This window comes from Jaculus jaculus, chromosome 12 (assembly GCF_020740685.1).
Source record: "Jaculus jaculus isolate mJacJac1 chromosome 12, mJacJac1.mat.Y.cur, whole genome shotgun sequence".
Classification (NCBI taxonomy): Eukaryota; Metazoa; Chordata; class Mammalia; order Rodentia; family Dipodidae; genus Jaculus; species Jaculus jaculus.
In genome coordinates, this window is record NC_059113.1 from 17831225 (window position 1) to 17897546 (window position 66322).

The following is a 66322-nucleotide window of genomic DNA, read 5'->3' on the forward strand; positions in this document are numbered from 1 at the left end:
GGTTTCCTCCCAAGGGTGATGTGGATAATGGTGCCCTGACCACGATGGCATGTTGGGTTCTCCCAGCCAGGTGTGGCTTTAACCTTGTTCTGTCACCTTTGATTTTGTCTCTGAGTTTCTTCATCTGTCCAGGAGACCATCTCTAATCTTTAGGTCTAAGAAGGGAACAACTTGACATTCCAAATATTAAAAGTAAAAAATAATAATAAACTGGGACCTGAAAAGATGGCTTAGAGGTTAAGGCACTTGCCTGCAAAGTCTAAGGACCCATGTTCAACTCTCCAGATCCATATAAGCCAGATGTCCCACGTAAGGTGACGCAAAGGCGCAAGGTCGTGCATGTCCACAAGATGGCGCACGTCTGGAGTTCAATTGCAGTGGCTGGAGGCCCTGGAGCACCAATACCACCCCCCCAATAAAAAAAAAGGCCAGTCTGATTTTTGGTTTACCAAGGTAGGGTCTCGCTCTAGCTCAGGCTGACCTGGAATTCACTCTGCAATCTCAGGGTGGTCTTGAACTTAATGACGATCCTCCTACCTCTGCCTCCCAAGTGCTGGGATTAATTGTATTTTTATCCAGAAAAAGAGTGTGGGAACCAGGCTTTTTGTCAGCTCTCTTGGGAGCCCAGTTATTATTATTATTTTTTACTTTATTCCACATAAGTGGATACATTTGCCATGGACCAGTAGGTATGATAGACTATGGTGAACAAAGGAGAGAGGGCCCTTTTCTCCCAAAGAAGGTCTCGGGGTCTTAGGTCATGCAGTGTTGTGGTTAAAAGCAGGTTGGAATCTAAGCCCTGTATGACTCTGAGAAAGCCACTTAGCCAGTGTGACCCTGGGTTGTCCACTCTGCAGTGAGGAGATAGCGGAACAATATCCTGCTCAGAGCTGTGTGAACATCTTACAAGCCTGGAAAAGCTTAACGCACAGAAAACGTTAAGGATGGGACCTGTTGCTGGGGAGACAGTACAGTTGGCGAAGTACTTGCCTTGCAAGAGTGAGGACCCGAGTTTAGATACCCAGCAGCCACGCAAAGGCCAGGCATGGTCGCATGTGCCTGTAATGCCAGAGCTTAGGCAGTAGAGACGGGTGGATCCCCAAGACAAGCAGGCTAGCTAGATTACTTGAACCAGCACGCTCTAGGTTCAGTTAGAGACCCTGTCTCAACCAGTAAGGTGGAGGGTGACTAAGGAAGACATCTAACATCATGTGCACCCATACACACAGACACCCACACACAGATATGCATGCATATCATACACACACACACACACACACACACACACACAAGAATGGGACTTGGCATGGAGTATTTCTTTATCTAATGCTCATTGTCATTATCACCCTGAATCTATCTGTGACTGACAGAACCATCTCATAGACCACATCTATCAAGGAACATAGGGAAATACTGACCAAGGTGCTGGGAAGATGACTCCATCGGTGCTAAGACTGAGCACCTCTTTCTCTACAATCACCTACCAGATCTTCTCAACTCCTCTCCCACCTCCTCTCATACCCATACCTCCAGTATATCCTTTGGCCCAGGACATTCTAGAATCTACAGAGCCCCACAACAGCTTCAATATTAGTTTCCACCACAAAAATTGCTGGGTTCCTGTGGAATAAGATGAGGTATGACATTCTGCAAGTTCCTTAGGAAAGATTGAGGCTGCTGGGAAATGATTAAAAAAAAAATGCCAGATGTAGTGGTTCCTACATGGGGGACTGAGACAGGAGGATGAACTTAGCAAGACAATAAAGAGTAAAGCTAAAGTAAGAAGGGGCTGGGGTTATAGCTCAATGGTAGAACAATTGCCTAGTAGTACAAGGCCTCGGCTTTAGTGTCTGGCACTGGGGATCAAAAAGGAAAATAAAGTGATAAAAATGCTAGAGTAAGAAGAAAGTGAGTAAGTGGAAGACGGTGCTCGCTTACCATGCCTGGAGTGTTGTCAGCACACAGAAGTCATTTCTGTCCCCTCTTGTGGCACACTAGTAACTGACTGCACTTCTCGCCCTCTGGAATCTTGCCTTTTTTTTTTTTTAATAATCAAAAAGAATATTGAGGGCTGAGGAGACGTTTCAGTGGGTAAAGTGCTTGCTTTGCAAATATGAGGACCTATAAATTCAATTTCCAGCACCCACATAAAATGCCAGCCATGGTGGTATGCACCTATAATCCCAGCACTGGGGAGGTGGAGACAGGAGAATCCTTGGAGCTCGCTGACCTTCTAGCCTACTTGGTGAGCTATGAGCCAATGACAGACTCCTTCTCAAAGGAGGTGAATGGTGCTCTTGAAGTTATCCCCCAAGATTGTCCTCTGGCCTTCACAAGCATGTGGACACATGAACCCCACATACATGTACACACACACTCCCTCCTAAAACCGTTGAATTAGTTCCCCAAACACCAGTCATAGAGCAGGCCAACACGCATGTTCTCTTTCTCTCTGCCACAAGCACACACCCCATATACACTAGTCTTTACATTGCTATATCTAACATTCTTAGTATCCAGGAGTAGCCATCTGTCACATCCACACACCTCACATACACTAGTCACTACATTACTAAATTTGACATTCTTTTTTTTGGGGGGGGTGGTTTCGAGGTAGGGTCTCCCTCTGGCCCAGGCTGACCTGGAATTCACTATGTAGTCTCAGAGTGGCCTCGAACTCGTGGCAATCTTCCCAACCTCTGCCTCCCAAGTGCTGGGACTAAAGGCGTGCGCCACCATGCCCAGCTCTGACATTCTTTTTATGAGATAGAGAGAATTGACACACCAGGGCCTCCAGCCACTGCAATCTAACTCCAGACGCATGCACCACCTTGTGTAACCTTGTGTGCTTGCGTCTCCTTGTGCATCTGGTTTACGTGGGATCTGGAGAGTCAAGCATGAGTCTTAGACTTCACAGGCAAGTGTCTTAACCGCTAAGCCATCTCTAAGCCCCTAAATCAAACATTCTTTGAGTGACCAGGTCATTCCAGGATGTGACCATCTCCTTTCTGAAAAGCTTGATAGCAGGGCTGGAGGGATGGCTTAGTGGTTAAGGCACTTGCCTGTGAAGCCTAAGGACCCTGGTTTGATTCTCCAGGTCCCACGTAAGGCAGATGCACAAGGTGGTGCATACATCTGGAGTTCGTTTGCAGTGGCTGGAGGCCCTGGTGTGCCCATTCTCACTCTCTCTCTCTCTATGATAAATAAATAAATATTAATTTATAAAAGGGCCGGAGAGATGGCTTAGCAATGAGTATTTGTCTGTGAAGATTAATGACCTCTGTTTGAGGCTTGATTCCCCAGGACCCATGTTAGCCAGGTGCACAAGGGGATGCATACATCTGGAATTCATTTGCAGTGGCCAGAGGCCCTGGAACACACATTCTCTCTCTCTGTCTGCCTCTTTCTCTGACTGTTGCTCTCAAATAAATAAATAAAGATAAACAAAAAATTAAAATCTATAAAAAAAACTGAAAGAAAAAAATGGTAGCAGAGGCTAGATGCGGTGCAAGAGCAAGGGTCTTCTCAAGGGAGCCAGTAGTGAAGAAAGCCAAAGTCATCCTTGCCCAGGCACCAAGGGCATCAGCGTGGCTGGGTACCAGCGGTCCCTCTTACCCATCATTCTCCCCAGATCATGATCCCAGCGTTGATGGTAACAGCAGAGAAAGACGTTGTACTTCGTCCTGAGATGTCCAACAAGATGGAAACCTGGGTGAGAGAATGGAATGGCTCTGCATGGGGCATGGGGGGGCATCAGGATGTCTCTGGGATACAGTACAGGTGCTGGAGGGAAAAGGTGGCAGTGAGAGACATTCCTGTAGGGCTGGAGAGAGTTGTGGATTGAAGCTCTACCCTAACCTGGCTTTTGTCACTGACATCACTGTCCCCTCCCCTGACTGACACTTCTTTCCCAATACTGATGTAGTCGCATGTTCCTGTCCTAAAAGAAGAGGAGCCTTCTAGATCTAGCCTGTTGGGGTGAGGGCAGAGAGGAAAGTGTCCCCTCCCAGGTGGCCTCCACTGAGAGTCATACTGACCTGAAATCAGGCACATTTGCACTGTACTGCTGACTTTGCTGGGTGGGGTTTTCTTTCAGATCCCCAACCTGAAAAGGGGGCACATCAAGGAATGTGGGCACTGGACACAAATGGAGAAGTAAGGAGATTGGGGGGCAGTTCCCCTGGATAGATTCCCTGGTCACCTTCCCTGAAAGCTTGGCACACTTAATTCTGCCCAGCTCTAATTTGGCCTGGCCCTTCATCTCACATGACTCTACCATAGTGGGACAGTGATTCACACAGGCACCTGCCCTTGTGTCCTTCCAGGCCTGCTGAGGTGAACAAGATCCTCGTTGAGTGGCTGGAGAGCGAACTCAAGAACCCCCCAGTAGTCTCCAAGATCTAAGCTGTTTCGTGTCCCCAGCAGTGTTCATGGGATCATTGGGAAAAGTGGTGTGGCATCTCTACGTGGCCTCACCCACATCTCATAATCAGTAGCATCATTCTTTTGCCCTCCAAAAACAGTGCTTTTCTTTAAATGAAGTTGATCAAACTTGATGTAAGTTTAGATCTATGTGAAATCGTGTATGATTAATCCTCTGGGTGTAGTTTAATCATCTAAGAACAATGCATGTCCTGGCAGGAAGAAATGGGACAGCCCAGTGATGAGTTCTCTTTGACGGACCAACTCCCAGTTTTACAACAAAATGTGAGCCTCATTTTGAAGCACAACATTAGAGACGAGGGATCCTTTATTCAATAAAACCAAGATCAAGGGAGTCCTGCTCTCTGCTCTCCTAGTAAGATGGCAATTTTTCTTAAAAAGGCGTTGCTTTTGAAAAGGTGTTTGTCCTCTGCTCTCAGACCTTGCTATGGCCTCCAGGGAGCCTTCTAGAAGTATATGGTGAGTGCCCTGCAGCAGCCAGACCCAGGGAACGCATGCCCTTCCTTCCTATGCTAAGGAAGCAGAGGGCCAAAAGGAAGTCCAGCTGGGTTATAAAACCTTAAGCCCCACCCCTGTGGTGACCTATTTCCTCTAGCAAGGCTCTAACTCCTAAAGATTCCACTAGCTGGACACTGAGCGTTCAACACATGAGTCTATGGGGGAAATGGCACAGTCAAGCCACAACGATATAATTTTTGTGGCTTTGAAGTGTCATTGCTCAAAGAATGTAATGTATAGCCAGGTTCCAAGACTGAAGTTTAAAACTTAGGTGAAAGTTGCCGGGCATGGTGGGGCACGCCTTTTAATCCCAGCACTGGAGAGGCAGAGGTAGGAGGATCACCGTTGGTTCGAAGCCTCCCTGAGACTCCATAGTGAATTCCAGGTCAGCCTGAGCTAGAGTGAGACCCTACCTCGAAAAACCAAAAAAAAACCAACAACAAAAAAACTTAGGTGAAAGTTTAAAAATTAAGTGAAAACGATCTGGCTTATTTTGGTTGAATAATTTCTTCTTAATCTTCCTTATCTTTTTATCCTGACTCATTAGTCATTGTAGGAGTTGATCTCAAGCGTTGGCTATTGTATCTAATTGGTTGAATGTATGTCTCTCCTTTTGTACCATGAAGGTGTTGCTGATTTATCCTTGAGCCCGAGGGGCTCACCATTGGTAGGCGACTTGGTGTGTTCTCATTAAATATCTGTTGAATAAATCAGAGAATGAATTCATACACAGATGGGTGAGATGGTTAAAAATTCTTGATCTTGGGCTGGAGAGATGGCTTAGCGGTTAAGCACTTGCCTGTGAAGCCTAAGGACCCCGGTTCAAGGCTAGGTTCCCCAGGTCCCACGTTAGCCAGATGCACAAGGGGGCGCACGCGTCTGGAGTTCGTTTGCAGAGGCTGGAAGCCCTGGGGCGCCCATTCTCTCTCTCTCCCTCTATCTGTCTTTCTCTTTGTGTCTGTCACTCTCAAATAAATAAAAATTTAAAAAAAAAATCTTGATCTTGCTGTCCTGCTGGGTGAGAGGGTCAGCCACCTGCATGCCTGCTGTCACTATCTCCAGCCAAGGTGGATCTCTGAAGACAGCCGGCATACCTATTGCTAGAGCCAGATCAGATGACATCTCGATTGTGAGCATCCACAAATCTTCACTAGGATTCGTTGGGTGCATTTCCACAGAACATCAGGGAGTTTCTGCTGCATTAAGCTGAATGCCAATAATCATTTTAATAATCTTGCTGAAGTATTTATGGTTACCATGTATGTTCAATGTTTTCATGTTTGTAAGGTAAGACAGGCTTCTTATGGAAACAAGGTAAGCTGGAAGACCTAATGATGTCTCAATAGGCAACTCAGACAGCCATAATCAGTGCTGAACACACTACAGAGAGTTGCCCAGAGTTCCTGTGACTGGGCTGCCACAGAACAGGACCACACGCTGTGCATTTCCTACTATGCACTACCTAAACTACAAAAGTTTGAAAGCAGACCCACTGTGAGCTGTGTCGTGTGAGCTGGGATTCTGACACCCCCCCCCCCATGCAGATAGTTGTAACCACACAACCCTGGCTCCTCAGAACTGGGCCAGAGGAAAGGCTAAGACTCTGGCTTTCAACATTAGGTCATGTGCCATCTTCCAAGGGAGAGGCATGCCTGCAGGAGGAGAGGCTGAAACGTGCCTGGTTACCCATGTGTGTTATTCTTCAGCATGACGTTCACCAAGACTGTGGTGCAGATCCCATAGAGCCACCATGTAACTGGCCCGTCCCATGATGTCTACATTAATCTGAGCCTGGTCAGACAGCCAGATGGGAAGTAAATCCTCTGATTGAGCTCAAGCACGAACACAATTCTAACCCAGCTCAACAGCCACCCTAATGATAGCCCTGCCTTCAGGTAAGGTTGCTGACACATACGGCCTATAGGTGTCCCACATCTATCCCAAAGTTTAGTCAAATGGTTGTCTTTGCTCAGCAAAACTACAGTGCCTACAGACTAGCAGAATTACAAACCCTGACGAGGAAACTCTGAAGAAACCGTACGGAGGCAACACCACGTGTAATCAAAGCTAATACGTCACGCCTAACCCAACAACTTTAACATCTATTCATGGGACAGAGACACTTCTTACTATAGCAAGCAAGCAAACAAAAATAAACCTCATTTACTTTAGCCATAGATGTATAGATATGTAGATATCAATATAAGGCAATAAATATGAAATACCAAGGAAATATGGAAACCCCAAGGGAGTTGAATAGCTCACCAATAACACAAGCTTCAAATAAAGGGGGAACTTATGAAATCCTGGGAAAGAATTAAACATGATCATCTTGAGGAAACTCAGCAAGGTATGAGATGATATAAACAGAAAAATCAGTGAAATGATGAAAGCAATTCATGATCTGAATGAGAAAATTAACAGATAAGAAGGAGTAAAACAAAACTTACAGCCGAAAAATCACATGAGTTACATAAATGACAGAATTGAGGGCTCCATAGCAGACTAGATGAAGCAAATGAATTTCTGAACTTGAGAATTAGATATTGACAACCCATTTAGAAGTGAAAAAATAAAAAGTAAAAAGCAAATGAAGAATCGGACTGGAGAGCTTGCTCAGTGGTTAAAGCACTTGCCTACAAAGCTTAATGACCTGGGTTTGATTCCCCAGTAGCCACATAAAGCCAGATGCACAAAGTGGCACATGCATTTTGGAGTTTCTTTGCAGTGGCTGGAGGCCCTGACGTGCCCATTCTCTCTATCTATCTTCTGCGTCTCTCTGATTGAAAATAAATAATATTTAAAAGATTAAAAGAATGAAGAAACCCTTTGGGATCTAGATGTCACTGAACCAAGTGTTCTCCTTATGGGAGGTCAAAGAGAGAAGAAAGACATAGAAAGCCTCGTTAGCAGGATCTGAAAACCCCCAAGCCTTTCACAGGATAAGGACTTTCAGATCTCGGAACTCAAAGGATCCCATTAGACTTCACTCAGAGAAGTCCTTTCTGAAGCACAAGTCAGGGACAGGGAATGAATGCTTGGAGCAGCAAGGGGCTGGGGAGGTGGCTTAGTGAGTCAGAGCGCTTGCTGTGGAAGCATGAGGTCCTAGGGCCTGAGATGTCTCGAGTTCACTCCCTAGCACGCGGGTATAAAGCTGGGTATAGCCACGCATGCCTGTAACGCCAGTGCTGAAAAGGGGCAAAGAATGTATCTCTGGAGCTCACTGGTTAACCAGTGGGAATTAAAAAGGGGCAGCTCCATGTTCCCTGAGACTGTTGTAAGGCAGTAAGGCCAGTAAAGCAGAAGAGCATTAGAGGGGAAACTATGTTTAGTTCTGAACTCCACATGTGTACACACAGGGCATGCACATTTGCATATACATGCAGACACCACTCTTGCACACACCACCCTCCTTTCACACGTATGTCAAAAGTTAAAAAGAACACCAAGAGAAGAAATGCTTGGCAGGCCAGACTAGAACAGGATGAAATATCAAGAGTTCTGATAGGAGAATCTCCGAGCCAAGAACACCATACTGAGCAAAGAATATCTTTCAGAAATAGAGAAATCAACTCTCTCAGACAAGCAAACACGGAGGGAACTCATCCCTGGGAGACCAGGATTACAGTAGACTTTAGGCCAACAGCTATCAAGGCTATCATAAACATGCTTCAAATAAAATGGAAGACATCAAAAAGTGCTACTTGAGAAAATAATCACAAATGATAGAAATGATCATCAAAAATTAGAAAATAAGGGCTGGAGAGATGGCTTAGCAGTTAAGCACTTGCTTGTGAAGCCTAAGGACCCTGGTTTGAGGCTCGATTCCCCAGGACCCACGTTAGCCAGATGCACAAGGGGGCACATGTGTCTGGAGTTCGTTTGCAGTGGCTGGAGATGTGCCCATTCTCTCTCACTCTTTCTCTGCCTCTTTCTCTGTCACTTCCAAATAAATAAATAAACATAAAACAAAAAAATTTTAAAAAATTAGAAAACAAGGAAATAGTAATGGGTGAGGGCTGGGAAGATCACCCAGTGATCAAAGGCACTTATTGGCAAAACCTGCTGGCATAGATTCAGTTCCCAAAGACACCACAGGCTGCCATCCCAAGACACCAAGAGACCACACGGGGACCGAGAAGAAAGCCAGTCCTCTCTGGTAAACCCTCCTGGCTCTGCAAAGTGCCGTGGGAGCTACTAAGTGACAGTGGTCACCAAAAGCATGAATAACTGGGAGACCATGTAAACTATGCAGCCTACTAAATGGACAAGAAACACGCACTTGTGCAATAGTAGTGCACAGCTCACGGGGTAACCAACTACCCTTCAATTGGATATGAGACCTGCTCAGTGGGAGAGAGCTCATAACTGGTACTAGGAACCAAGTCAGTGCCTCACAGCTAGAAAACTGACAACCCCCACAGAGAAGCCCCCATTGTTCTCTGGACAAATTGAGTGGGTATCCTCATCAAAATGTCTCTCAAAATTTGGTGCATATCCTACTTAATAAAGTTTGCTCTCACATTTGGTTGGAGAATCTGTGTTATTTTACAGATGGTTGAGGATACCAGGGAGATCCAAGACCCACCAATTCAACAAGAAAAGATAGCTGGGCTGCAGAGATGGCTTAGCAGTTAAGGCATTCGCCTGCAAAGCCAAAGGACCCAGGTTCTATTCCCCAGGCCCCACGTTAGCCAGATGCACAAGGGAGGCACACATCTCAAGTTCGTTTGCAATGGCTGGAGGCCCTGGCATGTCCATTCTCTCTCTCTCTCTCTCAAATAAATAAATAAAATATTTTTAAAAAAGAAAAGATAGCTGACTGTTCACCATGAGAAGTGCCACCTCTACCACATTTACCAAGAGCCAAGAGAAATGACAGAGGAAGCAGAAACATAAATACTGCTCCCAATGCTAGCCTGACAACTGCCTCTAGGAAAATAGCAACAAACACAGAGGTGACCTGAAACATGTTGGAACAGAAATACAGAGGCCACAGAGAACACAACACTAAAAACATTCTGCTAACATGCCCAAGGCTCAGGGACTGTTACAGAAGAGGGAAGATTATAAGAGCCACAGAGTGGATAGAAATATCCTGTGGTACACCCCTCAAAAAACTGACACCCTGACTTCCGGTTAAGATGGTGGCATAGGTACCACGCCAAAGCGGCCTAGGGGCGAAAAAGACCAAAAAAACTCAGCAAGATACACACTTTTACTAAAAAGTGAGGTGTATAGGAAATTGAAGCGGCAGCGGAGAAGTAGAAGAGTTATAGAGCATCCATGAGCCTGCACAGGCGGGAAAGGCGGCTCTGGCAGCTCGGCCAACTGCCGCGGCCGCGGCGCTGCAGAAAGCCGCCAGACTCGGCTCGAGCCGCAGGAAAAGCCAGGTGCGGGATTTTCCCCTCACACCGCGCTCTCCGCAACTCGGAAACGTGAGGGGAGAGCGGCAGCGAGCAGCGGAGGAGCAGACCGCGAGGTAGAAGAACATGTGGAACAGCGAGAGAACCAGAGCAGCCGTGGCTCCCTCCCCTCCCCCACCGCCTGAGCCCAGCTCCGGCGAACAGAGCAGCGGCCCAGGACCCGGCCACGCCAACTTGGGCTGACGGCGGGACCCAAGCAGGAGCAGAGTTCGGAGGCGGCATTAGCGGCTCCAGCACCGGTAGCAGCGGCCCCAGCAGCGGCAGACCCAGGAGTGGCAGCAGCGGCAGACTCGGCAGGAGCGGCTTCGGGGGGAGCGGCGGCGGTGGACACAGCAGCAGCAGCTTCAGCAGCAGTGGTGGCACCAGCAGTGGCAGCTGCAGCGGCTCAGTTTGCCCCGTAGGAGAAGCCAGTGCCCAGCTCCAGAAATCAGAGCAGCAGCCCGACGACCCAAGCAGCAACTTGACTGAGACTGAGATTACCCAGGGTAACTGGGACTGCACCGGGGAGGGGTCTCACTTGGTTGCAAGCTGACTTGGATCCCTCAACAGACCAGAAATCTAAACCTCTTTGTTGATAGAGGATCTGGTCATTATAATGACTACTCTTGCATACATACTTGGGGCTGTTTTTGATTGAATGTGTACAGTGTTTAGTTAAATTTTAGAATCTACCTGTATTTTATTCCACTCAGCCTGCTTGAATACTCCTATAGCAGGGAAACTCAACCCCTAAGAACATCTTTGTAGATACTCTGAGAGTCTTAAGAGCCACACCTAATACCTTAAGGTCCTACCCTGAAAATATATTACATCAAATCAATTGATACAGCTAAGAATACACAGCTAGCTAGAAAATCCAAGCATAAACTTAATCCAAGATGCAAAAATATATACATTATAACACAAGAAACACTAAAAAGCAAGACGATATAAATCCACCTAAAAGTATTAATGCATCAGAAATGTCCTCCAGTGAGAAAGAGTTAGAGGAAATGCCTGAGAAAGAGTTCAAAAGAATAATTATAAATATGTTCAAAGAGGTCAAAGAACACATGAAAACAATCAAAGAAGAAATCAAAGAGGAAATCAAAGGAATCAAAGAAGAGGCAGGACACCAATTTAATGAAATAAAGAAGGCAATACAAGACATAAATAGGGAAATAGAAATAATAAAGAAAAACCAGTCAGAATTACTAGCAATGAAGAACACAGTTAATGAAATAAAAAACTCTGTAGAAAATCTCACCAGTAGGATGGATGAGGGAGAGGACAGAATATCTAAGCTAGAAGACCAGGTGGCAGACCTAATGCAGTCCAACAAAGAGAAAGACAAATTTATAGAAAAGTATGAGTGGGAATTTCAAGATATTCGGGACACTATGAAAAGACCCAATATAAGAATTCAGGGCATAGTAGAAGGAGAAGAACTCCACTCCAGAGGCATAGTAGGCATCTTCAACAAAATCATAGAGGAAAATTTCCCCCAAATTGGGAAAGAGGTGCCAATACAGACACAGGAAGCCTTTAGAACCCCAGCCAGACAAAACCCAGAAAGAACCTCTCCTCGCCATATTATAATCAAACTTCCAAACACACACACCAAAGAAAAAATATTGAAAGCAGTTAGAGAGAAAAATCAAGTTACCTACAAAAGCAAGCCCATCAGGATTACAGCAGATTATTCAACACAAACTTTTAAAGCCAGAAGGGCTTGGAGTGATATATTCCAGGTTCTGAAAGATAACAACTGTCAACCAAGGTTACTTTATCCTGCAAAGTTATCCATTCAAATAGATGGAGAAATAAAGACATTCCATGACAAAAGCAGGTTAAAGGAGTATTTGAAGACAAAACCAGCTCTACAGAAAATACTTGATAGAATCCTCCATGCTGAACAAAAGGAAAAGCACACATATAAGGAACCCAGAAAAAACAAGCTATACTCAAATACCAGTTAACAGAAGAGAGCACAGGTAGAACCAGAAACACACACACACACAAAAATGGCAAACATAAATACACACCTTTCAATAATATCTCTTAATATCAACGGTCTCAATGCCCCAACGAAAAGACATAGCTTTGCAGACTGGGTTAAAAAGCAGGATCCTACAATTTGTTGTCTCCAAGAAACTCACCTTTCTACAAAGGATAGACATTATCTTAGGGTGAAAGTTTGGAAGATGGTGTTTCAAGCAAATGGGCCTAGAAAACAAGCAGGGGTTGCTATCCTAATATCAGACAGGGTAGACTTTAGTCCGACGTTAGTCAAGAAAGATAAGGAAGGTCACTTTATATTGATTAAGGGCACACTCCAACAGGAGGACATTACAATCCTAACCATATATGCACCTAACATGGGGGCTCCCAAATTCGTCAAACAAACACTATTAGAACTAAGGTCACAGATAACACCAAACACAGTGGTGGTGGGTGACTTTAACAACCCACACTCATCAATTGACAGGTCATCCAGGGAAAGAATAAACAGAAAGGCATCTGGACTAAATGAGGTCATAGAAGGAATGGACCTAACAGATATATACAGGACATTTCATCCAAAGGCTGCAGAATATACATTCTTTTCGGCAGTGCATGGAACATTCTCTAAAATAGACCATATATTAGGACACAAAGCAAATCTTAACAAATTCAGGAAAATTGAAATAATTCCTTGCATTCTATCTGACCACAATGGAATTAAACTACAAATCAGTAGCAAGAAAGGCTATAGAGCATACACAAAATCATGGAAACTAAACAATACACTACTAAATGATGAGTGGGTCAATGAAGAAATCAAAAGGGAAATCAAAAAATTTATAGAGTCAAATGATAATGAGAACACAACATACCAAAATCTCTGGGACACAATGAAGGCAGTTCTAAGAGGTAAATTTATAGCCTTAAGTGCCTATATTAAGAAATTGGAAGGGTCGCAAGTAAACGACCTAATGCTTCGCCTTGAAGCCTTGGAAAAAGAAGAACAAGGCAAACCAAAAATTAGTAGACGGGAAGAAATAATAAAGATTAGGGCAGAAATTAATGAAATAGAAACAAAAAGAACAATCCAAAGAATTAATGAAACAAAGAGTTGGTTCTTTGAAAGGATAAACAAGATTGATAAACCCTTAGCAAATCTGACCAAAAGAAAGAGAGAAGAGACACAAATTAATAAAATCAGAGATGAACAAGGTAACATCACAACAGATTCCAGAGAAATTCAAAAAATCATAGGGACATACTATAAAAGCATATACTCCACAAAGTATGAAAATCTGAAAGAAATGGATGATTTCCTTGATCTATATGACCTACCTAAATTAAATCAAAATGAGATTAATCACTTAAATAGACCTATAACAAACATGGAGATCCGAACAGTTATCAATAATCTCCCAACTAAAAAAAGCCCAGGCCCGGATGGATTCACTGCTGAATTTTACCAGACTTTTAAGGAAGAGCTAACACCATTGCTTCTTAAGCTTTTCCAGGAAATAGAAAAAGAAGGAATTCTACCAAACTCCTTCTATGAGGCCAGCATCACCCTGATACCAAAGATAGGACCAAAAAAGAAAATTACAGACCAATCTCCCTCATGAACATAGATGCAAAAATTCTCAACAAAATATTGGCAAACAGAATACAAGAATATATCAAAAAGATCATTCACCCTGACCAAGTAGGTTTTATCCCAGAGATGCAGGGATGGTTCAACATACGCAAATCTATAAATGTAATACATTACATAAACGGGTTGAAGGACAAAAATCACATGATCATCTCATTAGATGCAGAGAAAGCATTTGACAAAATCCAACATCCCTTCATGATAAAAGTCCTACAGAGACTGAGAATAGAAGGAACATATCTCAATATAATAAAGGCTATTTATGACAAGCCTACAGCCAACATATTACTAAATGGGGGAAAACTGGAAGCTTTTCCACTAAAATCAGGAACAAGACAAGGGTGTCCACTGTCCCCACTTTTATTTAATATAGTTTTGGAAGTCTTAGCCATAGCAATAAGGCAAGAGACACACATAAAAGGGATACAAATTGGAAAGGAAGAAATCAAGTTATCATTATTTGCAGATGACATGATTCTATACATAAAGGACCCTAAAGACTCTACTAGCAAGCTGTTAGAGCTGATCAAAACCTACAGCAATGTAGCAGGATACAAAATAAATACACAGAAATCAGTAGCCTTCATATATGCTAACAACAAACACACAGAGGATGAAATCAGAGAATCACTCCCATTCACAATTGCATCAAAAAAAAATAAAGTACCTTGGAATAAACCTAACCAAGGAAGTAAAGAATCTATACAATGAGAACTTTAAGACACTCAAGCGAGAAATTGCAGAAGACACTAGAAAGTGGAGAAACATCCCTTGTTCCTGGATTGGAAGAATCAATATCGTGAAAATGGCAATCTTACCTAAAGCAATCTACACATTTAATGCAATCCCTATCAAAATTCCAAAGGCTTTCTTCATGGAAATAGAAAAAACAATCCAAAATTTCATTTGGAATCACAAAAAACCTCGAATATCTAAAATAATACTGAGCAACAAAAAAGAGGCTGGTGGTATCACCATACCTGATTTTAACCTATACTACAGAGCCATAGTAACAAAAACAGCATGGTACTGGCACAAAAACAGACATGTAGATCAGTGGAACAGAATAGAGGACCCAGATGTAAGCCCAAGTAGCTATAGCCACCTGATATTTGATAAAAATGCCAAAAATACTCATTGGAGAAGAGACAGCCTCTTCAGCAAATGGTGTTTTGAAAACTGGATATATATCTGCAGAAGGATGAAAATAGATTCTTCTCTCTCGCCATGCACAAGAATTAAGTCCAAATGGATTAAAGACCTTAACATCAGACCGGAAACTGTGAAACTGCTAGAGGAAAAAGTAGGGGAAACCCTTCAACATATTGGTCTTGGCAAAGACTTTCTGAACACAACCCCAATTGCTCAGGCAATAAAACCACAGATTAACCACTGGGACCTAATGAAATTACAAAGATTTTGCACTGCAAAGGACACAGTGAAAAAAGCAAAGAGGCAACCTACAGAATGGGAAAAAATCTTTGCCAGCTATATATCTGATAGAGGATTAATATCTAGGATATACAAAGAACTCAAAAAGTTAAATAATAAGGAATCAAGCAAGCCAATCAAAAAATGGGCTATGGAGCTAAATAGAGAGTTCTCAAAGGAAGAAATATGAATGGCATATAAGCATCTAAAAAAATGTTCTACGTCACTAGTCATCAGGGAAATGCAGATTAAAACTACATTGAGATTCCATCTCACTCCTGTCAGATTGGCCACCATCATGAAAACAAATGATCATAAATGTTGGCGGGGATGTGGAAAAAAAGGAAACCTTCTGCACTGCTGGTGGGAATGCAATCTGGTCCAGCCATTGTGGAAAACAGTGTTCCTTAGAAGTACATGCTCAACCATGTTTATTGCTGCTCAATTTATAATAGCTGGGAAATGGAACCAGCCTAGATGTCCCTCAACAGATGAGTGGATAATGAAGATGTGGTACATTTATACAATGGAGTTCTACTCAGCAGTAAAGAAAAATGAAGTTATGAAATTTGCAGAAAAATGGATGGACCTGGAAAGTATTATACTAAGTCAGGTAACCCAGGCCCAGAAAGCCAAGCACCACATGTTCTCTCTCATATGTGGATCCTAGCTACAGATGACTGGGCTTCTGCATGAGAATGAAAATACTTAGTAGCAGAGGCCAGTAAGTTGAAAAGGAGACATAAAGGGAAGAGAAAGGAAGGGAGGAGGATACTTAATAGGTTGATATTGTATATATGTAATTACAATGATAATATAATACAATGTAATATGATGGAGAATGGAATTTCAAATGGGAAAGTGTGGGGGTGGGGAGGGAGGGAATTACCATGGGATATATTTTATAATCATGGAAAATGTTAATAAAAATTAAAAAAAAAAAACTGAGACCCTAACAACCCCACCATGAACACCAAGGACCATAGAGGAGGACCACCAAGGGGCCAGGAGTGAGAGGATATAAGACTATAACATATGTAAAAAAAAATGTACATACATATATATGAAATTTAAAAGTAAGTGTAGGTGTTCCTATAGAAAACCTGGAGTTTTCATACCCTTCTGGTGGGAGTAGGATTAACTCCACAATCTTGAAGAATTCATTTTTTAATTTTTCTTAACTTAATAATTGCAAGCAGAGAAAAGACACACACACGCACACATGGAATGCATGGGTGCACCAGGGCCTCTAGCCACTGAAAACGAACTCCAGATGCATGTGCCACTTTGTGCAACCGGCTTTACCTGGGTACTGGGGAATAGAACAGAGGTTGTTAGGCTTTGCAGACAAGTTGAGCCATCTCTCCAGCCACAATGAAGGATTCTTCTTAGAAAATATTTTTATTTATTTATGTGAAGAGAGAGAGAGCATGGGCACACTAGGGCTTCTTGCTGTTGCAAACAAACTCCAAACGTGTGCATCACTTTATGCATGTGGTTTTGTGTGGTGCTAGGAAATCGAATGAACCCAGGTCTGCAGGCTTGGCAGGCAAGCAGGCATGTTTAACCACTGAGCCATATGCCAACCTTTGAAGAATTCCTTAGATGTACCCACCAGAACACACCCTGTCCTGCAGCGCCCTCCTCCAATGTTCTCCAGACTTATGGAAATTCCTAAATATTACACCAACATATGCATACACAAGACTGTTCACAGCCAAGTACTGTTTATTGTTTTTGTTTTTTTTTTTTTTGGAAAGCAAATGGTAGCATACTACATATGACATAAACCGGTGGGGGAAAATAAAGCAACATTGCAGGAACCCAACTGTAAAGGAATACCAGGGGACTGGATGTCTCTGCAAGAAGTTAATCAAATGGTTGATCTCTGGCTATTTGGTGTAAATGTCAGGAAACAGCCTGGAGGTTTTGGTTGTTTTGTTTTGTTTGTTTGTTTGTTTGTTTGTTTGTTTGTTTGTTTGTTTGAGTTCGAGGGTCTCACTGTAGCTCAGGCTGACCGGGAATTCACTCTGCTTTCTCAGAGTAGCCTTGAACTCATGGCAATCCTCCTACCTCTGTCTCCCGAGTGCTGGGATGAAAGGTGTGTGCACCACCATGCCCGGCTCTGTTTTATTTCTTTATCTGGGTGGTAAATACACTGGTTTGTTCACGTGGATGTCAGGCTGATCGGCAGTGATTGACAGAACACATGTACTTGTGAAACGATATTAACAAATGTAGCATGCATGTCTGTTATTTAGAAATCAAAGTTCACTTAAGAAGCACATGTGAACCTTCCTGATCCTCGGCACGGATCCTGTGTCCCGGAAATGATTCTCCCCACCCTTTCTTTTTCTTTGGCCTCAAATCCAGCATCCTTCAAGACCCAACCTGAGCCTCAGCCCACCTGGCCTGGGGGCGCCCCTCGCGCTCTCAACTGCCCCCCAGCGGGCCAACTGCCATCCCCGGGGCTGGGGTCCGGGACGCCCAGACATGTGGCGCACCCTGCTTCTGCTCGGGGGACTCTGCGAGCTCCCGACGGGCGTGAGTAAGTGAACCCCTGCTCCGACCTCTGCCTCCACGATGCGCTGGGGGTCCCCGAAAAGGCCTGCCCGAGGGGCTTCCAATTCCGCGAGGCCGGGGCACCGCAGGGCTTCGCTTTGACGAGCGAGCGGGCCTTTCCCGCGGGTCCTGGGACCCCAGGAAAGACGGGGGGTGTCTTGGTGTTGAAGTTTCCGTTCAAGCTCTGTACTTCGGAAGGTGCTGCGGGGTAGAGAGAAGCAGGGCAAGAGTTTATTTGCCCCGACAGGACAGTCTGGGTTTTGTCCCAGGATTCCCAGATCCTGCCCACCAGGAGATATCCCTAAATCAATATGCACATTTCTCTTTTAAAACTTGCTATTCTATAAAGACAGGAGAAGTAACAGTATTTGAAAAGGTAGTTGGCATGTTGAATACAGGTGGCGGTGGCTTTGGGTGACGGATAAGGAGGGAAGCAGCATCCTGAGGTGTATTGCTCAAAGAAAACATTTTGCCCCATGCAGATTCTGAGCAACTCCACGTGCAAGTTACGATCCCAGAGAAGATCCGCTCCATTACAAGCGGAGACTACGAATCACAAGTAATTAATTAATCACTGACATTGTTCACGATTTAGGAGTCACCTGAATGTTTTGTTCTCAAGTAGTCTATTTGCCATTTATGATCTTGTACACATGCTAGAATATATACTTATACCTGTATTTTTTAAAATTTATTTAGAAGAGAAAGAGTGAGGACGGGCACACCAGGGCCCCTTGCCACTTCAAGGGAACTCCAGAAGCATTTGCCACCTTGTGCATCCAGTTTTACGTAGGCAATGGGGAACTGAACGTCACCACCAGGCCTTGCAAGGAAGAAGCTTCAATCACTGAGCAATCTCTCTAGGCCCTAATTTTTTTTTAATTATTTATTTATTTATTTATTTATTTATTTGAGAGCGACAGACACAGAGAGAAAGACAGATAGAGGGAGAGAGAGAGAATGGGCGCGCCAGGGCTTCCAGCCTCTGCAAACGAACTCCAGACGCGTTCGCCCCCTTGTGCATCTGGCTAACGTGGGACCTGGGGAACCGAGCCTCGAACCGGGGTCCTTAGGCTTCACAGGCAAGCGCTTAACCGCTAAGCCATCTCTCCAGCCCTAATTTTTTTTTTATTAATTGGAAAAATTATTTGAAAATGAGCCAAGAATAAGAGTGCCTTATGGCAATGGTACCATGGTGCTGGACGGAAAAGTCCCAGATGCCCCTTCCACATCTGTTTACCTCTCTGGTGGATTTTGTTTTGTTTTTCCAGATAGAGTCTCGCTCTAGCCCAGGCTGACCTGGAATTCACTATGTAGTCTCAGGCTGGCCTTGAACTCACAGCAATTCTGTGCCTCCCGAGTGCCAGGATTAAAAGCATGTGCCATGCTTAATGAGCATTTTTGGGGTGGTGGTATGAATACTTTTCCATTTTATCAATATGCTAATGATTAAGACTATTGTTTTTAAGTTGTTTCTGTTCATCATAGTTTGGGGTTATTGTTCTTTTTTTACTCTGAATTAAAAAACTTGTTTTTTCTTTCTTTTTTATACTAAGTTCTGGAATCATTTTTGGAGAAGTAAAATGTGTTTCTTGAAACATCATGCTGTTCCTTTTCATTTGGGTTATAGACGTCTTGGTCACTTCAGTAGAGGCATTTCCTTAGCATCTCTCAAACTTGTCACGCTATAATAGAAATTTAGGCTTATAAATTTTTACACAATTTTAAAAATGAATGCATATCTATTTAGCTCTTTAAATAGGAAAAAGGTTATTTTTTAATCAGAAAATAAACAAGGATCTAGATAGAAGGAAATATTTTCAATCAGGGATCATCATACAATGTTGAATTACAGTAAATGAAGCCATCTTCAATTATTATGTTCATGACAAAGATTGTCTATTTTATTTATGTCTGCATTCCTATTGCCTAGGACATAGTGAGGAACTGAGTCTTTTTGTTTTTTTAATATTTTGTTTATTTATTTTTATTTTTATTTTTTTATTTTTTGGGGTCATTTTTTATTTATTTATTTGAGAGCGACAGACACAGAGAGAAGGACAGATAGAGGGAGAGAGAGAGAATGGGCGCGCCAGGGCTTCCAGCCTCTGCAAACGAACTCCAGACGCATGCGCCCCCTTGTGCATCTGGCTAACGTGGGACCTGGGGAACCGAGCCTCGAACCGGGGTCCTTAGGCTTCACAGGCAAGCGCTTAACCACTAAGCCATCTCTCCAGCCCTATTTTGTTTATTTATTTGTGAGAAGACAGACAGGCGGACAGGCCGACAGACTATGGGTGCACCAGAACCTCTTCCCTCGCAAATCAATTCCAGGAGCCCACTACTTCGTGCATCTGACTTTACATGAACACTGGGGAATTGAACCCAGGTCAATAGGCTTTACAAGCCAGCACCTTTAACCACTGAGCCATCTCCCCAGCCCCTGATAGGACTTGTGAATCAGTGAGGGTGTTTCTAATTCAACAAATACAATAAGCACAATACGCAACAATGAATGCTTAAAATCATCATAATTAATAAAGAACTTAGATGATAAGAGAAGGATATTAAACTTACAGACTGGAAGATTAAAAATTAATTGAATATATCTCATAAAGTGAGAAAAAGCATATTAATATATAGAAGTCAAGATTAGCAATGGAGGGCTGGAGAGATGTATTAATGGGTAAAGGAACTTGCTTGCGTAGCCTGCAGGATCATGTAAAGCCAGATGCACAAGGTGGCGATTGCATCTGGAACTAATTTGCAGTGGCGAAAGGCCCTGGCACACCCATATAGCACCAAGAAAATGAATAATTAACTAAGTGAAGCAAATTAAATTTTATTTTAATTCAGCTCTTTCTGTATATATTTCATGCGTGCAAAGCAATATAACAAGATGAGAGAAAATAACGACCTTAATAAATGGAGGTATATTACATGCTTATGAACTGAAAGGTTCAATAATGAAAAGATAAGTTATCTCTGTAAACTGGCTTATAGATGAAAATTGCCCAGTCAACAGATTTCATTTCCTGTGTGTGTGTGTGTGTGTGTGTTTGGTAGATGTGTATGTTCATGTTTGTGTGTGTGCTCATGTGTGTGAGTATGTGGGGAGGCCAAAGGTCAAGTGTCTTCCTAAGTCACTTTCCACCTGATTCTTTTAGACAGGGACTTTCACTGAACGTGGCACTCACTGTTTGGTTAGACTGGCTTGCTAGTAAGTCTCATGTCTGCTCATGTCTCCACCTTCCCAGAGTTTAAGATTACAGGCATGTGCCACTATGTCCAGCTTGTACATGTATGCTTGGGATCTGAACTCAGGCCACATGCTTGAGTGGCAAGAACATTACTCACTAAGCCATTTCCCTAGCCATAGATATAATTTTTTAATCTTCATATTAATACATCAGCGAGCATTGTATTCAAACTGAGCAGTATCTCTAACTATTACACATTGTGTGCTATTTACTGTGTATACATTTTCTATTAAGTACTCATATTTTGTCCATTTTAAGCATGAGTTTCATGGTGACCTGAATCCTTATTGTTAATACAGTTATTGGATAAAAAGTAATATCTTCTTTTGATTCCATTTCATTGGATAAATTAAGAAATTAACATATAAAAAGTTATAGCAATTGTATTCTTTTTTGTGTTCAAGGTAAGGTTTCACTGTAGCCCATTCTTACCTAGAATCCTGGAAGTCACTACATAGTCTCAGGATTGTCTCAAACTCACAACGATCCTCCTATCTCTGCCTCCCAAGTGCTAGGCTTAAAGGCATGTGCCACCATCCTGGCTGCAATTTTGTTCATGTATTTATTATATTTTTTTATAATGAGAGCCAAGTTTTAACACTAAATTCCATTGAAATCTACATTTTCTCTTTTTGTCGTGTTATTATGGTTTTGAAATGTACCATTAATGTAAAATGTGAGCTTCCGTTTCTGACCACACCCTCCTTCCTTTTGAATGCGCTGCTTGGCCAGGTGTCCTACAACATTATCATTGAAAGGAAAACGTACACCCTGAACCTGGTGCAGAAGTAGGTAACCTTCATGATTTTATTAACAGTCTGTCTGTGATTGCTTATTGCAATTATCCTGAATGTCATTCGTTGCATTGGAAAATTTTCTAGTTATTGGTGATATTTTGAGACAGAGTTTTGTTATGTAGCTTATGACAGCATAAGATTCACAGTCCTGCTCCCTCAGTCTCCACATGCTGCAGTTATAGGTACAAGTCACTGCACTTTATGTTTCATGTATATATATATATTGGGCTTTGAAAAGACCTTTAAGTCTCTTTAATAAATACCTACAACTTGAATTCATAGTGTTTGTTCCTATCCTCTTTATTCCATGTAGCATCTGATTTTTTTGTGGGGGGGGGGAGGAGGGTGAGAGAGTGATAGCCATGAAGTTTCAAAAAGGGTGAATTTGAATAATTTTCTATCTTTCTATTGTTGTGTTTGTGAGGTAGGGTCTGGCTGTAGCCCAGCCTGACCTGGAACTCACTATATAGTCTCAGGATGACCTAGGAGTCACAGTGATCTTTCTATCTCCACCTCCCTAGTGCTGTGATTAAAGGAGTATGCCACCACACCCAGCTTTAATTTTCTATCTTTCTAGAAACATAAACATATCTTGCTTTCAAATTCTCTTACATTCTCTTTTATTCAACTTTTATTTGAAGTATGATGGCAGAGTCTTGGATGGCCTAAGTCAGGCAATTTGTTTGTTTGTTTGTTTTTCCAGTATAGATGCCCTGTCACCATGTATTAAGAATTTAGATTACAAGCCAGGCGAGGTGACATACGCCTTTAATCCCAGCACATGGGAGGCAGAGGTAGGAGAATCGCAGTGAGTTCAAGGCCACCCTGAGACTCCATAGTGAATTCCAGGTCAGCCTGGGCTAGAGTGAAACCCTACCTCAAAACAAAACAAAAAAATAATTTAGATTACAGTAGTGAAACTACAGCTAATGAGTTTTAGGGGAAAAAAAACTTAGCAATAAAAAGAAAAAAATTCAAAACTAAAGTGGCTTTTGTTAACATGCTAAGAATAGACTTCAAACAATAATAAAAGGGAGCTGTGTGTGGTGGCACATGACTTTAATCCCAGCACTCAGGAGGCAGACATAGGAGGATCACCATGAGTTTAAGGCCACTGTAAGTCTACATAGTGAATTCCAGGTCAGCCTGAGCTAGAGTGAGACCTTATCCTGAAAAATCAAATAATAATAATAATAATAATAATAATAATAATAATAATAAAAGGTAGAAGTCTGAATGTGAACTCACCAAAGCAAAACAAAACATGGCATACATCTCCAACAATCCCATAACTCTATAGTTGAAATTCTTTTATACACCTTAAATTCTGGAAACATTTCTTCTATCTAAAATGGATAGCAAGGAAAATGGAAGGAAGATGCCAAATGCTAACTGAATATTACTGCTTTTTAATAATTTGTTTAAAAAAACTTTTATTTATTTGCTTATTTATGGAAAGAAAGAGGAACAGGAGAGAGGAGTGCATGAGTGCATCAGGGCCTCTTGCCATTGCAAATGAACTCCAGATGCATGCACCCCTTTGTGCTTCTGGTTTTACCTGGGTACTGGGGAACTGAACTTGGTCTGGAAGTCTTTGCAAGCAAGAGCCTTTAACCACTGAGCTATCTTCCCAGCTCTCAAATTACTCCTTTCTGCAGAAAAGAAAAACCGTGGTATTTTGCGAGAGTGTGATAAATCAAACACTCAAGACATGGATGACAAATTTACAATCAAAGTACAGGCACTGTTTCTCCATTTACACATTTAGCAACAGATGGGAACCAGGAAAACAGTGCAGTGCCAAGGATGGACACGATGAAGTGTTGTGATTGGCACCAAAGGCCATGAAGCCTCCATTCTTATTTGTTTACTATTTTTTGAGGCGCTATCTCCCTGGGTAAAAGTCCCATGCTGGCTTCCAACTTGTAATCCTCCAGCCTTCACCTCCTGAGTGCAGGACTTGCAGGCATGAATCACCACACTCTCCATTCTTTGGTGTTATTTTAGCCCAGATTCTGTCCTATTTTCTCTCTCTCTCTCTCTCTCTCTCTCTCTCTTTTTTTTTTAGTTTGTCAAGGTAGGGTCCCACTCTAGCCCAGGCTGACCTGGAATTCCCTATGGAGTCTCAGGGTGGCCTCGAACTCCTACTTCTGCCTCCCAAGTGCTGGGATTAAAGGCGTGTGCCACCACACCCAGCTCTGTCCTATTTTCATGGGGTCACATGCTCACTCTTTCAGCTGTGACTTCACTCTATCCTTCAGTTCTGCTTCATAGCTCATTCCCTTTAAAGCAAGGGCAAAGTAATCTATTTTATTTATTGATTGATTTGAGACAGAGAGGGGGCAGATAGAGAATAGGTGCACCAGGGCCTCCAGCCACTGCAAATGAACTCCAGACACATGCTCCACCTTATGCATCTGGCTTACATGGATACTAGGGAATCGAACCTGAATCCTTAGGCTTTACAGGCAAGCACCTTAACTGCTAAGCCATCTCTGCAGCCTAGTAATTTTTTTTGTTTGTTTGTTTTTCGAGGTAGGGTCTCACTCTGACTCAGGCTGACCTGGAATTCACTATGTAGTCTCAGGTGGCCTTGAGCTCATGGCAATCCTCCTACCTCTGCCTCCCGTGTGCTGGGATTAAAGGTGTGCGCCACCACGCCCGGCATAATTTTTTTTATAAACAGCCAAAATGTAAATATTTTAGACTTTATGCTTCAACATGGCCTTTTGTATACTTTTGAGCCCCATTTAGTCTCTTTGAGACCTTGAGCTATACGTGATCTAGGTAGACCTTGAACTTCATATGGCCGGTAGACCCTGAGGTCCATATGATCTCCTGTGGAGCTTGAGTTTCATGTGGTCGGTCTCTTGTGAACTTTGGCCTTGCCTAGTGTCTCGTACACACTGAGACCCATATGTTCCTTGGAGTCTTCTCTGTTCTTTTGTGTCCACTAAACTCTGCTGTTGCGGCAACACCCATAGACCATGAGCAAGTGGACATGACAGGCCATACCACAACACCACTTCAGTTCTTCTTCACTTCCTGTTTCCATAGTAAACGGATATCAAATCTCTAAAGCGCGCTTCCGGACCCGCTGCTGATCACACATATCGTATTAATCTATTCTAATGAACTGCGTGGCGTTAGCCAGTGTGGTAGCACACGCCTGTAATCCCAGTGCTCAGGAAGTAGAGGTTGGAGGATTCCTGTAAGCCCACGGCCAGGCCTGGCTTACACAGGGAACTGCGGTATTATCTTTCTAATAGTGAGCTGTGCTTTATTTATTCTAAGAATGAGCCCTACTTGTTCATTTCCTTTGGATTAGTTAATTCATTGTATTTGTCAACGTTTTATTTGCTGTTCACATTCCTGTGATGATAGTGAAGTCACTGGATTTATACAGTGGAAAAGACTGGTGAAAATTGTTTTTCGCATCAGCAGTAGAGATTGATGGCCCAGTGCTCTCTAATGAACTGCCAGACCTTCCTCTTTGACACCACACCTTTCAACTGTTCATTGTCTCCCCCCGTCTGTGCTATGTTTGTGCGGATTATAAATGAGATTGCACAATATTTTCCTTTCTGTGCCTGGCTTGTTGTACTTAATATAGTGTCTTCTAGGTTCACGCATGTTCTCCATGTGTCGGGGGATCAAATAGGAAGATTAAAACGCTCTGTGTTCTGAGAAATCTTTTTCTGAAAACTTAGCCTGCCTATAATAAGCATGAAAATAATCTTTAAAAAAATAAAGGTGTAAGAAGCATTTTTTTCCCATTAAACACATTGTATCTTTATTTTTACAGACCATTTTTGCCTAAGAACTTTAAAATTTATAGTTACGATAGTGCAGGAATCGTGGAAATTCTTGAACAACAGTTTCAGGTATGTTCTTAATTGCTGTGTTTTGCCTTTGGGGTATATTCCCTATGAACATATTACTTTAAGGTCCATGCACTTCTGGAGTACAAAGGACAGATGTGATGTTTTCTTTTGACATGAATGTAATCATTTCCTTTTGATGATGTGCCCTTGGCCTATTAAACAAGTAGCTACCTATATCAGTTACTTTCTCATAGCTGGGAAAAAAAAATACCTGATAAGCATCAGTTTATGCAAGTGTAGTGGTTTGAACTAGGTGTACCCCTGTAATCTCGTCTGTTTTGAATGTTTGGCTCCCAGCTGATGGCAATTTGTGAGCTGCAAAAGGTGTGTTGTTGGGGACAGGCTTGTGGGTGTTATAGCTTGATTCCCCTTGATAGAATCCAGCTCACTCTCGTGCTGCTGTTTCTACCTTCTGTGATAGAGGTGACACCTACCCTCTGCTCATTCCATACCTTTTCCCTGCCACCATGGAGCTTCCCGTCAAGACTGTAAGCCAAAATAAACTCTTCCTTCCCATAAGCTGCTTTTGGTCAGATGGTTTGTTCCAGCAATGCACAGGTAACTGCATCAGGAAGGATGGGATTTCTTTTGGCTGAAAGTTCCGGAAGGTAAAGTCCATCATGGAGGGAAAATCATGGCAGGAGCTGGAAACCAGCATCGTGTCATCACATCAGCAGGAATGAAGTAAAGGACGTGATGGCTGCTGTTGCTCAGCCACTTCCTCCTTTTTATACAGTCCAGGAACCCCACCCATAAGACAGCACCACCCACAGTTAGGGTGGATTCTCTCACCTCAACTAATCTCATCTAGAAAACTCCGCACATCTATGACCAGAGGTTTGTTTCCGTGGTGATGCTAAATCCTGCCAACGTGGCAACCAGAGATTAGCGATCATACTGCCAAACCAAGTAAGATTGTAACATCTCTAAACTAATTTATTCCATTATAGTGTACATGTATGCGATCATGTGCCTGTGACAATGTGGTTGACTATGTCATGGAATGAAGAACTGTGATTTGGAGCTAGAGAGATGGATTGGTGGTTAAAGGCTTTGGTTTTAAAGCCTGTCAGCCATGGTTTGATTCCCCAGTAACCATGTGTGGTGGTTTGATGCAGGTTCTCCCCCCATAAACTCATGTGTTCTGAATGCTAGGTCCCCAGCTGGTGGCAATTTGGGAATTAGAACCTACAGGAGGCAATGTATTGTTGGGGTGGGCTTATAGTTGTTACAACCAGCTTCTTCTTGTCAGTGTTTGGCACACTCTTCTGCTGTTGTTGTTCACCTGATGAAGCCAGGAAGTAATGTCCACCCTCTGCTCGTGCCATCATTTTCCTTTGCCATCATGGAGCTTCCTCTTGAGTCTATAAGCCAAAATAAACCCCTTCCTCCCATAAACTGCTTTGGGTCAGGATCTTTGTGCAGCAACTTGAAACTAACTGCAACAGTAAAATTGGTACCAAAAAGTGGAATTATTACCGCTAGAAACTACACTGTGTGACTTTGGTCAATTGGAACTGATTTGAGGGAGGAATATGGAAGGATTTGAAACCTTGGCTTAAGAGATGCCTTATAGTGCTGTAAGTACAGTTTGATGGACTATTCTGGTCAGAGATGAAAGACCTGAATGCAGTAAAAACTATAGACTGTGAGGTTTGGCTTCTGAGGGTGAGAAAGAGCTTTGCCTGGACTAGGTTAGAGGCAGTTTGTGTGCAAGGCTTGCTATTATGCTTGTGTTCTGTGAACTTGTGCAGGGTTGCACCGCATAGACATGGACTGGTGTGAGCAGAGGGATATGGCACAGAAAGAAATGAAATCTTTGGGCCAAAACTGCTGCCTATTCAGCTGAAATTGAGAGATTACAATTATTGAAATTGAACCAGCTGATCTGTATTGGGACCACAGGAAGAATGTAGACTCTTTTGAAGGGGTCTGAATGTTCAAGGTGGCACATGCATCTGGAGTTCATTTGCAGTGGCTGGAGGCCCTGACATACACATTCTCTCTCTCTCTCTCTCTCTCTCTCTCTCTCTCTCTCTCTCTCTCTCCTCTCTCCCTCTCTCTCTCCTTCTCTATCTCTCTCTCAAATAAATAAGATATATTTTTTAAAAAGAAAAAAATGATATTTAAAAATTAAAAGTGAACTGATTTGATTCAGGGAAGCTAAATCTGGGAAGAAAGGGGGAATCCAAAGTGTTCTCTGAAATAAGTCCAAAGACAAAATAAGAACACATAACATTTCACAGGTAATTAGGAATATAGCATTTAAAAAATATTTAATTTTTATATATTTAAGAGAGAGAAAGAGACAGATAAGGAAAAAGAGAGAGTGGCCACACCAGAGCCTCTAGCCATTGCAAACAAACTCCAGAAGCATGTGCTGATATGGGACTGGAGAACCAAACCTGGCTCTTTAGACTTCACAGGCAAGTGCCTTAACTGCTAAGCCATCTCTCTAGCCCTTTTTCACCTTTATATGTCATTATAATGGGTCCTGGTTCTCAGAAACCCACGATTTTCCCTTACTGAAGGAGTTTGGTCTTGTTGCCATCAATACCCACCTTCAGTAGGCTCATCCTCTTCCTTTGCTTCTGGAAGCCCTTCCTTGCCCCACTAGACTAGAATCCCATGCTACCGAGCAAGCATTGACCAGTTCCTTTGGCATTTACTTGATCCAGGTTTGATGGACATGCCTCTGCTAGCCTGATGACAGTCTAACCTTGGACATTCTGTAGGCTTTGTGGGGAGGGCTGCAGTATCTTCCTCATCTGATGACTTCTTGGCAACATAACTGGAATGTCCCTCTTACCACTCCCCGTTTTCCTCCACTAGGGTTATAGTTAGCTTCGTGTTGCTGGGACATCCTCACCGCACCACCACACACACACACACACACACACACACACACACACACACACACACACACCAGAAGCAGCTTATAGGAGGAAAGGGTTCATTTCAGGCTCACAGATTCCAGGGAAAGTTCCATCATGGTGGAAGAAACTGGCTCACTTCCAAGGATCCAAGCAGAGAGATTCAACTGCAGCAAGCTGCAAGCCAAACAAGCACAGACCTCCAAATTGCTCTGAACACGCCCTAGGGCTGAACTTAATATCCACCCCCAGTGACACAACACTTCCCCAGCAGGGCTCCACCTGCTGGAGACTCAAGTTGCAAGCTCAATCTTTTTTTTTTCCTTTTATTATTATTATTATTTTCCATAAGGATACATCATGCGTTGGTACACCCTTTTTCCTTGTTCCTGCCCCCATTCCATTGGGGATGCCCCTCAGAGGGGTTGCAGGTATTACCCATGAGGTTGTGGTTTATGTGTTGTGGGAGCCATAATCAGTTATCTTTTTGGGGGGGAGGGGAGGAATGCTTCTAGGCATGTTGTCTCAACCTATAGCTCTTACAATCTTTCCATTCCCTCTTCCGCAAAATTCCCTGAGCCCTAGTGGGTGAGTTTTAAGTCTACTTCAGTGATGAGCTCTCAGGATCCTCTGGACCTCTGCTTTGGTAAGTGTTAAGTATCGTCAGGGTCTGTGTCCTTCACCCTGGCGCTGATTATCAGATTCAGCATGGAAGGGGCACCCTTGCTCGTCTCTCCAGTTCCTCTGTGGATTCAGCTGTGGCTTGGCTGAAGTGCACGGGGTAGTTTATCTACTTGGGTCTTGCTACCTTCTGAAAACACAGATTCTCCAATGGAGAGTGAAGTCAGCATAGCTTAAATGGGATAAACATTATTAGTTTATGGAGAATTTGATGTATGTAAAACCCCTCTTTTAGCCAAAGACAATTGAGAGCTTGACACTGGAGAACGTAACTTTTGCCTCCATAGTATTCTGGTCTAGTTCCCAATTCCAGGTATGGATTCATTTACACTGAGCAGATTTCTTAGCCAATCAGAAAGCTATTGGTTACCCACTGAGGCTGTACGCCACTATTGCACTGGCATGTACATCATGACAGGACGAAATCAATCTTAATGAAAAAAAAAAAAACTGAGTTTTATGGGGCCATACATCAAACTACCACATCGTCCCCTCCGTGTTTTCCTATAATTCCAGCTCCCCGCAGCAATTTAGGCATCTCTTCTCCCACTCCCTGTCCCTTCCTTCCCTGTCATAGCCTCCTGTGCATCCAGGCTCTATGTTCCATTGCTTTTTTTTCTTTCTTTTATTGCATATACATGTGTGCTATAAGTGGTATGGTGTGTGTGTGCGTGTGCATGTACTTGTGTGTGTCCTGTGCAGAAGCCAGAGGAGAATGTCAGGCGTGCTCTATTGCTTCTCTATGTATTTCCTTGAGATAGAGTTTCTCTTCTCCTCCTCTATCTCCCCCCCCTTCTCTCCCTCCCCACTCTCTCTCTTTTTAAAAGCCCTAGTGAGTTTCTGGTCTCCACTACCCACGAAGCGTGCATGGCCACACCCAGCTTTTTACCTGAGCGCTGGAGAATGGAATTCAGCGGGCTCTTGCGCTTTCCCAGCAAGCTCTCTTACTCACTAAGCCATCTCCCCAGCACTCCATTTCTTTCTTCAGTGTGTGTGCGTGCGCGTGCGGGTGTGTTCGTGTGTGTGAGTACAGGCACATGTGCTGCAGCGTTCAGATGAAGACAACTTCAGAGGTCAGTCCTCACCTTCCACCTTGCTGGGGGCAGGGTCTCTTGTTTGCTGTTCCCTACTCCAAGCTAGCTGATCTGCAAGCTCCTGGGGATTCTACCGTCTCCACCTCCCCCCTCACCATGGGCATGCCGGGATTACAGACATGGGCTACCATGTCCAGGTTCATATAGGGTTTAGGGATTCCAACTCAGATTCTTGAATTTGTGTGGCAAATGTGTTAGCCACTGCGCCATCTCCCCAGCCCTCTCTGCTCCATTTTTAAAGCTTCATATTCTCTCAACTTTATATAGTTCAGATGTAACCATTTTTATCAGTGTAATTTTAAGGTTCTCTTAACCCTTGCTTTTGCAGTAAAACCTACCCAGTGTATTTCATGCACTTAAAATGTGTTTCTGTTCTAGTTGGCTTTTACACTCCCTATTTCTCTGCTGAACTTCTGAGTAGAGCCTTCATTGGGCCAATTTTCCTTTATGTTGTTGACCGCTTTTATAGAATGGTTTAGGAAGTATTTTTTTTTTTTTTTAGGGTCTCACTCTAGCCCAGGCTGACCTGGAATTCATGATGCAGTCTCAGGGTGGCCTGGAACTTGCAATGATCCTTCTACCTCTACCTCCCAAGTACTGGGATTAAAGGTGTGTGCCATCATGCCCAGCAAGGTTTAGGCATGATTAATACCAAAATCCTAGGTTATTTCAGGCTGAGTTGCCTTTCTGATTTTTCTTTCTCTTGTGTGCTAATCTTCCCTTTTACTTAAGCATCTAATATACTCTTAATCATACACTAAGCACATTCAGTGATATCTTGTAGCACTTGTGGTTCATTTTTAAAGAGTTTTAAGTCTTACTCTGGAGCTACAGCTCAGTGGTAGAGCCCCTGCCTGGCATGGGCAGGGTCCTCCATCCCCTGATTGTAGACTGACATTCTTCTTGGTTCTTCAGCCATTCTGGTATTAGTTTCTGACATGATTCCTGCGTTAGCACAATTCATGCCCCTGCTCCCATCCCATGGAGCCATCTGTTCCCTGTCATAAAGCCAGTGAAGAAACCTAGGCTGAACTCCAACAATATGTGTTTACTCAGGTGACCCAAGAATGGAAAATAAATAACTTTTTTGCCCATTGGGTATAGTGAAGTCAAAGGTATAAGGCCACAGAAATGAATGGGGAAGACAGCTTGAAAGGAGAGGAATATTCACGTCTTTTCCTGGAATGGGAGATTTCCTAGAAGTCAGACAGCAACCCTTTGTTGCATGTATATGTGTGGGGGGTATGTTTATGCATGTTCGTATGCATGCAGACACATGTGGGTGTACATGCATATGCACAAGTGTGGGTGTGCGTATGGAGGCCAGAGGTTGATGCCAGATTTCTTCCTCTCTCACTTCTCCACCTTACTTTTTTTTTTTAATTTTTATTTATTTATTTGAGAGTGACAGACACAGAGAGAAGGACAGATAGAGGGAGAGAGAGAATGGGCGCGCCAGGGCCTCCAGCCTCTGCAAACAAACTCCAGACGCGTGCGCCCCCTTGTGCATCTGGCTAACGTGGGACCTGGGGAACCGAGCCTCAAACCGGGGTCCTTAGGCTTCACAGGCAAGCATTTAACCGCTAAGCCATCTCTCCAGCCCTCCACCTTACTTTTTAAATATTTTATTTATTCATTTGCAAAGAGACAGATGCAATGGACACACAGTGGCTCTTACCACTGCAACGCATGTGTCACTTGGTGCACATGGCTTTATGTGGGTACTGGAGCATCAAACCCAGACCGTCATACTTTGCAAGCAAATGCCTTAACCACTGGACAGTCTCTCCAGCCCTCTATACCTTCTTTTTATGATACAGGAACTCTCAGTGGACCCATAACTCACCAGTTCAGCTAGACAAGCCAGCCAGCCAGCCCTGGGGATCCTTCTGACTCCACCTCTATAGTTCTAGGATTACTGGCACGTGAACCCCACCTGGGTGTTTGGGGACCTGAACTCAAGTTCTCATGCTTGTAAAGTAGTCACTTTACCCAGTGAGTCACTGTTGCAGTCAGTATCACTTTGACAGCTGAAAACACCCGACCAAGAACAGCTTGTGGGAGAAAAGGGTTCATTTTGGCCTACAGACTTGAGAGGAAGCTCCACAGTGGCAGGGGGAAGTGATGGCATGAGCAGAGGGTGGACATCACCACCTAGCCAGCATCAGGTGGGCAACAGGAACAGGACAGTGAGCCAAACACTGGTAAGGACAAGCTGGATATAACCACAAAAGCCCATCTCCAACAATAAATCACCTTCAGAAGGCTTCAACTCCCAAATTGCCACCAGGTGGGGAGCTAGCGTTCAGAACACTAAGTTTATAGGGGAGACACCTGACTCAAACCACCAGGGCCTTCTTCCCAGCTTGCAATCCCTTTTTGAAACTCTTATGGCCTGCCACTCCCTGTCATGGCTGTTGGCCAGTATGCATGTCAATTAGTATGGGAAATAGATTATAATGAAGCTAGAGATTGTCATGTGCTCAGTCTGGCAGCCATCTTGGATCAGGTTCGTTTCAGTTGGACCCAAATCCCATGAGGAATTTGTGGCCTTTAGGCATTCTGTCCTCAAAGACAAGATTAGAGTGGAGTCAATATTCACCTAGGGCACGGGGGCAGTCCCATTTGGGGTCTCTCTCCCCTACTCAGTCCAAATGTAAATGTAGAGGTTGTTCCTGAGCCCACATATCGGGCTCCTCTGGTACCTCCCTCCCTTCCTGCATGTGGCACCTCCTAGAACCTGGAGCCTCTGAAACCATGGCCACAATCCTCGAGCTGAAGGACACGGGCTTCTGTTGCAGTTTTAGCTGCCTGAGAGGGTCCTTCACATGGAAGAATCCCATATAATGTGAATCTCAGCACATGCAATTTTCTGCTTTCTGGGGTCCAGTGCACTCTCTTTTCTGCTTGCCTTTGTATCTAAAGTTTAAAAATAAAATGTTTCCCAGAGCTTTTAACTGTTATCTGTGTCAGGGTTAAATCTACACACAGCCTTCCACCAGGATGCTCAAAGTAATTTCTCTTTTGGATTCATTTTGTTTATCATACAAAATTAAGTCACAATGTAAAAAAATGAGGACTCTTGAAAATTCTGATTTTTTTATCTTATCCTAATGATCCAGAAAGTCATTTTTAATTTATACCCATACATAAATGTTCTTTATAAAACTATGGAGAATATCATAGATAACTGAGCCAAATGCTCACCTATGTGTCTCATAAAACCCATTTTTTAAACACAGAAAACATGCTTTAAATATCTGAACATAATGTCTTTCACATGAGAGAAACATGTATTTGATTTTTGTCTTTCAGAATTTCTGCTACTACCAAGGACATGTTGAAGGTTATCCAAATTCTTTGGTGATTGTGAGCACGTGTACTGGACTCAGGTTGTAATATACAATCATACAGCAATCATGTGGGATATTGACTTAGAAATAATAATTATTATTATTGTTATTATTATTGGTTTTTTGAGGTAGGGTCTCATTCTAGTTCAGGCTAACCTGGAATCCACTATGTAGTCTCATGGTGGCCTCAAACTCATGGCGATCCTCCTACCTCTGCCTCCCGAGTGCTGGGATTAAAGGTGTGTGCCACCATGCCCGGCAGAAATTATTTTTAACAATAACTTTTACCCTTATACTGAATTGAGATTTTTCTTATACTTGGAAGCTATGAAATCTTAATAACAAGGCAAATTCTCAATCATATTTTTATCCTGTGTCACTCATGAAATCTGTGGATCCTCAGTAACTCAATGACAATTAACTGAGTTATAAAAAATGTGTTATAGTAATATTTACATTACCTTTTACAAATGCATAATTGTATTTTTACCTTTCATAGGGGCTTACTTCAGTTTGGAAATGTTAGTTATGGAATTGAACCTCTGGAGTCTTCGATTGGTTTTGAACATGTGATTTATCAATTAGAGCACAAGAACATAGGTAGTTCCTTATATGCTGAGAAAGAAATTGAATTAAGAAATCTGCCCTACAAGATACAACTTATGCAGGTAAGTGATTGAGTCAGCAATATGGTTATTACCCTACAGCAACAGACATTATACCACCCCCAACACACCATAGACACTCATGAGGGTATGTAGATCAGAAAGTTCATAACTTATAAATCTTAAAACTACTTTTGTAACTTTCTTGTTATATTTTTGTGAATTTCTGTTATGTTGCTAGTGACATCCTCACCTTCTGACTTCATCGATTTACGTGTTTTCATAGCTACAAATATTTCAGTTAAACTGTGGTTCTTTCAAAGAGTATGCTATTATTTTTAACTTGATAATCACATGGACACTTATGCACATGCAGGGATTAAATCTATGATGTTGTCAATTTTGTCTTGTGTGTCCTTTATTCCTTCTTCCTTCATGCCATTTTAATCGGCCAAGTATATTTTTGTTAGTTATGAACATACTTAGTATGGAAGCAACACATGTTAATACCTTCCCTTTCCTCATCCCTGCACCCTTTCTGAAGGGGTCCTCCTCGTTGGGGTCATCGGTCATCCCCGTGGGGATTGTGGGTTGTACATTGTGGGAGCAGCAGTCATCTTTGAGGGTATTTTTATCCTCAAAGAGATATTAAGTGATATATTGTCTTATGCATTTGGCATTTTATTATATGATTATATTGTAAAATCAATACAAAATTCCCTTGCACAACACAGTGATGTTATTGGCCATCTGACCAATGGATGACAAACTATGGCTCTGAAGCCAAAGCTAGCCCAGTCTGTTCATATAGACAAAGCCTTAATGAGCAGGGCAACACTTATACGTGTGGTTGGTTTCTGCTTTCAAAGTTGAAAAACTGTGACAGAGCTGTAAGCATCCTCTGTATCTCTTGCCATTTTTCCTACCTTCTGTTGGAAACTACTCATATATTTTTGTGCCTATTAACTTGCCTTCTCAGGACATTTTAAATCACCAAAAAGGGATCACCAAATATGTTGTCTTTTGTGGCTTCCCCACCCCACCCCTACCCTGCCTGCCAACTAATGATGCGCTCAAAGTTTATCCAGGTGGTAGCATTTATCTGAATGTAAAATCCTATCTTTCAACACTGGGCTCCTTACCAGCAGTGGTAAAACTGGAAATATGTCAGTAGCCCTTCAATTTTGAAGTGGTCTTTGGATTCTTTTTTAGACACAACCAGAACTCTTTCATTTTATAGAGATGCATGTTATCGTGGAAAAACAATTGGTAAGTATATTCTGATTTATTTTTCTTATGTCACTTTTTATTAACAATGCAGGTTTATAAAATTATCCTGTGTTTGTAGAATAAAGTTCTGACAGAAGATAAACAATATCCTTGTTATAGCCAGGTTTTAATGCAGTTTAAATTGCTTGCATTGGTACGAAATACAGATCCCAGTTTCTGTATAATGTTTCTTCTTAGCTTTACACATAATAATGTAAATAAAATAAAGGCTTCATATGTAATAGCTTACGATGACAGATAATTCTAGAATCCCTAAGGTGGGGAGTCACAGTCCTCTCACCCTCAATCATTGCTTCTTGAATGCTCTTAGCAGTATGGCTGTTGGTTCCTTGCTTATTTTTATTTTCTGTCTTTTTAATAATCAATTTTCTAAATTAGCTTTGTTGTTTTATATTTCTTCATCACCCTCCCACACAGTCTTCCTTTCTTTGGGTCTAAAGTTCCTCAACTGGCAGGTGTGGCTAATAGTCAGAGTACATGGTGTATTTTCATTAATATGGTACTTCCTTATCCCTCCCATTGATTATGGATGGTTGGTTCTGCATATTTTGGCTTTTCTGGATCTCTGGTTTGGTTCCTTGTTTAATCATATTATGTCCAGAGAACATACTTTTTTACTTTTAAAATTATTTTAGCTGTATTAAATGTTGCTTTACAATGAACATGTGCTCTATTCTTGGAAATATAGATGTATATCTAAAAGACATTGTATTTTTACAGTATAATCATATTGGTTCTGATGCAGCTATTGTCACTCAAAAAATTTTCCAGCTGATTGGACTGGTGAATGCTGTAAGTGTTTACAGTTAAAATACTTTTGTACTTGCTTCTGTTGCTAACAACTCCATTTGTTCTTTCATGATACTTCCTAAGTATACATATCACACAATGTAGGGAAAGTTAATTGTTTAATTTTTGTAAAACAGGAGTAATGATAATTATGGGTACCTGGGTTAGGTTATTGTAAGTATTAAATAGTTGCTAAGGAGCTTGCTGAAGTGCTGGGATTTTTTTTTTTTTTTTTGAGACAGGGTTTTATGCATCTCAGGCTGGCCTCCAACTTGCTATGTAGCCCAGAATGGCCCTGAGGCTGACCACACTTGGGTTATGTAGCACCGGGGAGCAAACCTAGGGCTTTTTGCATGCCAGTTAAGCACGCTACCAGCTGAGCTCCATCCCCTTACCCAGAGTGCAAACATTTTCAAGTACAATGACTTGGTGGTACCTATAACCTATTGATAGATTTTTTTGTTGTTTATTTTTATTTTTTTTATTTGAGAGCAACAGACAGAGAGAGAAGGAGGCAGAGAGACAGAGAGAGAGAAAATGGGCACACCAGGGTCTCCAGCCACTGCAAATGAATTCCAGATGCATGCACCACCCTGTGCATTTGGCTTATGTGGGTCATGGGGGATTGAGCCTCGAGCCAGGGTCCTTAGGCTTCACAGGCGAGTGCTTAACCACTAAGCCATCTTTCCAGCCCCTATTGATAGATTCTTAAAGACCATTCCAGACTCACAGGTCAGCTGTTTAATGTGTTGTGAGTTCATTTCCATGGCTGTTTTTCCAGGTCCATTTAGACCACACTGACTGAACAGGTTTTCTGTGTGTGTGTTCTTTTTTTAGATTTTTACCTCCTTTAATCTTACAGTAATCCTGTCTTCACTGGAATTTTGGATAGATGAGAATAAGATTGCAACCACTGGAGATGCCAATGAGTTACTGCACAGATTTCTAGAATGGAAACAATCTTACCTGGTGTTGCGGTCACATGATATAGCATTTTTACTTGTGTAAGCATGTTTTGGTGTTACTAAAGCTTAAACAAAGGAAACGTGAGTTCAAGGCAATTTCTGATGATTCACAGGACCTCTTGGGGAAAGGTCTTCTTCCATAATTTTTCTCTGATATTTAATGCTATGTAAATATTATATTTCAGGACACCATATTTATGACATAATGATTGATGCCCCCCCCCATTTCATTGGTCTGTAGTTAAAGGTCACTTCTTCAATTTTGCTTCTGCATGCCTTCTTAACTTAGTGCACCACACCATTAAGGGTGTCTCTCTGTCAGTTACTTTTTCTCTGTTAGGACAAAATACCAGTCCATCATGGAGGGAAATGCACGGCTACAGGAGCTCAAAGCAGCTACTCACATTCAGTCCACAGTGAGGAAGCAGAGAGCAATGAAAGCTGATGCTTAGCCATCTCTCTCCTTTTTACATAGACCTGGACCCCAACCCATGGAATGGTGATGCAAACTAAAGGTGGTTCTTCCCACCTTAATTAACCTAATCAAGATAATCCCTCACGGATGTGCCCAGAGGCTAACTGAATCTACATAATCTCTCACAAGCAATTCTAGGTCCTGTCAAATTGGTAATCAGTATAAACTATCATAGTCCCCATGATACTTTGAATGTATGTCCCCTCAGACATTTTATGAAAGTTACTTGGATCTCCAGCCTCCTAGCTGGAGGAGGTGTCACTGGGGCCGGGGGTGGGGGAAGATCCTGGGGCCCAGCCCTAAAGTGTGTCTGGGGGCAGGTCTGATTTCCAACCCAAAGGCATGCAGAGCAGTCTGAGCTCTGCTGCTTGCCGAGGTTTGTGTTTGCTGCTTTGGGTTTTTACAGGATGTTTGGTTATTTTTCTCTGTTTGGATGTATAGAAGCAGCCTCTTCCATCATTGATGGAACTTCCTTTTGGATCCGTAAGCTTGAAATAAATCCCTTCCTTCCATAAACTGTGTATGGTTTAGTGTCCATCCCAGCAACTGATAAAAACAAAAATTTAATACTAAGAGTGGGGTGGTGTTGCTGAGATGAATCTGATCATGTGGATTTTGGTCTCTCTTGCTCTCTTTCTTCTTTTTTTTTGTGAGGTAGAATTTTGTTCTAGTCTAGGCTGACCTGGAATTTACCATGTAGTCTCAGGGTGACCTTAAACTCATGGTGATCCTCCCACCTCTGCCTCCCAAGTGCTGGCATTAAAGGTGTGCTACCATGCCCAGCTGATTTTGGTCATTTGAAACTTGTATGCTGGAGGAGGAATATGTATGGTTTTGGTACATTGGCCTGCAGAAGCCATAGAGAATGGTAAGCCAAAATTTTGGGGCTATTTTAGTGAGAGTTTGATAACATTAAGAGCAGAGGAAGTTGTGTTGGCTTTGGAACTTTCTAAAGGAAAGGGAAGACAGCAGAAAACTGTGCTGGAACTGAGCTAGTGGCATAAAGGCTGGCTACCTTTTGTTGCCCATGCCTAGAGAGTTTGATCAAGGTTGAATTTGAAAGTAATGGACTTATGTGCTTGGCAGAAGATATAGAACTGAGAGATACAAGATTTAAAGTTGGAAAAATTCAAGCAACTTTCAAATCACTGTCACAGAGTCAGGTTTTGGGTTTCTGAAACTGCTGTTAAGGATGGCTAACTAGTACTCACATTGAAACAACGGAAAGATGCTTGAGCTGATTCCACCCAGGAAAGACTAAAAGGTAGAAATGGAAACTCCTGAAAGGAACCAACTTGAAAAGCAGGTACCTGCTCTTCACGGTCACAATTTATTATTGGTTATTGATTTTGTATTGGTCCAATCTCTCCTTGTTATGCCTTATAGTAGTAGAAATGTTTACTCTGTGCTATTATATGTTGGCAGTATGTAACTTGCTTTGCTTTTATAAGATTTATACTTAAGAAACAGTCTTAAAGTTGGTAAAGACTATGGGGACCATTGAAATTGGAAAGAATACAATTTAATTCATAACATGAGATGATAAGTCATTTGGGAGCCAGGGGCAGAATATTGTAGTTTAAATGTATTCCCCCCCCCCATAAAGTGAGGTGTTTTATTAAAGCTTGTAATTTGAAACTCCAGCCACTTAGCTGGAGGAGGTGTCACTGGGGGGGGGGGGGTTGATCCTGGGGTCCAGCTGTAAGGTGCGTTTTGGCAACAGGTCGAAAGCTTCTTCTGCCATTGGTGGACCTTCCTCCCTGGATCTATAAGCTTGAAATAAACTCTTTCCTACCATAAACTGTGTCTGACTTAGATGCTCATCCTAGCTATGCAGAACTGACTACAGAAGTCCCTAACGATGCATCAAATACTAACAATATGTCTTCAATGGGGCCTATCTGAAGTCTATGAATATAGTCCCTTAGTCTTGTTCTTCACCTTACTATAAAACTTTAACACATAACAAGGAAATGTGAACAGGCTTTGTCTATTATAATATAACATGCACATAATGCAGCTACATGTTTGCCTCTCCTCTATGTAGCCATTTGCTTTTCTGTTATCGCTAATCAGAATAGACACAAAGTACAACAACTATGTATTTTGAAATTTTATGACTTTTGGAATTCTTTCCCATATGTGTATTCACATGACCCTGGCAGGCTAACTGTATCCAACAGTGAAAAGACCCTTGTTCCTGCCATGTCTTTACCTTTGCATAGGCTGCACTTCTTTACCCTTCTTATTTTAAGGAATTTTATTCATCTTGATCCTGATTATTTCAGAAGTTGTATTCATCTTATTCTTAAAAAAAAAAAACAGCACATCAGATGAATCTCCTTTATGACCTACAAAGCCATATGAAAATGCACACCGTGTCATATTTTTTAAGTCTTATGTAAAGATGCAACAACAGCAGGCACACAATAGCCTGTGTCACACCCATGTGAGTGGTGAGATTTATAAGTTTACTAGCAGTGTGCAAAACTAAAGTACGTCTGGTGAAAACTGAGCGGTCATCATGCAAAATCCTATGACTCTGATCCATTTTTTTTCAATGTAAGTTACAGAGAAACATCAAACTACGTTGGGGCCACCTTTCAAGGGAAGATGTGTGATAAGAACTACTCGGGAGGTGTTGCTATGGTACAGTATGCTTTCATCTTCTGGTTAGCATGCAAGATAGGATGGAGTGGTATAAAAGTAAAGATTCACTTTGTTATTTCCATATTAAAGTTTGCATTGTTATAGAAACCTTTGCCCCTGTTGCTGACAGAAATACTCAAGTTTAAAATTAAAACACTTAAATATTTAAATATAAGAAGTGTTATTATTGAATTTACTAAATATAAAAGCTTTATAATATCCTTCCAGTTTCTCCTTTTTAGGAGGTGGTTAAGGGAAGTGACCTGTTTTATTCTTATTCTATGATCTCATCAATTTTCTCATAGTCTTCATAACTAATTGTGTATTTGTTATAAAGTTTAGACTCTCATACGTGTTCTCACTTATGTAGCTAAGATCATTACAAACCAGATTAAAATCAAGCACCTTGAAATGCTTCCTGGGACATAAAGAACAGGAAAACCAATGCCATTGCTGATAAATAATATCAGCTGTAGCTTAGGAAAACCAATGCCGTCGCTGATAAACAATATCAGCTGTAGCTTACTGGAACGTCTTGGAATCCTTGAAACTGGTGTTTGGACACTGGATCATAATGCTGTGCTGGTTCTCACTAGAGTCTTGCCTTCTGTTTAACTCCTGTCTGTAGAGTGTCTGCTGGAGTTTCAGAGAGGTGAGCAGTGCATGGTATTCTCGCTTAGTAAGCCAGGGAAAATGAAGGAATGACTTGGGTGGAAGACAAAAATTGAAAAAGAAGCAGTTTGGAAAACATATATTTATGTGTGTGTGAGGACTTTAACGTACAAACACACTGTAATTTGAGCATATTCTTGTCCCTTCCTCTCCCCCATTCCAATTCCACCAAGTCCCCACCTCTTTCCCAGTAGTTCTTCTATTTTGGTGCCTCATTCTTTTTGTCTTCCTCTGTCATCTGTGTTAAAATGTTCATGTGCTCAGAACTGAGCAAGTCTTGTAGGGGTTTTGATGACCACTGTGGGGTCATGAATGCACTGGTCACTTCAGATCTGAAGGACAATGTCTCAAGGTACACCTTCCCACCCTGTGGCTCTTACATTCTTTCTGCTCCCCCTTCTTCAATGTCCTCTGAGCTTTGGAGGGTGTAATGGAGATGTCTCATTTATGCTGAGCTCTCAACAGCCTCTTATTTTCAGCACTGTGATGAGGTTTTAGTGTCCTTAGTATCCACCTCATCTCCATAGAGAAGCTTCTCTGGCTCGCAGTGGAGAGCAGCACTAAGTTTTCAAGAGAGCTTTTATTTATGTGCAAGTGACTTCCCTATTCTTAAACATTGGACTTTGGAACTTCCTCAACCAGTTGCAGCCCTATGTGCACCAATAATACAACAGTAAAGACTAAACGGAGCAACACTTCCACCGGTTAACACGGCAGAAACAGAACTAGTCTGTCTAAGGCAGGCAGGTCACCAAGGAGGGCTCTGGTGCAGATGACTGGAACACGAGGCAGAGGGCAATGGTCTGAGATGAGAGCAGCACCTGGAGGAGAGCTTGTCCACCCTATTTCCCTTGGATCATCATCACTTGATGTTTCGCTGGGAAAGTCAGGAGCAAGATGGTGAAGGCGAGAGGTACAGCTCCTCCCGTGAACGCTTTGTCACTTCCTCCCCACGGACCTGTACAGTGCTGGCTTGTATGTGTGAACACGACCTGAGTCGCTTTGGGTAGACATGACTTAAATCTAGAAGTCATAAAGATTATGAAAATAAGAGTGAATAACTACTGCAGTAATTTATTTAATGTTTTTCTCTTAACAACAAAAATAGCTATAATCACACAAAGTGTAGGCGAAGGAGAGAGAGGTATATCACTCCTAAACCAGGTCCCCCATGTTCTGTGACAGTGTGAGGAGGGCTGGGACAAGGTAGAAGTGCCAGAGGACAGGCTACCAGGTGTCATGACAGACATAGGACAACAATGAAGAAAAATAAACGTAGTTAAAAATATGTTTAAATAAAGAAGTTAAATAAATTTTAATGAAATTCATTCCAGTTAAAACACTGAGGTGCCAGATAATACATATATTTGTAAAAGCTTGGAAACTTCAAAACAGAATGGAGCCTCTTGGCCATGCTCATCTAAGCAAGCATAGTCCTTGTAGTACAATACTGAACTACCCACGAGGCCAGGAATGGCACAAGAGCGTCCATTGCAACCAAACTGAAGATTGTCCAATTTGGTTATTTCAGACACACTTACACATTAGGAAGCAAAACAGAACATAACTGATCATGTTTGTATGTGAATCTCAAGCCACTATAAGTAAACTGAAATATCATCTGATACTGATTGGTCAATTGACAACATGGAATATTTTTTTTTCAGAATAACAAAACCAGATTATATCACAATGTCAGCAAACAAGGTTAACTGGCTAGGGATAAATCAAAGAGAAAAAATTAACATGGAAAATTACAATGGATTCATTTGTTATTCGTACTGTATTTACTTGAAATTGCATGCTTTCACCTTTACTTGCTCTGTATTTAACTGAAATACAATTTAAAATCATTTTTTACCATCACTTTGTCCTATTAATATATCTTTTAAAAAATAACTAATGTTACTTAGATCAACATGGACCACAGTTATGTGGATAACATCATAGAGGCATCTGCTCTATTTTATTATGTGACTAGTTTTAATAACAACATTTTTCTACCAGCAAACAAAATAACTCCAACATGTGCACATGTACATTTGTGGTCTGTTTTCTGTTTGTTTGTTTCATTTCCAGCACCCCAGAGCTATAAGTCTGGAATCACTTGCAATTGTTTTAGCTCAGTTACTGAGCTTCAGTATGGGTATAGCTTATGATGATGTCACCAAATGCCGGTGCCCGGGCTCCATCTGCATAATGAATCCAGAGGCCATGTAAGAGGCTTGAGTTTATAGTAAGATAATTTGGCATATTTTGTTTAAGAAAAATTGACCTGTTAGAAACTGAATCTGGTGGTACAGGACTATAATCCCAGCTACTCAGGAGGCTGAAGCAAGAGAATCTCAGTTTCAGGCTGGAGAGATTGCTTAATGGGTAGGGCGCTTGCCTGCAAAGCTTAAGGACCTAGGTTTGATTTCCTAGTACCCATGAAAGCCAGATGCACAAGACAGAGCACGCATCTGGAGTTTGTTTGCAGTGGCTGGAGGCCCTGGCACACCCATTCTCATTCTCTCTCTCAATATATTTCAAGGCCTGCCTGAAGTACACAGGGAGTTCAAGGCCAGCCCCAGCAAGTTAATGAGTCTCTGTCTAAAAAAAGAAAAAAAAAAGTGAAAAGAGGGCTGAGGATGTAGGTCAGTGAATAACATTCTCCTGGAATAATCCAAATGATTAGGTTTGATATCAGATTTATTATCTTCAATCTGAATAACATCATATTAACCATAATGGCCATTCAGTTCAGACCCTTGTGATCATAATTGCTTTAAATAATGTTAATATTGAGAATAATAGAAAAATCATAATGAAATAACTATAATCCATTATTTACTTCAAATAGTTGCATCAAATTGTTTCAATCACACATGCCTTCCTTTTAGATTTAAGACAGTGTATATTTTTACTTGGTGTTTTGTGCATTCAGGATAAATGCTACCATAATAGTCCCTCATTTGCTTGGCCTCCCTGGCCAGAGACTGATTTGCATTAATAGAAACCTAAATTACACACTTTATGTGAAAAAAGATTTAAAGTCATTTGTAAATAGCCTCTAAGTGAATATCTGGCCTGTCCCTCAAAACGCCATGATAAAAGAAGTTTATGGTATTTAAATATAACATATCTGGGTATTTCAACATTTAGAACTTATAATAGGAAAAGGAAAAATAAATTTTAAAAAATGGAATGATGTTTAAGATAAAGGTAAACCAAGAGACCGATGTCACCAAAAAGTATATTTAAAAAGCTAGTAACAGGGGCTGGAGAAAAGGCTTAGTGGTTAAGGTGCTTGCCCTGAGAAGCCTAAGGACCCAGGTTCAATTCTCTAGTACTCATGTAAACCAGATGCATGAGATGGCACATGTGTCTGAAGTTCATTTGCAGTGGCTAGAGGCCCTGGCATGTCCATTCTCTCCATATATATATATATATATATATATATATATATATATATATATGGTTCTCTCTCAAATAAATAAGTAAAATTTTTAAATGCTAGTAGAGTTTAATTTAGTTAAAAGGGATTTTAATGTAAGTTACTGCACTGTTGGCTTCCCATGCACAGCAAGTGAGTTTTAGGTGCTACCATGGAATGCTACTAAATTGCATTTCTGAAGGTTTATGGAAACCCTGGTATGATAACGTGAACTTTGTTTTGGTTTTCTTTCCAGCCATTCCAGTGGTGTGAAGGTCTTTAGTAACTGCAGCATGGAAGACTTTGGAAATTTTATTTCAAGTCAAAAGTCTCAGTGTCTTCAGAATCAGCCTCAATTACAGCTGTCTTACAGACAGGCGGCCAAATGCGGTAATGGCCAAGTGGAGCCGGGAGAAATCTGTGACTGTGGACCATCCAAGGTTAGTACTGACCTGGATATGGACCAGAACTGCACCAAAAATGTGAATTCATGGTTACAGTGTTGCACTGAAACTTCGTTGATTGTAGTCATTTTCCTAAGAGGCCTCTCAGAAGGACGGCAGGACGAACTTCACAAGTGAACTGATGTATTGACATAGAGATTCACTAATTGGTAGTTTAGATATACAAGTACTGTTATTTTTTTTATTCAAGGCCTTATTAGTATATAGTTGACAACTAGAGAAATTGTGTATGCTTAGGTTATGCAGTTGATGATTTGATAACTGGTATATGCATGTATTGTGAGATATTACCACCTACAAACTAGTTAGCCTAATTGTAAAATGATATTACATTTAAGTTTTCTTTAAAATATTTTGTTTATTTGTTTAGAGAGGGAGAAAGACAGAGAGATTGGGCACACCAGGGCCTTCAGCCACTGCAGACTCCAGACACACACACCTCCTTGTGCATCTGGCTTACGTGGGTCCTGGGGAATTGAACCTGAGTCCTTAGGCTTTGCAGGCAAATGCCTTAACTAAGCCATCCCTCCAGCCCCAGGTTTGTTTAAGTTTTTTTTTTTAATATTTTTTGTTCATTTTTTATTTATTTATTTGAGAGAGACAGACACAGAGAGAAAGACAGATAGAGGGAGAGAGAGAGAATGGGCGCGCCAGGGCCTCCAGCCACTGCAAACGAACTCCAGACGCGTGCGCCCCCTTGTGCATCTGGCTAACGTGGGACCTGGGGAACCGAGACTCGAACCGGGGTCCTTAGGCTTCACAGGCAAGCACTTAACCGCTAAGCCATCTCTCCAGCCCATGTTTTTATTACTATATGGTCTCACTACGTCAATCAAGCTAGTCTCAAACTCATAGCAATTCTCCTGTTGTAGTCTTCTGAGTGCTGGGATTAAAAGTATGAGCCACCATGCCTGGTTTATGAGCTCTCAGTCCCTCCCTTTCTCTCTCTCTCTCTCTCTCTCTCTCTCTCAGTTCCAAGTATGAAATACAATGGCATAACTACAGCCACGTTGTTGCATATTAGGTTTCAGAATTAGTTCATCTTACATCGCTGAAATTTTGTAGCTCAGGACTAGCATAGCTCCTCTCCTTACACATTCCACAGTAGTCACCCTTCTAATTTTCAGGTCATAAAATCCTATACTAGAGTTGGTTCAGGCTTCTATTCTTTCTCTTGGGCGGGTCCTTTTCTGGCTTGTCTTTTTCACATAAACTTCTTTGTCATTCACAAAGAAAGATGTCTAGCTTTTACTGTGGAATAAGAAAACACGGGGGAAAAAAGAAAGCGCAGGAGGCACATTTGTAGTTTGATGATATTTTAATTCAGATCAATATTAAAGTGAAAATTACTTGAAAGATATGAAACTGAAGCTGTTTTTTTTCCAAGCTACAGAAATATTAGCTAAAGCTGTGGTATTGGAGGAAAGTAGGAAGGGTAAAGATAAAATGAAATAAACTGGATGAGATGTAGAGATAGGATTAAAGGAAAAAGCACTGTGGATGGACATGGCCCTCAGGCAGCAAGAAAACACGGATTCAGGGGACATAGCTCAGCAGTTAAAGGTGCTATTGTCCATATAGTCAACCGTATCCTAGGACACTAAAATACTCACGATCTAAGACTTAGTAGGCGATTAGTACATGTCTGTTGGGTAAGTACATGAGTGAGGGTGTTCAGTCCCATATTCTGTTTGCCAATTTGTAAGGGAAGCCTGTATATGAATGTTATGTGATGCATTGTCACTATGCAAATGTCATACAATGGCAAAGAGCAAAAAGAGGGATTTCATGCATTTGGGCTTGCCTTTCAGAAATGTTCTTATGAGACTCCATGCTGTAATCCTGCCACGTGTGGCCTGAAGCCAGGTTCGGTTTGTGCTAACGGACCATGCTGTGAGAATTGTAAAGTAAGAGCTTCTGCAACTAGCATTCTTTATGAAGATTCTCTCTTGTTTATGTCCTGTCTCATACCTCATCCCATCAGTTTAAGGCAAAAGGTCAAGTATGCAGGGCTGCCAGTGGGGAATGTGATGTCGCAGAGTACTGTAACGGAACATCGGGAGAGTGCCAAGCGAATTTCTTTGTGCTCAACGGGCACCCATGTGGAAAGAACAAGTGGATCTGCATGGATGGAGAGTGTCAGAACGGGGAACAGCAATGTCTGGACTTATTTGGCAGAGGTATTTTAATGATGTGATTTTTTTTTTCCATATGCATTTTCTGGAGACCAAAAACAAGTCTTAGTTTTTGTTTGTTTGTTCATTCTGCTTTATTTTTGCAACTGCGAGTTGAGTTTAGATCCTCAAACATGTTAAGCATGCACTCTTCCAATGACATCCTATTTTTTTTGCATGTATGTGTGTATGTGTGTGGTGCATGTATGTATGCATGTCTGTATGTATGTATGTGTGTAGGTGTGCGTGCATATGTATGCATATGTGTGTATGGAGGCTAGAGGTCAATGCTGGTGCCTCCCTCAGTTGCTCTCTACCTTCTTTATTGAGGTAGGGTCTCTCACTGAACCTGAAGCTCACCAATTAGGCTAGACTTGCTAGATAGTGAACCCAGGGGTCCTCCTGTCTCTGCCTCCCCAGCACTGCAATTACAAGTGAGAGCCACTGCACCTGGCAATTGATGTAGCCATTGGGGATCCAAACTCAGGTCCTTAGGCTCGCATGGTAGAGTGGTTTAAATGTGGGCAAGAGTGATGGGAGGGGCTTAGCAGTTAAAGCACTTGCTTGCAAAGCTAAAGGTTTGATTCCCCAGGACCGACCCATATAAAGCCAGATGCACAAGGTGGCGCATGCACCTGGAGTTCCTTTGCAGTGGCTGGAGGCCTTGGCACACCCATTCTCTCTTTATCTGCCCCCCTCACTTTCAAATAAACCCATAAAAATGAAAATAACTAAATAAAATATTAAATGTGTGGTCCCGTGGACTAGGGCTTGAATCTTGGGTCTCCAGTAGGTGGAGCCCTACTGGGGAAGAACCATGTTACTGGGGGGTCTTGAGCTCAGCCCTCAGGTGTGTGAAGGGCAGTGTGACCTCCCCCTCCTCACACTTGGTGGGGGTTCCCGGATGTGTGGTGACCTCTCTCTGCTCGGATCGATGGAAGTGAGCCGGCTTCTTTCGCTACTGCTGGTGTTCCCTTAGAATTTGTAAGCCTGAAATAAATCCTTTCCTCCCCTAAGCTGCTTCTGGCCAGATGTTTGCACAGTAACAGGAAGGTAATTGCAGCACATGGTAAGCCCTGTACTGAACGAGCCATCTCCTCAGCCCCTACAGCCCTTGAAATGACGGATTGTGTGATTTAAAAGTATTTTTGCAAAAGGCTTTATTGACCAGTAAGCCAATTATTTGTTTAAACAACAGTTTCCTTCTTACCAGGTAATATACATACACTTTTGCATTTTAAATATTTCACCAATGTGGTCTTAAATGAGGCTTTCATGTTCAATTGGTATGACTGTATTTTGCTTAATATATTTTTAATATATTTGCTTAATATATTTTAAACCACTCTAGAATGTTGAGTGTAATCATTACTTAATTTGAATTTCTATACATTTAATGTGACTATGAGTACTTTTGTTGTTGTTGTTTTTAGATTCAGGATTTGGTTCTAGTGAATGTTTTGAAGAGCTTAATTCCAAGAACGATATATCTGGGAACTGTGGTTCTACCAGTGCTGGGTACACAGCCTGTGCACCTGGGTAAATCTTAAGAAATCTACGAATTCCTATAGTCTTGTCTATATGTGAGCAAAACGTCATTGTCCAGGAAGCAAAACCTTGCCGAATCTGATGATAAATGCCATAGGTGCAGAAATAAGCTCTATTTCTACTTCTTATATACACATATGTGTTCGGTATATTTTTGAGAATTTTAATACTTGAGTATAGTATAATTTATCATAATTCCTTCCCACTATCCCTTTGTGCCCCACCTCCCTGCTCTGTTCCACTGAACGCCCTCATCTTTCCAAGTAGTACCTCTTCTATTTTGATCTTGCTCATTCTCCCTCTCCCTTCTTCTTTCTTTAATGCCAGCACATGGGAGGTAGAGGTAGGAGGATCTCTGTGAGTTCCTGGGCTAGAGTGAGAATCTATCTCAAAAACAAAACAAAACAAAAATTAATGACTTTTAGGCTGGGGAGATGGCTCAGCAGCTGAAGGTGCTTGCTTGCTTGTAAAACCTGCCAGCCCAGGTTCAATTTTCTAGTACCCATGGAGAGCCAAACACACAAAACGGTGCATGTGTCCAGAGTTTGTTTGTAGTGGCAGGAGGCCTAGGCACAAGCATTCTCTCTCTCTCCCTCTAACTAACTAACTATTTTTAAATATAAAATAAGTAAATAAATATTTATTTTTTAAAATAAAAATAAAAAAATTAATGATTTTCATTTATCTGTGAATTGTAGTGATTTGAAGTGTGGAAAACTGATATGTAAATATGAAAGTGATATTGTAATTAAAATAGAATATGCCACCATTATCTATGCCAATGTTAGTGGACAAATGTGCGTCAGCGTAGACTTCCCCTCCAATCGCCAAGAAAGCTCGAAGATGTGGGTAGGCGAAGGAACAGTGTGCGGTACCAAAAAGGTAGGTAGCCAGGTGTGGTGGCACATGCATTTAATCCCAGAACTTGGGAGGCTGGAGTAGGAGAATCATCATGAGTTAAAACACCCGAATGAGTTATGATCAGCCTGCGCTACAGTGAAACTCTGCTTTAAAAGGAGGGAGGCTAGAAATATGGTTTAGCAGTTAAGGCATTTGCTTGCAAAACCAAAGGACCCCAGTTCGATTCCGCAGGACCCACGTAAGCCAGATGCACAATGGGGCACATGCATCTGGAGTTCGTTTGCAGTGGCTGGAGACCCTGGCAAGCCCATTCTCTGCCTTTCTCTCTCTCTCTCTCTCTCTCTCTCATAAATAAAGAAAGAAAGAAAAGAAAAGAAAAAAAGGTAGGTAGCCTTCTTCCCCAGTAACTTCCTAAACAGTATGTATAATCTATTCACTCAAAGTTAAAGTGCAGAGTCAACATAGACATTTGGAAAGTAAGCAAAAGGTTGAAATAAAATTTATCACCATGCATACATGATGTCACAATTCATCCTTCATTGGCTATTTTATACTTTTCTTCTGAAAGTGATGCATATTCCCCAAGTCAAGAATCATACCTTCCATTTACTCTTGTTTGGTTACGTCATCTTAACAGATGACGTAGTGAGCACCTGTAACACCATAAATTATATTGGTATAATTATTGTTAAAAAGCAGTTAAAATAGACATCCATCACAGTGATGAAAATAATAAATAATTCACAGAGCCAAGCAAAAATCAGCCCATGACTATGCTTCCCAGCTTCATAAAGCTTCCACTGACTGTCTACATGCACACATGGGTGTCAACCTTCTATAACTTCCTCTAGGTACATGTTTTCATGAAAACACCTCACCCTCTTACCTTTTTTGAGATTTGATCGTTCATTCAATCTGGTACCTTTTTGTCCTTCCATATTTTCCTACTTCCAGAAATATATAAATTCATACTGACATATATGTACGCCAAGAAACTCAAGTCTGAAATTAGTCTCATGCCCAGACTTTAAATCACAAACATGCTCTGGCCCAGTAATAGAATGTAACAAGCCACTTGTTGGATAGTAGCAGGAAAGGCAAGGGGTAATTGACTTGGGAGCCTAAGATATTTTGTTATGAATGAAAAGTAAATAAAATAGCCAGACCTGATGGCTCACACCTGTAGTCTCATCACCTAGGATGCTAAGGCAGAAGGCTCACCAAAAGTTTGAGCTTGAGGCTAGCCTGGGCTATGGAGCAAGTTCCAAGTCAACCTAGGCTAGAGTGAGACCTTTACCTAAAAAAAAATAAATAGGACTAGAAGATTGCTCAATGATTAAAGTTGCTTGTTTGCAAAATCTGGTAGCCCTGGGTTCAATTCCCCAGTAACCATGTAAAGCCAGATGCGTCTGGTATTCATTTGCAGTGGTGGGAGGCCCTGGCGTTCTCCCTCTCTCTTTCTCTCTCGCTCTCGCTCTCTCCTTGCAAGCGAACAATAAATAAGAGCATTCTGGTGGGGTAAGGAAGGGAGGGAGCAAAAGAGCTTTGTACGTCTTTATTGTGCATCATTAGGAATGTACATGTGTTTTGGGCTTCATGGCAGTCTGGTCATCACATCCCATCAGGAGAAGCATACAAGACAAATCTTTCAAGAATGGATAGCTTTACCTCGCATATGCTTTCCAGGCTCACTCACGTCAGAATTCCATTCCTTGTTAGGGGTGAAGAGCAAAGCGGTCCATTGCATCTTCATGACACGTTTTCCCAGTTTGTTGCTTTCCTGGTGAATCGTCGCCTACCTATATGCAATGTCCTCCTCACCTCTTACAGTACTCGTGTTTAAAGTCTTGTGTTAGTTACCTTTCTGTTGCCTCAGACCAAGTACCTGAGAAGATCGGTTCGAGGGAGGAAGAATTTATTTTGGCTTGTGGTTTCTGTAGGTTCAGCCCATGATGTCCCGGCTCTGTGCGTCATGGTGGTGAGAGATCATGTCAGGCTTCTCCTATCTTAGACAGTCTGAAGCAGGCAAGAAGAATGTCTGCACCAGCTGGCTTCCTCCTCCTCTTTCTCCTTTTAATCCATTTTCACTCCCAACCTATGGGATTTTGCTACACCCACATTCAGCGTGAGTCCTCCTCTTCATGGATCTTCTCTGAAAAGGTCTCAAAGACCCACTCAGAAGTATGTTTTACTACTATCCCAGGAGCCTCCAATCCAAGCAAGTTGACAGTCAAGATTAATCATTGCAGGTCTATTTTGTCTGATATTTTCTTCATGCCTGCTCTGTTGTGGTTACTGTTTGCATCAAGTGTCTTAGTCATTTTCAACACACTGGGACTTCAGGTATGTCTTCCAATAGAGCTGGACCATGGTTTATTTTTTGTCTGTTCTTTCAGTACGTGCCATTACATGGAGGAGTTTTATCCAGTACCACTAATGCAATCACTGATAGAGAAGAAGTTGCGTTAATATTTTATTGAAGTGCAATATTTTAAAACGTGTACATTTCAGTCATGAGCAAAGCACACTAATAAGCATATCTATCACGTGAAATATTGATCACTTTCTTCATTTTGCTAATACTCAAAATCTTCTCTTCTAAATAGTGAAATACATGGGCTGGAGAGATGGCTTAGCGGTTAAGCGCTTGCCTGTGAAGCCTAAGGACCCCGGTTCGAGGCTCGATTCCCCAGGACCCATGTTATCCAGATGCACAAGGGGGTACACGTGTCTGGAGTTCATTTGCAGTGGCTAGAGGCCATGGCATGCCCATTGTCTCTCTCTCTTGGTCTGTCTCTCTCAAAGAAATAAACAAAAAATAAAAATAATAAATAGTGAAATACATACTGAGCTGTGGTTAGCTATAGTTGCCCTACACTCCCATAGAGTACCAGCACTCAGTCTTTCCTTCTAACTGGGACAACTGGGCATAGTAACAAATCTTTCTTCATCTTACCCTCTTGTATATTGTCTTCAAACCCTAATAACTATGGTTTTTGTGAAGAAAAAATATATATATATATAATACACACACACACACAATCACATTTCCTCATATTTTATCACATTCCTTTCATCCAGTGATAGCATTTGAGTTGATCCTATCTCTTGGCTGTTACAAATAAAGAGGAAAGTGCAGATGTCTCTCCACATACTTATTTGATTTGTTTGCATAGATACTCAGTAGTTGGATTATTGGGTCCTGTGGTAGTTCCAAATTTTCATTTATTTGCTTATTTATTCATTCATCCATTCACTGTGAGGGATCTTTCTATGGTTTTGCATGATATCTGTACTGGTTCACACTCTCAGCAGTGTGCCCCTGTGCCACACTATGCCATCGTTTGCTCTTTTATGTCTTTTGGATGATTAACAGCCATTTGTGGTGGTTTGGTATAAATGGTCCCATAGCCTCAAGTATTTTTGCTTAAGCGTCCTATTTAGTCTGCAGCCTCAGGAGCCCGGCAGGCAAAGGTGTGCTCAGAGTCAGCTCTGCTGCTGGTGCTGACTGTTGGTTATCTCTCTGCTATGGATGTATGGTGGTTGGTTATCTCTCTGCTATGGATGCATGGTGGAGTGAGCCACCTTCTCTTGCCATGAAGATGCTTCTCTTAGAATCTGTAAGCTTGAAGTAAGCCCTTTCCTCCCATCAGCTGCTTTTGGTCAGGTGTTTATCCCATTACTTAGAGGGTAACTAACTACACCACCATTCGAAGTGGGATAAGATAGTCACTGTGGCCCCTTTCTTTATTTTAGTAAAGTATGGAATGCTTTTAATGAAATGGCACATCTAGATGACATATTGGTTAACTTCTGTGTTTTAGGTTTGCATGAATAAAAGGTGTGTAGCTATTACAAACTTGGGCTATGACTGTACCCCAAGAACCTGCAACTATCATGGTGTAAGTAACAGTTATGTATAACCTCAGAAAGCAAATGCCCAGATTCTGTCTCTCTCCCTCGCTCCCCACCATAAGCCAACTAGGAAAAATCAGCCTGCTCCTACCTGTTTTACCTATTCAAGTAATTTTAATTTTAATAAATTTACCTGTTGTAAATTTACTTGAACATTGATAAATTGAGTTGCACATCTTAGGAGGTGGCTGTCTCTTGCTTCTAGGTATGCAACAACAAAAAGAACTGTCACTGCGACCCCAAATATCTGCCTCCAAACTGCAAATCTCTAGATAACTCATGGCCTGGCGGGAGCATTAACAGTGGCAATCATCGAATGGAAATAATCCCTGGTAAGTGCTCCTAAGAACAGAAATGTAGCTAAAACACCATTATTTTAACTAAAGTTAATAAAATAATAAAATTGGTGTACCAATTTATACTTAAGAGTATGTGTGGGTGGCAAATAAGCAATATGTGGCTGTTTATGCTTTATTTCTAGATGATAATATATCGTAGTATGTGTATATCATGGTACAAAATATATATACTAAGGCTGGAGACATGGCTTAGTGGTTAAGGTGTTTGCCTGAAAAACCAAAGGACCTGGGTTCGATTCCTCAGGTCCCACATAAGCCAGATGCACAGGTGGCACATATGTCTAGAGCTTGTTTGCAGTGGCTGGAAGCCTTGGTGTACCCATTCTCTCTCTCTCTCTCTCTCCCTCTCTCTCTCTCTCTCTCTCTCTCTCTCTCTGTCTGTCTCTCAAATTTAAAAAAAAGGAAATTGAGTAAAGGAAAGGTGGAGGGAAGGCTAATTCAAAATCTAAGAGGATATAGCCAGGTGTGGTGGCGCATACCTTTAATCCCAGCACTCAGGAGGCAGAGATAGGAGGATCACCATGAGTTCAAGGCCACCCTGAGACTCCATAGTGAATTCCAGGTCAGCCTGGGCTACAGTGAGACCCTACCTCAAAAAAAAAAATCTAAGAGGATATAAATAAGTCATATGGAAACCTACTTTTTTGGACAATGAAACACACAGGAGCCATAGATTATTATTAGAAAATTTTCAATGCCAGAGTTGGGATACCTTCCAGGGATTTGTTGGCAGGGAGGTCCCTGATGTCCCCAAAATATTACAGGCCATTGCTGAGGCCCTTGGTTTCCTACCACAAATAGATGGTAAAACCCTATTGCTGAAGATTCCATACTTGGGCTGCAAGGTCACTGAGAAATACTGCTGGAGCTGAGCTGAAAACCTCCTCCATGTAGATCAGCTGACAAAAAGCTGGAAGAAGCCATTCTGCTTGCAGTTCAATGGGAGAAAGAGAAATCACCAGTGGAGATACTCAACAGTGGACACTGCAAGTCTTATATTTGGCCAGCCAGGCCAAATGAGCTAATGGGTGCAGTAGTGGCACATCTGTTATGGGTGAAACCAATGGCCCCCTAATTGGACTGGAGGCCGACTCCATGGGAGGGAATACATCCCTGATACTGAAAATTTACAACAGGGGTAGTCATGAGCCCTAGGGGTGTAACGCCTGCTGCTGTGTAGTTAAATGTATATGCTATGATCACCAACTGCCCAGCAAGCACTTCTCTTAATGTTCATACATATTAATGCTACTCTCACTTTTGGTTAGAGAAGCTTTTCTTTTCAGATGGCAGTAACCTTGGGATGACTTAGAAGGCATCGTGGTGCTGGGAAGAAGTGACAGAGGAGTGCTCAGCACTGAAATATCTCTATCACACCTTCTAAGGCTTAGGGTCCATTGTGGAAGAGGTGGCAGAAAGAATGTAAGAGCCAAAGGAAGGGTAGGACTTACAATGTGCTCCTCCATACACAAATGGTCTGGATATCCATGACCTCACAGTGCCTGACACTACCTACACAAGACTATCATAATAGGAGGAAAAGATCACAACATCAAAACAAAAGAGAGACTGATTGAGAGGGGGAAGGGATATGGTGGAAAGTGAAGTTTCAAAGGGAAAAGTTGGGGGGGCAGCAACGGGAGGGAATTACCATGGGATATTGTTTACAATCATGGAAGTTGTCATTGAAAAAAATATTTAAGAAAAGTTTAAAGAGCAAGCAAACAGAAACCTCTCACACACAAGAAGGCTACTAATAATGTTAATAGGTTAGCCCACAGCAACCTGGACACAGTCCACTAAAGAGAAGCTTGTGTCAAAGAGATTTGTGAGCATGGCCTTGATGGTGTGTTGCTTGATACAGAGACACTAATGTTAAAGGAATTATTCCAACTGTAACTGAACATGAGGAAGATGAGTGCATGGTTTTTACTCTAATCTGCTACTAACAAGAAACAGGCTGACAAAGCCTCCCACTGTGAAAAGTTTCCATTACCTATGGAACAGGAATAGTCAATCAAAGGATAGAACCCGAGAGTCCAGAAGCCAGAGCTGCTCTGATCTGTTGTTGGTTTACAGTTAAGAAAATCTACCACCAAAAATAAATAAGCAAACAAACCAGATAACTATAAGCCCGGATGTTGTCCAAGGTAAGCTGGACCACATTTCTGAAAGGAAGAAATGCCATTTCTTACAAAATGATGGGGAAACGTCTATTAACTCATTGTATGAGAAAACATAAGTCTAACGCCAAATTCGGGCAAGCAAACTAGGAAAGATCCATAAAACAGTCTCCTGAGTAAACCTGCATGCAAAAATCCTCACCATGGTATTATCTCTTAGCACATACTTACCTACAATAAAATGTTAAAAATTCAGACCAGTTGGAGTCTAACCTGAGAATGCAAGATATCTAACATCATAATTCAAAATATCAATACAATATAAGAAAATGGCACAATTATCTCAATACAAAAAGGATCATTTGACTATACTTGACACGTATTTGTGGTTTATTTTGAGACACTACATAACCACTGCTATCCTGGAACTCTCAGTCTTCCTGTCTCTGCCTCCCAAATGCTGGCAATCCAGGTGTGCTCCATCAGGACCAGGCACTTGTCTGGGAAGCTTAAGGACCCAGGACCCATTCCCTAGAAAGCACGTTAGCCAGATGCACAAGGTGGCACATGCATCTGGAGTTTGTTTGAAGTGGCTTCAGGTCCTGGCATGCCAATTTCTCTCCCTCTCTCTCTCTCTCTCTCTCTCTCTCTCTCTGTCTCTCTCTCTCTCTCTCTCTCAAATAATTAAAATATTTTATGAAAAGATAAGTCAATGGGAAGAAAGTCAATCATAAAGATTGCACTGAAGCTACTGGAAATGTCCAGAAGACCAAAAGAACTTCAAACATTCCAATTTCAAGAATTAACAGTCTGTGGGAAATGGATCATGAATCCAAATGTGGGAACTAAAACTAAGCCTTCTAGAAGAAAACATGAACAGTTCTTCCTAACATCATGAAAACAACTATCAAGTCAATAAAAAAGACAATTTAAATTTACCCAAATGTTACTTACATTCCAATTCTATATCATCAGATAGAGACCCCCTCAGGAATAAAAGGGTCTCAAAAACCAAGTCATAGAACAATTATGTATGTGATAGAATAATTTCTTTTTTTGTTTGTTTGTTTGTTTTTTCGAGGTAGGGTCTCACTCTAGCCCAGGCTAAGTAGTCTCAGGATGGCCTCGAACTCACAGTGATCCACCTACCTGACTCCTGAGTGCTGAGATTAAAGGCGTGCGCCACCACGCCTGGCTTAGAATAATTTCTTTTGGGTGATTATGCTGTAAGGTTATCTACAACATATAAAACTGTGTTAATTATGAAATAATTAAATAGATTTAATTATTATTTAATTTTAGTCATAGCAACATACAGAAATCTGCTTAGCTCTATTCCTGGTGATGGTCTTCTAAGCCATGGCATTTTCTCTCCTAGAAAGGCCCTACATTGAGAATACATACCACCCACAGCCTACAAGATGGCCATTTTTCCTGATCATCCCTGTTTACATTATTCTTTGTGTACTGATCGCTATATTGGTGAAAATTCGTTTACAAAGGAGCAAACGGACTACTAAGAAATATCCAAGCGATGAGTATATTGATTTTATATTGAAGTTTTATTGCCTTTGTAATTGTTGGCATAATGATAATTAGCTGTATGATGATAGACGTAATTAGTAGTAATTCAGATTGAATGTCTTCTTTATATGGAAATTTCGTGCTAACAGGTAATGAATAAAACACAGAATTTCTTTTAAAGACCAACAATTATCACTTCTTGGACTCTTGGCTATGACCAAATGTAGTATCTGTTCTTATTAGTTTAAAGGCTAATGATTAAAAACAAATAAAAAGCATCCAACTATTTTAATCTTATAAAAGCTTGGAGCTGGGCGTAGTAGTGTATGCCTTTAATCTCAGCACTAAGAAGGCAGAGGTAGGAGGATTACTGTGAGTTTGAAGCCAGCTTGAGACTACATAGTGAATTCCAGGTCACCCTGGGCTAGAGGAAGATCCTACCTCAAGAAAACCAAAAAATAAAAACAAAAACCTGGGGCCCCTATAGGGGTAAGAGTAAATGTAGGTAGTTATCTACCTCCTTTGATTATTTGATCTTAAATATTAAATGCATATTAAACATTATTACTTTAATTTTTAGTATATTTATATAATTTTCTCCTTTCAAGGCCTCAGCCTGGATCCCACTCTAGCCATGCTGGGCTCAAACTCATAACAGTCCTCCTACTTCAGCCTCCCAAGTGCTAGGACTAAAGGTGTGCGCCACCACACTTGGCCAATATTTCTATATTTTAAAGAATTTTGTGCACTAATTTTGATAAAAGAGGGCAACGAAGTTCAGGAAAGTAGGTTATCCCCTCTTTGCAGTTATTTGGCTTTTAAAACAAATAGAGAGATAGTCAGAGATGGAAAAGATAAAATATTAGTCTAAAATAAGATTACAAGACACATAACACATGGTAGTGCATGCCTACAGTCCCAGCACTTAGAAAGCTAATTGGTGAGGGAGAGTTATGAGCCTGAGACTAGCCCCATTGATAGGAGCTCCAGACCATCCTGATCTACCCTGTCTCAAAAAAAAAATTTTAAAACCAACCAATAAATCAGCCAACTAATCAATTAAAAGACTGAGAGATATAGATGATAACCACAGATAATATACAGGAAAAAAAAAACCCTAGGACATGAAAAATAGAAGCATCAGACTAGGGAGATGGCTCGTCCATTAAAAAGCACTTTCTGTGTAAGTGTGAGGGCCTGAGAGACTGCTCGAGTTTGATTCCCAGGACCACATTAACAGCTGGATGTGGCCACATCTGTCTATAATCCCTGGTTCTGTGGAAAACAGTGTCCCCAGCATTGCTGGAGCTCATGAAAGCACAGCAAGCTTCTGGAATCAGTAAGAGGCCCCAGCTCGAGTGAGCAGGCGCAGAAGAGAGGTGTGTGGAGGGGACCCTGACGTTGTGCTCCAGGCTCCGCCGGCCAGCAGATGGGGCACCACAAGAGCACATATACATTGCATTCACCACCACTCCCCCCAACACACACACACACACACACACACACACACACGGAACATAAAGATAGAAATACCTGAAATATGTGCTACAAGGATGAAAATAAATGTGAAAGTCAGTTTACTTCTCTTCAGGAAAATTGCTCTACAATAATTTCTGACTTTGAATTTCAGATCTATGTCCTTCAGTTTCTTCGAACTCAAATTTATGAAAGTATTTAGCTCCACTCATAAGACAGCTTAAACAGGAAACATTTCATGGCAACATGGTGAAAAGGTCATGTGACACTGCAGAAAGCCTATCAACCCTTCTCAGTCAGCTGATGTTTAGATACATGAGCATCGCTTTCTTGGAGCTGGGGAGAGCATTCATGACCCAAGCTTGAGTAACCCAGTTCAGGCCCCACACCTCAGATGAGAAGCTGGAAGCCGAGGTGGGGTGTCAGTCATGCCGGCACCACGGACAGTGACATGGGAGGCTGCAGACACAGGAGAATTTCCTGGAAGCTCACAGGGAGCTGAGCCATGAGCAATAACTGCAGAGAGAGACCGAGATAGAGAGAAACCCTGCCTCAAAAACAGTTGTTCTCTGACCTCGGTACGCACACGCCATGGCATGCACACACCCACATTCACACAGATGCACAATATGTACATACACTCACATGCACAAAATAAAAACTCGATATATATATATGTGATATCGGAAAAATGATCATCAAATAACTGTAGGGGGCAAAGCAAGCTAGTAAATTTAATAGAAATAAGTGAGGCTGAAGATGAATAGCAAAAAGGTTTAAAAGATACTTAGCCAATAACATTCTGAATTTGAAAATGACCTGAGTCTGTTTTCCATTAGCTATATGACCCTGGCCCTTTGCTCATGTTTGAGAAAACAGAGCAGAACATTATTAGTCCTCATTCCTGGGTGACAGGTGTCCTCAGAGGCAGAGTATCTCCGAATGACGATTGCATCCAGCAAGTTAGTAGGGACCTGCAATGTTTTGATACTGATAGATGGTAAACATTTTGAAAAAAAATATAATTCTAAGGGGTTATCCATATTTTTTTAATTTATATAGTCAACTTGAAAGTGAAAGTGAACACAAAGAGTAATTGGACAAGATTCTTCAATATCACGGTAAGTTGCAAATAATTTAAGGGGGAGGGGATTATATTGCCTAGATAGAAAAAATATAGGTAATGATAGTCCTATAGCTGTATGCAATACAAATGACTCAAGGATATTTCCAGTGCTATAATTTATATAGTAGATATGAGAGAGTTATAAGTGATATTTTGCAAGAGCCAGGCTTGGTGACACATGCCTGCAACCTTAGCATTTGTGAGGTGTAGGCAAGAGGCTTGGAAATTCAAAGTAGTCCTTGACTGCATAGTGAGGCCAGCGTGGCCTACATAATACCCAGTCTCAAAAAATTGTTTTGCACCAGACATGATGGTGCACGCCTTTAATCCCCACACTCAGGAGGCAGAGATAGGAGGATAGCTGTGACTTTGAGGCTAGCCTCAGGCTACATAGTGAATTCCAAGTCAGCTTGAGCTAGAGCAAGACCCTACCTTGAAAAGAAAAATTGGGGCTGGAGGGATGGCTTAGCAGTTAAGGTGCTTGCCTGCAAATCCAAAGGACCCAGGTTCGATTCCCCAGGATCCACGTTAGCCAGATGCACAAGGGGGCGCATGCATCTGGAGTTCATTTGCAGTGGCTGGGGACCCTGGTGCACCTATTCTCTCTCTCTCTCTCTCTCTCTCTCTCTTTGTCAAATAAATAAATAAATAAAAATACAATATTTAAAAGAAGAAAAAAGTTGTTTGCAATGCTGTTTTTATTGCTTTCTCTATGTTTAATCCTTCAGAATTTTGTGGGTTCAAGATGTTGGCTAATGGTAAATAACATGCTTGAGGTCTCGTTGTTAGTAATGGAGGGTCTCCTGTGATCCTTGTTGCATCAGGTATCATTTAACCTGTCAGTCCTCCCGGTGACTTTTTTCTCCTTTATTTATTCTTTCAGAGCAGTTATCTACAATGGACAGAAAAAAAAAGTGGAAAAGAAAAAAATATGCATTATCTGATTTCCTGGAAGTCAAACCTGCATATTGTCGTTTCCATCTGGCCAGAAATTTATATATTTCCTTATATGTATGAAGCATATGTTCGAGTTCATTCCATAAATAATTTATTTGTAAGAAACATACAATTATGAGTTTTATAATTACATTTTCTTGCCTGTCACTCTCTTTCTGGTAGCCAGTAGGCATGATATGGAAATGGTGAACACAGTCAAAAGCCTATGGTTAGGGAGGAAACTATTATTGTTCTACTAAATGGGCACATGCCCATCAAACTGCCTTCTAAGCATTTATGTTTATGCCCATATGCTGTTTAGTTTAGCTGTTGGCAGTGGTTAAAGCAAAGGCGGACAACTTGTCGAAGTCCTGAGAATGACTGTTGGGTGCTCAAACGAGTAGGACCCTCCCTGTGAGGCTCACGGAGCATCAGAGAAGTGGGTGTAAGAATGGAAGAGCCAGGCTGGAGAGATGGCTTAGCGGTTAAGCGCTTGCCTGTGAAGCCTAAGGACCCCGGTTCGAGGCTCGTTCCCCAGGTCCCACGTTAGCCAGATGCACAAGGGAGCGCACGCGTCTGGAGTTCGTTTGCAGAGGCTGGAAGCCCTGGCGCGCCCATTCTCTCTCCCCCCCTCTATCTGTCTTTCTCTCTGTGTCTGTCGCTCTCAAATTAATTAATTAATTAATTAATTAATTTTAAAAAAAAAAGAATGCAAGAGCCGAAGTGGGGGACGGATGCTGTGAGACACTGTCTTCCGGACACGGAGCGGCCGCCGTGGTTATCTGCACAAGCTCTGCTCAGGATTGAACCTGTCAATATTCCATCTTGAATTTGAGAATGTTGGGTTCACAAGGCCCTAACCCTCCCTGAGGCGCTGTCACCAGCTAATGGTGGCTGAAGGGAGGAGGAACAGGAGGCATTTTCTTCAGTGGTGTAACCACTGGTAAATTGCCCATACTTTGGTAAATAACGCCCCCCCCCCACACCGATGCAAGCAATCCTAATTAAACTCAGTGGGTCAGTAAAAATAAAAGACATGAAAGTATGATGGGAACTAGTTGGGGAAAAGAAGGAGCTCATTGGGAATGGGGATGGAGCACAGAAAATTAAAGGGGTGAATATGATCAAGATACATTACATACAGTCATGAAATTATCAAAAAATATTTACAAGAAAAAATGATGTGGCTCGGTCTTGCTTGCAGGAAACCTAAACACTTATGTTAAGAAAAAATTTGGGGGGCTGGAGAGATTGCTTAATGGTTAAGGCACTTGTCTGCAAAGCCTAAGGACGCAATCTGGGTTCTCCAGTATCCACATAAACCAGCTGCACAAGGTGGAGCATGCATCTGGAGTTTGTTTGCAGTAGCTGGAGGCCCTGCCATGCCCATTCTCCCTCTGTCTGCTTCTTTCTCTCTTCCTTAAATAAATTAATTAAAATTTTTTTAAAAAAAATTAGGGGACTGGAGAAATGGCTCAGCTGTTAAACGCACTTATTTTCAAAGCCTGCTGGCCTGGATTTGATTCCCCAGTGTGCATGTAAAGCCGGATGCACAAGGTGGTGCGTGTGTCTGGGGTCTGTTTGCAATGGCAGGAGTTCCTGGTGCACCCACACTTAATTTTTTTTTCTGTCTGTCTCTTTCTCTGCCCTTGTCTCTACCTCTCTCACACATAAATAATAAATACATAAATAAGGAGAAAATTTTGAAGCCAGTCTACTTTTTGTTAAAAGTAAGAAATAGCCAAGTGCACACCTTTAATCCCAGCACTCAGAAGGCCGAGATAGGAGGATTGCTATGAGTTTGGGGCCAGACCCTGAGACTACATAGTGAATTTCAGGTCAGCCTGGGCTAGAATGAGACCCTATGTGGTGGCTTGGTTCAGGTGTCCCCCATAAACTTAGGAGTTCTGAATGCTAGGTTCCCAGCTGATGAAAACTTGGGAATTAACACCTCCAGGAGGCAGTGTATTGTTGGGGGCGGGCTTATGGGTGTTACAGCCAGCTTCCCCATGCCAGTGTTTGGCACACTCCCCTGTTGCTATGGTCCACCCTCTGCTCATGCCATCATTTTCTCCTGCCATCATGGAGCTTCCCCTTTAGCCTATAAGCCAAAATAAACCTCTTTTTTCCCCACAAGTTGCACTTGGTTGGGTGATTTCTACCAAAAATGCAAACCTGACTGCAACACGGTACCTCAAAAAAAAAAAAAAAAAAAAAAAAAAAGCTAGGTAAATGTAGAAATGAATTAAGAATGGAAAACAAAGGAAGTTTTTTGAAAATAAAGCTAAAATTATTTACTTGAAAAGTATGTGTGTGAGACATATCAGTGAGTCTGTTTAAGAACCCGTTTATGGGCTGGGAAGATTGCTTAGTGGTTAAGGCTCTTGCCTGCAAAGCCTAAGGCCCCATGTCCAACTCTCTTAGTCCCCCATAATAAGCCAGATCTGTTATACCAAGGATGTGATGCAATGTATACACCAGGAATACATGTTTAGAGAATTCTGGATCCACTAATTGCTTTGCTAAATACAATATTCTTGATTGGAATTTCTTTTCTTTGGCATTTTGAATGTATCATCCCATTCCCTTTTAACCACTTTGTTTCTGCTAAGAGATCTGCTCTGACTCCCACTGGGTGTTTCTGTTGTTTATTTTTGTTTGGTTTTAATTTGATGTTTTTTATGCCTAGCTACTTTCAGGGTTCTTTATTTGTCTTTGATTTTTAGTAGTGTCTTGGAAAACTCCTCTTTGAGCTGAAATTGGGCTGTGACCTCTCACCTTCTTGTACTTGGATGTTGTCATATTTCCTTTGATTTGGGAAGTTTTCATATTTGCTTAATTATGCTTTTTAGATCCTTTTTCTCTCATCGCCTTCAGATACTCCTAATATGCAGAAATTTGTTTGCTGGAAGCTGTCCCCTCAGTTGACGGGCTTCATTGGTTCCGTGTCACACCTTTGCAGTTTTGTTCCTCTAGTTGGATGGTTTCGTATCTCCTGTCGTCATGGTCACAGCTGGGATCAAATTTGCTGCTGAAGGCTTCCATTGAGTTTTTCTGTTGGGTTATTGCATCTTTATATCTAGAATTTTTATTTGTGCTTTGATTTGCTTGATGCTATTTCCTTGTCAGACTTCATGACATGTATGCCCAATAATCATGGCTGTGTGTGTGTGTGTGTGTGTGTGTGTGTGTGTGTGTGTGTGTGTGTATTCTCTTGGAGTCTCATGAACTTTGTGAAAAGGTTTATTCTTTAAATTCTTTGCCAGTTGTTCCAAGCATCTTCAGACCTTCTTCACCCATGACTGGAGCTTCTTTTGTGTCCTTTGGTGGTGCCACGTTTCTGTGACCTGCTCAGTTCTCGTGTCCTCACAGTTGAAGGCGATGATTGTCTCAATAATAATGACTTTTACTGATTGCAGTGATTCTCAAGCTTTTTGGTCCCAGGTATCCTGCACACTCTTGAGAATTATCAAGGACTTTGGGGAGCCTTAGTCACTGTGGGTTACAGCGAGGGACACTCGACGATAGTGGAAGCTGAAATTTAAAATACTTACTAACTGAACACGAATCATGTATGTGGGCAAGTATGAGGCAAGTTTACCATAACAGTAACCACATCCTTCTCCTAAACAACACAGTGACCAATCTGTTGGGAACCTGGGACTCTTCCTCCCTCCCTGACACACACACACACACACACACACACACACACACACACACTTGCTCCTAGCTGCACATTCATCCACCACACACAATGAACTCATTGGTCCCTCCCCTTCCTATTACTTGTGACCAATACCTACTCAAATATGTTCTTCGTCAGATCCAGGATGCAAACAGTGGGGGACCATCCAGCCTGACCTGGTTTGGGAGTACATGTGCAATGAGACAGACTATATCTTTTTAAAAAAATTTTTTTTGTTCATTTTTATTTACTTATTTGAGAGTGACAGAGAGAGAAAGAGGCAGAGAGAGAGAGAATGGGTGCACCAAGACCTCCAGCCACTGCAAACGAACTCCAGATGCATGCACCTTGTGCATCTGGCTAACATGGGTCCCAGGGAATGGAGCCTCAAACCGGTGTCCTTAGGCTTCACAGGCAAGCGCTTAACCACTAAGCCATCTCTCCAGCCCCAGACTGTATCTTGTAAGAGAACTTTTAGTGAAAAACTCCTATTGGCCATGTCATGGCCATGAATAACTGACTGAATATGCAATGAAAATGAGATGCATCATTGGAAAGAACATGTGCAGTAGAGAAAAAAATGTTATGGAACCCAGACGTGTCAATCAAACAATGTGGCAACCCCAACTATGCCCCCAGCAACAGATTTGGTCTCCCCTAGAAATGATATAAAGAGAAGCCACAGACCACTTCCTGGGGCTCATGAGTTCTCTCCACTGAGTGGCCCACTGCACCTCTGGCAGTGTGTTCAAGCCATTACTATCATTTTGTCCCTAATAAACTGTCTTTCTGCTTAACTACTTGTGTGTGCTTTTCTCAGTTCTTTGAGTAAGACAGCAAGAACCCGAAAACACTCAGACACCAGAAGTAACAAATAACATATGGTAATATGCTGTTTGTAAACTATGTTTTCTGATGGAAAAAAAAAAGAAAGAAACACAGACAGACAGCAAGGATCATAGCATTGTTTTCAAAATGAGTGCTTGTTCTCCACAGGCTAGCCCTGGACAGACTAAAGGCCAGTTTCACCAGTGTTCATGTTGGGGAGGCCATGAGTCTCTTGAGCCTTATTACAGGCATAGATGAGGGCTACTTAGGGCTACTTATAGCAGCAATATCAGATGGTCTCATCTCAGCAGGGATTATGACCACCCCATAGCTGCACAGATGGAGCTTCCTGTTTCTTGATCTTCACTCCCTATATACACCCCTAAGACCACCTGACCACATGCACACAGACAGCACAGGGGGTGGCTGAGATCTCAGGTGAGGGTCTGATGGTCTCCCCAGCCCCTCCTTCTATGCGGGAAGGTCAACAGACACGATCTTGTGGGCCTT

General features: G+C 41.9%; 2 protein-coding genes and 1 non-coding gene across 3 annotated transcripts in view; all 3 read left to right on the top strand.

Annotated features, from left to right (window-relative positions):
* Nucleotides 1-5673, top strand: part of Ephx2 (epoxide hydrolase 2) — a 46988-nt gene extending 41315 nt beyond the window's left edge. The window contains exons 17-19 of the mRNA XM_004665840.2: nt 3632-3712; nt 4097-4155; nt 4326-5673. Of these exons, the coding sequence (XP_004665897.2) occupies nt 3632-3712; nt 4097-4155; nt 4326-4404 (219 nt within the window). The 3' untranslated portion in view covers nt 4405-5673. The remainder of the gene's footprint in view (nt 1-3631; nt 3713-4096; nt 4156-4325) is intronic.
* Nucleotides 5674-17922: 12249 nt separating this feature from the next.
* On the top strand, nt 17923-60333 carry LOC101605551 (disintegrin and metalloproteinase domain-containing protein 2). The gene is made up of 20 exons (XM_004665791.2): nt 17923-17977; nt 18474-18550; nt 21984-22039; nt 25854-25932; nt 33896-33972; nt 34433-34601; nt 35751-35807; nt 36549-36620; nt 37455-37621; nt 40625-40706; nt 43458-43594; nt 45050-45233; nt 47069-47164; nt 47242-47437; nt 48865-48970; nt 49678-49861; nt 53665-53742; nt 53961-54087; nt 57616-57775; nt 60300-60333. Exons 1-20 carry the CDS (start codon nt 17923-17925, stop codon nt 60331-60333), a joined length of 2193 nt encoding a protein of 730 aa, XP_004665848.2.
* LOC123453978 lies at nt 57953-58150 on the top strand. Its single transcript, XR_006633137.1, has one exon. It is a non-coding gene; the product is annotated as a U2 spliceosomal RNA (small nuclear RNA).
* Nucleotides 60334-66322: the final 5989 nt, after the last annotated feature.

What these genes read in the sequence shown, in the direction of transcription:
- LOC101605551 (XM_004665791.2), top strand. Translation starts at nt 17,923, where the DNA reads ATGTGGCGCACCCTGCTTCTGCTCGGGGGACTCTGCGAGCTCCCGACG. An exon ending in TGATTGGACTGGTGAATGCT is followed by an intron (nt 36,621 to 37,454) that starts GTAAGTGTTTAC and finishes TTCTTTTTTTAG; the next exon opens with ATTTTTACCTCCTTTAATCT. An exon ending in TCTGGACTTATTTGGCAGAG is followed by an intron (nt 47,438 to 48,864) that starts GTATTTTAATGA and finishes TGTTGTTTTTAG; the next exon opens with ATTCAGGATTTGGTTCTAGT.